At 32.1% G+C, this 72,089-nt stretch overlaps 5 protein-coding genes, 1 long non-coding RNA gene and 1 pseudogene across 11 annotated transcripts; 3 read left to right on the top strand and 4 right to left on the bottom strand.

Moving 5' to 3' along the window:
- The first annotated feature begins 11,922 nt into the window (after window positions 1-11,922).
- LOC115717008 (vacuolar protein sorting-associated protein 25) lies at window positions 11,923-16,363 on the top strand. Of its 5 annotated transcripts, none has more exons than XM_030645933.2 (7): window positions 11,923-12,188; window positions 12,903-13,015; window positions 14,136-14,275; window positions 14,988-15,041; window positions 15,204-15,292; window positions 15,375-15,450; window positions 16,057-16,363. In XM_030645933.2, the coding sequence occupies exons 2-7, from the start codon at window positions 12,957-12,959 to the stop codon at window positions 16,176-16,178; spliced, it is 540 nt and encodes a 179-aa protein (XP_030501793.2). In that variant the 5' UTR covers window positions 11,923-12,188; window positions 12,903-12,956; the 3' UTR covers window positions 16,179-16,363. The 5 variants fall into 5 exon arrangements, with proteins under 5 accessions (XP_030501793.2, XP_030501794.2, XP_030501795.2 ...); XM_030645934.2 differs by having other exon boundaries at window positions 11,951-12,188; window positions 12,909-13,015; XM_030645935.2 differs by having other exon boundaries at window positions 11,957-12,188; window positions 12,957-13,015.
- Window positions 16,364-28,005: 11,642 nt separating this feature from the next.
- LOC115717039 (uncharacterized) lies at window positions 28,006-28,867 on the bottom strand. The gene is made up of 2 exons (XM_030645980.2): window positions 28,621-28,867; window positions 28,006-28,475 (listed from the first exon to the last, which is right to left on the bottom strand). The coding sequence occupies exons 1-2, from the start codon at window positions 28,709-28,711 to the stop codon at window positions 28,231-28,233; spliced, it is 336 nt and encodes a 111-aa protein (XP_030501840.2). The 5' UTR covers window positions 28,712-28,867; the 3' UTR covers window positions 28,006-28,230.
- Window positions 28,868-28,911: 44 nt separating this feature from the next.
- LOC115717037 (alcohol acyl transferase 1 allele RGa) lies at window positions 28,912-35,167 on the top strand. Of its 2 annotated transcripts, none has more exons than XM_030645978.2 (3): window positions 28,912-29,234; window positions 29,433-29,918; window positions 34,129-35,167. In XM_030645978.2, the coding sequence occupies exons 1-3, from the start codon at window positions 29,184-29,186 to the stop codon at window positions 35,041-35,043; spliced, it is 1,452 nt and encodes a 483-aa protein (XP_030501838.2). In that variant the 5' UTR covers window positions 28,912-29,183; the 3' UTR covers window positions 35,044-35,167. The 2 variants fall into 2 exon arrangements, with proteins under 2 accessions (XP_030501838.2, XP_030501837.2); XM_030645977.2 differs by having other exon boundaries at window positions 29,421-29,918.
- A 1,427-nt stretch (window positions 35,168-36,594) lies between these two features.
- Window positions 36,595-44,103, bottom strand: LOC133037948 (uncharacterized). The gene is made up of 2 exons (XR_009687928.1): window positions 43,964-44,103; window positions 36,595-37,378 (listed from the first exon to the last, which is right to left on the bottom strand). It is a non-coding gene; the product is annotated as an uncharacterized LOC133037948 (long non-coding RNA).
- A 1,599-nt stretch (window positions 44,104-45,702) lies between these two features.
- LOC133037947 (uncharacterized) lies at window positions 45,703-46,470 on the bottom strand. The gene is made up of 2 exons (XM_061115764.1): window positions 46,315-46,470; window positions 45,703-46,172 (listed from the first exon to the last, which is right to left on the bottom strand). Exons 1-2 carry the CDS (start codon window positions 46,391-46,393, stop codon window positions 45,928-45,930), a joined length of 324 nt encoding a protein of 107 aa, XP_060971747.1. The 5' UTR covers window positions 46,394-46,470; the 3' UTR covers window positions 45,703-45,927.
- Window positions 46,471-46,827: 357 nt separating this feature from the next.
- LOC133037946 (alcohol acyl transferase 1 allele RGa-like) lies at window positions 46,828-63,033 on the top strand (annotated as a pseudogene).
- A 1,251-nt stretch (window positions 63,034-64,284) lies between these two features.
- On the bottom strand, window positions 64,285-65,133 carry LOC115717038 (uncharacterized). Its single transcript, XM_030645979.2, has 2 exons — window positions 64,896-65,133; window positions 64,285-64,750 (listed from the first exon to the last, which is right to left on the bottom strand). The coding sequence occupies exons 1-2, from the start codon at window positions 64,981-64,983 to the stop codon at window positions 64,506-64,508; spliced, it is 333 nt and encodes a 110-aa protein (XP_030501839.2). The 5' UTR covers window positions 64,984-65,133; the 3' UTR covers window positions 64,285-64,505.
- Between the last annotated feature and the right edge of the window lie 6,956 nt (window positions 65,134-72,089).

The following is a 72,089-nucleotide window of genomic DNA, read 5'->3' as shown; positions in this document are numbered from 1 at the left end:
GGGAGTTTGTTGGGTTTTATGCCCTAAATAAAACTCATTACAATCTGATTAGTTATCAATTTAGAAGTGAAGTATGTTTACATGTATGTTACATGTTTATGGTTTAATACATATACTTGATATATGCACAAAATCAGTTAAATCCAGAACATATAGTTATTCACAATTACAGTATCGTCAATACAGTGGAATGTGATTGTGATTATATGATTCAAAAGATTTGGTCCCTGTTCATCAGTGTTTTGGATTTACACTGATGTGATAATCAGGGATGAAGTATACTTACACTTGGAGTAAGTGTTATGTTCTTTCCAGAACATTGGCAAAGTATACTGGTTTTGAATGCATGGAGTATGCATTGGACTGGACCGATATTGAACTTGGTTAAAGATATTGTAAACTTACCGTTGTATCTTTCCAAGTCAATGTCAGAAGTTGATCTTAGATTAAGAGAATCTAAATCCTGATATGCTTAGGCTCAATCTCAGGAGTGCTACTCTTGTTCTTTGATTTATTAGTTAAAGCCTGCTTTGAGTCAGGATAATACATATATTTTGGGAACATGATAGCATAACTGAATAGGGAGTGCTAAACATAAATATGGAAATCTGTAGCTTCTACTGGTGTATAGAAGTAAAGTGATGATTCCTTTTGAGCTTAGTTAAATAGAAGTAAATGGATGAGCTCTTGTTTCAGTGACTATATATTAGATCACTAAAACATCATTTACAGGTAACTAAGTGTTCAAATGGGCAAAATACATTGAGGGGTGTAAACGGTAAATTGGTCCCGTCTCGATGTAAATCATCTATATAGAGGATCTCTAAATCACATTAAGATTATAACAATGGTTAAATGAGATAGCATATTGATATCGTGAAACATATGATATGCTCTATATAAGTCTAAGAGTGCAATTCCAAGTTCTAAGAGTGGATTCAACGAGGAATTAATAAGTTAGGGATTTACTTGGTAAATCGGTTCAACTTATTGGAAGCTCAGAATATAGATCCATGGTCCTCATTCTAGTTGAGACTATACTGTTTGTAGGACTCTATAATTGATTTATCAATTATAATTCTAAAAGTTAGACTATGTCTAATTTGTGAATTCTCACAGTTTAGGGATGAAATTGTAAATAAGAGGGTTTCTAGGTTTAATTATTAATTATGAGACTTTGCATGTCTGAATTAATAATTAATGGCAATATTATTTAATAATCTATTTTAGTTATTAAATAATTGGTTTTGGCATTCAAATGATTAGAATTGGAAAAATGGCATTTTTGGTGAAATAGAAATAAAATTGAGGAAACTGCAAAATCAATGTGAGGCCCATTCACACCATGGCCGGCCACATCATTGCTTTTTCCCAATTATTATTTTTCAATTTAATTTGTCATTTAATTGCTAATCAAAGCCTAGCCTAAATAGGAAAGTGGTGAATCACACTAAATAAGGCAGTTATTCAATTACACAGTAAAAGAGGAAACTGTTTATTTGGAAAGTTGTGGTCTTCCCTTTTCCTATTTATAGCAGCCCCTCTCCTCTCTTTGTATGCATGAGTTTGCTTGAGAAAACTTTGCTCTGCAAAGTGTGTCACACGAAATCAAGAGAGAAAAACAAGAGAGAGATTTCGAAATCCCTAGTGAGAGAGAAGTGCCCACTCACATCATTCAGTATCTCATCATAGTTTGGAAGACTGTGAAGGATCACATCCAACTGAAGAACTTTCGGGCTCAGATCTTGATTATACTCGCTACGTACAGGAATCAAGGGTTAGAGATCTGAGTGGAAGGAGACATTAATTCCGCTGCAATCACTGTAAGTTATTCTTAACTTTTATGTGTTTAGTTCATCGTTTTAGAAGTTCAATATTAGGTTGTTAAATCAACATACTTGCAAATAGATCTAAGATCCTGGATAAATATAATTCCAACAGCATCGGAAGGGACCGATATTGAACTTTGACTTAGATTTATTAAACTTACCGTAATATCTATTCAAGTCAATATCGCCTAGTTGATCCTAGATCAAATGATCTTAATCCTAATATGATTAGGCTCAATCTCGAGAGGCTATTCGTGTTCTTTGATTTGTTATTTAAGCCTACTTTTAGGTCAGGGTGATACGTACATTTTGGGAACACTCAGAAAGGTAAATTGAGTGGGAGCACTATCATAAACATGGAATCTATAGCTTCTATCTGGCGAATAGTAAGCAAAGGATGATCTCCTTCGAGCTTGACCAAACGAACATAAATGGTGAATACTCATTTCACATAAGCTGAAATATCATTTATACGGGGTCAAGTGTTTTAAGGAATAAATACATTGTAGGGTGTAACAGTAATTTAATCCCTTTACAGTGTAGATCATTCATATATAGGATCATTGATCAAATTAGGATTATAACAATGGATAACTAATGATGTGTCTATATGGTGGAACATATAGAGCATTCTATATACTGAGAGTGCAATTCTAAGTTCTATGCGTGGATTCAACGAAGAATTAATAAGTTAGTGAATTTTAGTGCTAAATTCTTGATCTACTTATTGGAAGCTGGGTTATATAGACCCATGGTCCCCGCACTAGTTGAGATAATATTGCTTGTAAGACTCATATAATTGGTTTTGATTAATCAATTATAATTCTCAATTTAGACTATGTCTATTTGTGAATTTTTCACTAAGTAAGGGCGAAATTGTAAAGAAAGAGTTTTAGGGGCATATTTGTTAATTATGATACTTTGTATGGTTCAATTAATAAATATGATAAATGACAATATTATTTAATAATTATTTATAGTTATTAAATAGTTAGAATTGGCATTTAAATGGTCGAATTAAAAAATTGGCGTTTTTGAGAAAATCAGATGCAGAAAAGATAAAACTGCAAAATTGCAAAAAGTGAGGCCCAAATCCACTATGTAGGGCCGGCCACTTTTGTAGGGTTTTTTCCTCTGATATTTTCATTATTTTAATGCCAAATAATTCAAACCTAACCCTAGTGGAATGCTATAAATAGATAGTGAAGGCTTCAGGAAAATTACACTTAAATTTTCTATTTTTCCTTCAAAGAAAAACCTGAGCCTTCTCTCTCCCTATCTTTGGTCGAACCCACTCTCTCTCTCTTCCTCTTGAATTTTGAAATTCTTAGTGTATGAGTAGTGCCCACACACAGCAAGTGATACCTCAATCATAGTGAGGAAGATCGTGAAGAAAGACTTTCAACAAGAAGGAGTTTCAGCATCAAAGATTCAGAGAAAGAGATCCAGGTTCAGATATTGATAATGCTCTGCTACAGAAAGGAATCAAGGGCTAGATATCTTAACGGAAGGAGTCATTATATTCCGCTGCACCCAATGTAAGGTTTGCTAAACTTTATATGTGTTTATTTTATCGTTTTAGAAAGTTCATATTTAGGGTGTTAATCAACATACTTTTGAGTAGATCTAAGATCCTGGTAAAATAATTTCTAATGGAGGAACGTTCATTAGCAATTTCGATCTCCATTGTGGGTTTTACACCGCGTTTGTTTTAGTGAGTAATCCTCCCTAATGGTGGAACGTTCATTAGCAATTTTGCACCGTTTAACCTCGCATGATAAGTAGTTTGTAAGTGTTTTGTATGGTATGGATCACCCTAATGGTGGCGACCATACTTGACTTGCAAATTATGAAACAATGGTGGAAGCTCATAAGATAGAATTGCCTTGACTCTCGCCTAAACGGGACAACGCTGAATTCCAATCTTAATCGAATAAAAGGTTGCTAGAATCGTTATCATTTTAGATGAGCTGACAACTCTATTCAATGAATGGTAGTTTTGACTCTCGCCTAAACGGGACACTGTATCAGTTTGTTGAAAAACCTTGGAAATTATTTAGGATTGTAAGTTTTAGTATTTTCACTTGTCATTCCTACTTGCTATATGTTTATAATTTCTGAATTATGTATGAATTTATATTGAACCATGTTATTTTCTGTTATTAAGTTGTAGTTTAATTTCGAATCTTCATTGTTGGTCTAACTTGGCTTGTTTATCTAATGAGATAAATCCCTAGTGGATTTTCACCATTAGACATACATAATAGTGTTTGATCTCGAAAGATAAATATTGTATATGCGACATCTAACTGTTTATCAATTGATGACACCTTAGACTAGTATTTTTACGATATGAAACAAGAAGATTATATAAATAAGATTACTTTGACTTTCGCTAATCGAAGCATCGTTGGATTTTTATTTTAAACGAAATTATCCTAATTCCTCTTAGCTTATTCATTTCGAATTAGCTCAATAACATATCATTGGATGAATGGTCTATAAATCATTTCATGTCATTCTATATTTTCTCTTAAGAAATTAAATGACGCATATGATTATAATCCCGAAATTCTATTCCCAATTGATATAAATCCTCAATCTTAGAAATCTCCTACTTGTATGGGCAAATCTGACTTAGAGTTTGTATTAGTAGTGGTGGTCCAAGATAGAATTACTCATTATATTTGGTATAAATTTAAGTCTTTGACTTTAATTTTAGATTCCAAATAGAAATTTTCTTATATTTCTAATTCCAGAATACAATACAGTTACACTTTCTCAAGTGTTTAATATCCATCTTCTATTGATGGATTAAAACTGTATGGAATATGAGTTAGGTATTCTGTGACCAGGATCCACTTGCAGTATTATAAGAACTCTTTGATGTAACTAAACCTAAGTCATCAAAAGACACTACCACATTTTTTTTTAATCTATGGCATTTGTATCTTGTTCATAGTGGATTTGACAAGATCAATCTCTGCAAAGAGTTAATATGCCTATATCCACTGAAAGTAGTTCATCTCATTCGCAGATGGATGTACATTCAGGGGTGGATATGAGTTTTTCGTTGTATTCTTCAAACGATAACTCTAAATTATACCTTTTAGCAAGAAATTTGAAATGTTTGAAAAATTTCATTAATTTCTAGCAATGGTTAAAACCATTAAGGTAAGTGGTTAAAGATCTTGCGAACTGATAGGGGTGGAGAAATAGTTAGTAGATATGCAGTTCAAAGATCATTAAATTGATTTTTGAATTATATCCAAACTTACCTCCCCAGAAATTTCGAGTTGCATGTTGATGATTAGTTACTAGTCGTTGCCTAATTCCTTCTATGGTAATACAATTTCAGAATGATGTAATGGTTGTATACTTAATGTAAATCATTACTAGATTCATGGATGACCTAATCAAAATCTTAAGAAAAGCTAGAACCGTTAACCATGGTTTGTTAGCTATTCTAAGTGATTAGGGGTGGACCATCCCATAGTCAATAGATAAGAAAGTATTTGTTCAAACAAATACTAATTTTCTAAGAAAATGACTAAGTCTGAAAACAAGTAGCAAATAAAGGAGATATTTTTCTTGATTCCAAAAGTGTTCTATCATCTATAACATATGATAATCCCACTGCCTCTGTTGTCTTGTCACAACCAAAGAGATCAATACCATTTAGTTTTCTTTGACATAATTCAAGGTACCTTGTCGTAGTGGAAGAGTTTCTAGGAACTCACCTTCTCATGACTTGGGAGACACTAGTGATTAAAATCCATTGTGAGTTTAAACAAGTAATGGATTGTCAAGATAAGAAACTAAGAAGAAAGCCAATAGAACTATGGTTTAATCCATTCACACGGAATAACCTAAAGTTTTCTATTACAAGGACATAAAAGGAAATTTTCGTTTATAAGTCCATTCAATGGACTTAACAAAACTTCCTGTTCCTAGTATTATAGGTTTAAGTTTATCTAAACCTCTGGCTCGTGGTATACCTGGTAATTACTTACTCTAATGCAAGCAACTTACTTTAGTAGGATGCTGAAGCATTTTTCTTTCTACATGGCAATCTATAGAAGCTTCACAACTTGTTAGGCATAGATTTTATTTATCTAAGGAAAAGTCTCAACTATTCCAGAAAAGATAAAGCCATGAAAGAATTTCTTAAATCAACAGTGAGAGGTCTTAGATATGCTTTTGTATGCCTTAGACCAGACACCTGCTGTTGAGTGGGAGTAATGAGTAGGTATCAGATTAATCCAGGACAAGAAAATTGGAAGACAATCAAGTAAATCTTAAGATAAAGAAGAGGAACTATATGTTAGTCTTTAAGGGTGTGTTTAAAACTCTTAGACTACACCACATCAGATTTCGAAATTTGCCTTTGTGCTAGTAAATCTTTCTGATAAGATGGTGGTTACTCTGGGGGTGGAATAGTGATTTTGGAGAAGTGTAAAAACCTATCTGAAGTCTCTAGGTCTACCAAAAAGGGTCTGAATGTTAAAGCTGCAGGAAAGGTACTTATTCAGTCTAAGGAAAGTTCTATACATCTTTGGCACCATTCCAAATTGCCTTAAACTACTAGTGTTAATTTTCTGATTAACCAAAAGTAGTTGCCAAAGATATAGAATCCAGTATCCCAAGAGAGTAGACATATAGAGAGGAATTTCACATTATCAATGATTTTGTGATTAAAGGAAGAGTAATAGTGGAGAAAAGGTTGTGGTTAATTCAACCTTTTAGATCCTATTACGAGGAGTTTACTACTACTACACTTGATTTGTATATCGAGGTGTTGAGATTATTTGAAACACACTTTTTGTTTTATATTAGTGCAAGTGGGAGTTTGTTGGGTTTTATGCCTTAAATAAAACTCATTTCAATATAAACAGATTTACTTATTAATATAGATCAGAAATAACATTTAATGTTGCATGGTTCACATGATTTATTTCATGATTATATGTACATAATGTATAAATTCATCTTAAACCCTTTTCACATACTTGATCCTGTTTATTGTGCCGTCAACACATTGGAAAGTAAACATGACTATGTGAATAAAGTTTCCTAGATTTATCAGACATAGGATTTTACTGATATGATAATCTACAACAGAGTTTACTTGCATTTGGAGAAGTGCTATGTTCTTTCCAGAGCATTGGTTAAAGTAAAGCTCAGGTTGGATGCATGGAGTATGCATCGGAAGGGACCGATATTGAACTTTGACTTAGATTTATTAAACTTACCGTAATATCTATTCAAGTCAATATCGCCTAGTTGATCCTAGATCAAATGATCTTAATCCTGATATGATTAGGCTCAATCTCGAGAGGCTATTCGTGTTCTTTGATTTGTTAGTTAAGCCTACTTTTAGGTCAGGGTGATACGTACATTTTGGGAACACGGTAGTGCAATTGAGTGGGAGCGCTATCATAAACATGGAATCTATAGCTTCTATCTGGCGAATAGTAAGCAAAGGATGATCTCCTTCGAGCTTGACCAAACGAACATAAATGGTGGAGTACTCATTTCACATAAGCTGAAATATCATTTTTACGGGGTCAAGTGTTTTAAGGAATAAATACATTGTAGGGTGTAACGGTAATTTAATCCCTTTACAGTGTAGATCATTCATATAGAGGATCATTGATCAAATTAGGATTATAACAATGGATAACTAATGATGTGTCTATATGGTGGAACAAATAGAGCATTCTATATACTGAGAGTGCAATTCTAAGTTCTATGCGTGGATTCAACGAAGAATTAATAAGTTAGTGAATTTTAGTGCTAAATTCTTGATCTACTTATTGGAAGCTCGGTTATATAGACCCATGGTCCCCGCACTAGTTGAGATAATATTGCTTGTAAGACTCATATAATTGGTTTTGATTAATCAATTATAATTCTCAATTTAGACTATGTCTATTAGTGAATTTTTCACTAAGTAAGGGCGAAATTATAAAGAAAGAGTTTTAGGGGCATATTTGTTAATTATGATACTTTGTATGGTTCAATTAATAAATATGATAAATGACAATATTATTTAATAATTATTTATAGTTATTAAATAGTTAGAATTGGCATTTAAATGGTCGAATTAAAAAATTGGCGTTTTGAGAAAATCAGATGCAGAAAAGATAAAATTGCAAAATTGCAAAAAGTGAGGCCCAAATCCACTATGTAGGGCCGGCCACTTTTGTAGGGTTTTTCCCTCTGATATTTTCATTATTTTAATGCCAAATAATTCAAACCTAACCCTAGTGGAATGCTATAAATAGATAGTGAAGGCTTCAGGAAAATTACACTAAATTTTCTGACACTTCTGATTTAGAAAAACCTGAGCCTTCTCTCTCCCTATCTGGCCGACCACTCCCTCTCTCTTTCTTCCCTCTTGAATTTTGAAATTCTTAGTGTAAGAGTAGTGCCCACACACAGCAAGTGATACCTCAACCATAGTGAGGAAGATCGTGAAGAAAGACTTTCAGCAAGAAGGAGTTTCAGCATCAAAGATTCAGAGAAAGAGATCCAGGTTCAGATATTGATAATGCTCTGCTACAGAAAGGAATCAAGGGCTAGATATCTGAACGGAAGGAGTCATTATATTCCGCTGCACCCAATGTAAGGTTTCCTAAACTTTATATGTGTTTATTTCATCGTTTTAGAAAGTTCATATTTAGGGTGTTAATCAACATACTTGTGAGTAGATCTAAGATCCTGGTAAAATAATTTCCAACAATTTCAGGTAAGTGAAATGAATGTTCAACCATTTATCTCTGTTTGGCCAAGCTCGAAGGAAATCATCTTTTACTTTCTATTCGCCAGATAGAAGCTATAGATTCCATATTTATGTTTAGCGCTCCCACTCAATTGCACTACCGTGTTCCCAAAATGTACGTATCACCCTGACCCAAAAGTAGGCTTAAAAGAACACGGATAACACTCTTGAGATTGAACCTAACCATATCAGGATTAAGATCATTTGATCTAGGATCAACTAGGTGATATTAAATTGAATAGATATTACGATAAGTTTAATAAATCTATATCAAAGTTCAATATCGGTCCCTTCCGATGCATACTCCATGCATCCAACCCAAGCATTACTTTGACCTATGCTCTGGAAAGAACATAGAAATTATGCAAGATGCAAGTAAAGTATGTTGTAGATTGTCATATCAGTAAAACCCAGTGGTCTGATAAATCTAGGAATCTTTATTCGCATAATCTTGATTACTTTCCACTGTGTTGACAACACAGTAAACAAGGACATAAATGTGAAAAGGGTTTTGATGAATTTATAAATCAAATAGACAAGTAATTGACAATGTGAACCAAAAAATACACAAATGAATGAAAATACTTCTGTTTCTTTATTGATATTGAACAATACAGATTACATTGAATTGGAGTTTTATTTAGGGCATAAAACCCAACACTAGTGATATTGACTTGGAAAGATACAACGGTAAGTATTATAATATCTAAACTAAGATCAATATCGGTCCAGTCCAATGTATACTCCATACATTCGAAACTAGTATACTTTGCCAATGTTCTGGAAAGAACATAACACTTATGCAAAGTGTAAGTATACTTCATCGATGATTATCACATCAGTGTAAATCCAAAGCACTGATGAAACTGGGACTTAGTCTTTCGAATGATATAATCACAATCACATTCCACTGTGTTGACATCACTGTAATTGTGAATGACCATATGTTCTGGACTTAACAGATTTTGTACATATATTAAACCATAAACATGAAAACTACATGTTAACATAAATCACTTCTAATCTATTATTGATAACAAATAAGATTAGATTGTAATGGGTTTTATTTAGGGCATAAAATCCCAACAACATGAACATCAGGATTTGCTGTCTGTGGGTCTTGAGAGAGACCTGAAGATGCAGATGGTGCTGACTGAGATTCTTTTCGTGTTAATCATGGCATTGGATCAAACACGATATCCACTTGCTCTCAATAAAAGCACCAAACTATTGACCTCAAAAAGTGGTCAACTGACAGTGGAGTCGTATGAATTTGATGTTTGCTAAGTGTTACAATATTAGAATGAGGAAGTAAAGAAGACAAAGAATTTTTATAGAGGTTCGACTCCCTTAGATAGCGGGTAATGACCTACTCCTCTTTTAGTTGTATTGATACTGAGGGACAGTACTATTCAAATCACTATAGGTGGGATCTAATATAGCTCCCTTAAGGATACAAAGTAGAAATCAAGGTTGGTAAATCTCAAGTGTTAAGAATGCTTGTATGGGCGTGAGAGAGAGAGAGAGAGAGAGAGAGAGAGAGAGAGAGAGAGAGAGAGAGAGAGAGAGAGAGAGAGAGAGAGAGAGAGAGAGAGAGAGAGAGAGAGAGAGAGAGAGAGAGAGAGAGAGTTATTAGACTTAGAGACTTAGGCTTAGAGCTTTATCACTTGGAGGCTAAAATGAGGCTTAGGTTTTTTAGGTTAGAGTTAAGGCCTTTATATAGGAAATCCTAAACCCTAATTTACAACCGAAACCCTTACATATTTGTATATTAAATAAGTTAATTACAAAACACCAAAATGCCCTCAAATATAGATATTTTCTAACTGTTTGATTGGGCTATTAGGGCCCAATTCCCAGTCCACGGGTAGAATTGTACAGAAAATCCTACCCGGCCTTACCCTGGCTAGCCAGACACCTGCTGGAAGCACGCTGACCGACCATGTGCTGACCAGGGGTGGTTGAGAAACTTTTATGAGGAAGTTGGTCTGTCACATGATGTCAGTTTGAGTGACGAGATCCTTGTTGGATGAGGAACTAATTGGTCTTCTTGTTGGTGAATTGTACTGCCACGTGGAGCTGATTTTGTCCATGTAAGCAAGGCCATGTGAGGCGGGCAAAAATCGGGATAACATAAGTGTATAAAATTGAAAATATATGATATTTATGGCGAAAAATTCCCAAAAAATAAAAATAAATAAAGAATCGTAAAATTTAAAAAAAAAAGAAAAGAGATTTTATAAAAATGTAAAAAATATTATTTAACCGTACAAATGTTAAAATATTATCAAAAATAGTATTTAGTGTAAATTTTTCTTAAATTAATATACCCAACCTGAAAATAGCATGAATAAATTTAGGGCGCGTTTGGTAACATTTTTGTTTTTTTTTTAATTTTTAATTACAAAAATAAAATAAAATTTATGTTTGAAAATTTTGTTTTTAAAAAATATAAATGTGTTCTATAACCACTTATGTTTTTTAATTTTAAAAGCAGAAAATAAAAGTGTGTTATATAACTTTTATTTTTATTTTTTGATTTTATTTAAGTGATGTCTAGGTTCTGGTATGGGGTGGAGGTCATGGTCCGTGTTCAGGTTTGGGTCCCAAGGTCCAGGTTGGGGTCGAAGTCCAAAATATTTATTAAGAAAGAAAAATTGTTTAAAAAAATTTTGAAAGTGATTTTTTTCCACTCAATTAAAAACTTGAAAAATGAAAACAGTTTCATAAAACATGTTTTTAGAAAATAATTTTACTTTTCTAATTAAAAACATAAAAAATTAATTAGAAAAATATTTCCAAATGCACCTATAAAAATGTTTTATTTTGATTAAAATTAAGTTTAGCAAGTTTTATTTTGTTTAGGTGGCGTTTGGTAACATTTTTTTAATCAGTTTTCTGTTTTTAAAATTAAAAAAGTGAAAATATTTTTCAAAAACATGTTCTACAAAACTGTTTTCACTTTTTAATTTTTAATTGAGAATCAAAATTTAAAAACAAAAAAAAAATTATTTTCAATATCTTTTTAAACAGTTTTTTTTTCTTAATCAATGTTTTGGACACCGATTAGACCCGGACACAATCCTCTCACGACCTTGGCGCTGAACCCAGTCTCTGACCCGAAGCCGAATTCAATCTTGGACTTAGACCCGACTTAAATAAAATAAAAAAAATAAAAATAAAAATGAGCTTTAGAGAACATATTTTTACTTTACAGAATGTATTTTGATTTTCAAAAACAAAATTTTTAGATTTTGTGATTAAAGTAAGATTTTTTTTTATTATTATTATTATTTTTTTTTTTGAGGTAAGTTAAAGTAAGATTTAACTTCACAAAAATCTGATGGATAATTTTCCGTTGAGAAGACAAATGAAATGACCCCAAAGAAAAAGAAAGTAAATTTAGATAGAGAAGCAAGATTGGACGGACATCGTTGATTTCTCGGCATCGACGGTGATGTACTTTCTCTCTTTGATTTGAAGTATAGTCGTCGATCCTCCCTCCGTTCCCTTCATTCTATACCCTATCACCGCCCAAACAACCCAGCTCCCTGAAATCCGTAACGGCAACTACGGTACTCTCTCACTCCAGATGACTCCATTGCAAAACTCAAAATCCTTCCAACTTGTTTTATTTTTCAATGGTTGATCTTTGATCGCTTCATAACACGGTTTCACTTCGCACCAAATTCTCTGTAATTTTTTTTTTCTTTTTTCAATGTCAGAATGATTAGATTACAAGAGAATAGACTAAACCCCCAATGGTTTTCTGCTTCTTGGCTCCTGAGTTTTTGCTCTTTGTGCTTTTGTATTGATCCTAGCTTCATGTGCCAATTTAATTATCTAGGTTGAGGGATTGAAATGTTACTAATGACGTTTTCTTTGCTAGTGCACTTAACTTTGTATATGGTATTTAAGAGGCTGATGCTTGGTTTCATATTTGAAATCAAACTTATAATCAATCACGTACAAAAATCCTTGATTGATCATTGTTTTAAAAAATGAAATTAATATCTAATTTTTATGTTTTCTTTTTGGTGTATATTCAAATCCCTTCTTATTAGCTACCCATCGGCCACCTTTCCAGTTTCTTTTCCTTTCATTTTGTCTTTTCTCATAGTAGCAATTCTAATTCTTCTTAATAAAATGTTTTGGATTCTTAGATATAAGAACTCATTTGTTATTTGATATGGGTTACTGCTGATGATTTGAGGTTTAACCAAGATGAAATTTTTTGCCTTATTGTTTCTTGTATGAATTTTTATTAATCATTCCCCATATTATATTAGTTTCAGTTAGAGGGAAATGCAGTGATTGGTTTCTTTATTCTGTGGATTTGAAAGATGCAGAAATTGGGCGACTTTAAGCTACCTCACTTCTTCAATTACCCACCTTACTTCACGTAATCTTCTTTTCTCTTTCTTAATTTTACTGGTTCTTAAGCATAAGTTGTGGTCTTATTTTGCTCCCGATATATACATACGCATATGATACACAGACATGTTTAAAATTATTCTCTCATCAATAGTCTTAACTCTTATCCACAAATAAGAAAAGGGGAAAGCAATATGCATAATCATCAACAAGACAACTTGTAATAAGGAGGGTCAATATAATCTTGAATCTTGTGATCATTTTTATAATTTAGTTTCTCGTGCCTCTAAGCAGAGGTTCATTCTTTTATCTTGCTCCTAGTACTCTGTTAAATGCACTCTTTCATGTATATACACACACATATATATGTATTTATCGTTAAACGGGAGAAACATTACATGGACTCTGTATGTTTTGATGTTCATTTATATTATATGTATGGTTTACTGTATATATTTGTGTGTATTCATGCTCTTTTGCTGAGTATGCTAATAGAACCTTAAAAGAAAGCATTGTTTGCTGTTTGCCAAATTTAGATAGTTAGAAAGCTATAAGTTGAACTAGCCTAGTTATTGCAATCGAATATCTGCTAGAGTGAATGGTGTTTATTTATTTATTTTATAAAAAGATTCTTTATCTTTTATTCCTTTTTGTCAAAGGGTGATATTTGATCAAAAGACACAAAGTTCATGCGCAGAAAAAATCTATTTGCAGTATTTTTCTTCTTTCTTACACGTAACTTCCTTTTCGTCATGTTTCTTGCAATTATCTGATATGAATTTTCTTGCAATTGGTATGGAAAGTAGCAAATACAGGAAAATAGTATAGTAGATAATATATTGATATAGATGATAAAGAGAACAAGGTTGCTGGGTATTCGAGAGACCCAACACTCTCCCAAGAGCTAATGCTCACTTAACCAAACAATTCTCTCCTCTCCTCTTCCCTTCCCTTCCCTACTCACTCATATATATATAGCACCAATCCCTCCCATTACGGTTACCCAATTACCCTCTTTATTTATCTTAAATCATTGTCATGATCATTAGGCTTCTCACAAAAGTCACGATTTTGTTTGTTTTTTTAGTTTTCCTTCATTTTCTGGTGGCTCGTTTTGTCATATCGATAATTTGTTTTCTTTTCTCCAGTTTGCAGCCAGTAAGGGATATTCGTGAAAAGCAAATACAGCTTTGGAAGGAACTTATTCTAGAGTACTGTAGATTCCAAAAGATATTTGTGGTTGGACTGGAAGAAGATTTTCCTTTATTCTCAAATGCTGTAATTGAAAGTAAGTGATATCTTTTTCTTGGTTGTAAGTGAATCGTTAAATTTCATAATTTAAGAAGCATTGTGATTGGTGTTAGTGTATGGATTTTCCATGTCTAATAATCTGAAAGAGTAACCTTTTTTGAGGGTGGCCTCGTCATTAAGTAGGATTTACATATCTTCTTCTTGTAGCCATTCATCTTTTAATATAAAATCAATTTTTTTGTGTAAAGACTTGGTGTGTTTCTTGATTATCTCTTTAGTTCCTAACCTTAATGATTTTATCTTGCTCCTTTACTAAAGAGTTCATATTTGCTTCTCTCCTTTTCTGTCTTTTTTTTCTTAGTTTTGTGTTTGGAATCTTTGTGGACCTTACTTATAAGTTTTACCGACACTGATTAACAATCTAAATCCCGATAGACTTCTGGTTCTGTTCATCTATGCTATAAGGATCAAATGTGCAGCATAAGCTCTGGAGATAGTTTTGGAATGACAAAAGTGGGGAAAGTTAATGTGATGAACTGCTCTGGGATTAATAGTTTTCACAGGATTTTCCATTTGTTTGAATAGAAAATCAAATCTTTAATCTGGCCACACCTCTACTTTTCTATCTTTTCAACCGATAATGTAAAATTAAAAGAAGGCTTTTTATTTCAATTGAAATGATTATTTTTCTCTGCAATGTGTTTTGACATACTGCCTCCCACCTCTAACATCTGATTTGGATAGTTCAGGATTTCTCAGTCATGAAGCCAGGGAAGCGTTTCTCTCAGCTGTAGTTTCAGAAGGTTCCTTTTTCTTTAAACTTCATCTTATTTCTTATTAGTCTCTCTCTCTCTCTCTATATATATATATATATATATATATATATAGTTATAGATATACATGCTTTATATACATACATACATATAATATATATGAATATTTGGTGCCCTTTTTGCTTTAAACAGGACGTGGAGAATGGTTAGATAAAGGACATAGGAAGTGTCTTATTCTCTGGCATCGAATCCAAGAGTGGGCTGACATTGTTCTTAACTTTGTGAGTAAAAACTTGAGTCTACAATTGAGTGCTGAAATTTGTTACTTATTTTCAAAATAAATTTGCTTGCATATCTGATTAGGTTAAAGATAATGGGCTGGAGGACTCAGTTATGACCATTGAGGAAATACGTTCAGGGATTGAATCCAGAGGAACAGGTACTTAAGTTGTACATTTAATGCCAAGTTAAATTACATCTTTGAATTGACTGAGGGAGCTCCAAATGTATAGATACTATTGCAATTACTGATGATCGTTTGACTTTGAGAACTAATGATCATTAACTTTTGAACCTCTTCGTTTGCTTTATACAAGTGTGAAATAGTCCATTCCCAAACTTCCTAAGTTTATTATTATTCTCCACAAGATGAATTACATATCTTCAATGCAAATGTTTTTCATAATGCTTAATTTTACACTAAATTTAACTTATACACCAATTCACAATCAATTTGTGATTATATAATATGTATGTATAAATTTATACTTATACTGAACTAAAGGTCTCTAGTCCAGAATGAGTCCCCATTCTCTGATAAGATGAGGAAAGACAGACCTTAAAACCCAAGTTGCTTCCCAGAATTTGCTCATTAGTACTAGCTACTTTTTTCCAAACCATTTGATGATGCGTCAACTGTTACACAAACTTATTTTAGTTTTGCAAGCTAAAAGTTTCGTTCAAGTGATACTTTGTATAAGGAGATTATGAAAAGGCAATTTTTTTTCGGGTTTAAGAGCTGAGTCTTGCTATCTTTATTCCTCAGAGCTGCATGGTATTGATCGCACAATTCTGATGCGAGCGTTGAAACTGCTAGAACAGAAAGGAAAGCTCGCCATCTTCAAGGGATCTTCAGCTGATGATGAGGGCGTAAAGTTCTCCTTATAATCATTTCATTGCGGTGACAATTGGGTTTTCTACAATTTCCTTGGTTGCCTGATATCATGATCATTGGAAGAGTGTTTGCTGGCCAAATTTGATTGTTGTTTATGGATGAACTTTGTGTAGACATTCTTTGGTCTGAAATTAAACTTAAACGACTTGGGAAAATAAATAAATTAAACTTGGACAAATTTCTTTCTTCTAGTTTTCTTTTCTGGGTATTGCTAATTTTGTTGTCTTGCTATGTTATGGACTTTGAATTGTTACAATTATAGTTTCACATTGGAATGTGAAGGTAGCTCATATGCCATTGCTAACACAAGCAGGAGATCATGAGTTTAGGTGGAAATATTTACAGAGTGTTCTTGGTTATGCTGTAGGAATGATTATTAGACATTTTATTACAATAAAACATAAATCAAAATATATACAACTCAATTGTAAAAATAATACAAAGACTAAAATAAAAGACTGATTAAATATATATGTTACAATACACATATATTCGTTATATATATTGTATATTTATTCTATATAAAATGTGGCTATATAACCGAATTCTTAGTTTATGAGAAATTATTGGGTTACTTTTTTTCAAAATATTATTAACAATTTATTAAAATTGGAGGTTGGCTTTTGTGATATTATTCCATAATTTTCTATTGTTTCGATTTTTTTTGGCTTTTTTTTTACAGTAAATATTAACCTAAAAAAATTTTAAAATGGTATTTTTAAGGGATATTTAGAAAATGTCGCATGTCAAAATGGTATTTTCAAGGGATATTTAGAAGAGGTCGCATGAACGAAACTCAACGACTGGTGAACAAATTTATGAGCACTTCGGCAAGTTTGGATGATAAATCTATATATATCTATTCTATATAAAGTGTGCCTATATAACCGAATTCTTGGTTTATGAGAAATTCATGGGTGACTTTTTATTTATATTAAAAATAAAATGATTTATTATTAAAAATAAAATAGTTTATGAGAAATTCATGGATGACTTTTTATTTATATTAAAAATAAAATGATTTATTATTAAAAATAAAATAGTTTATGAAAAATTCATGGGTCACTTTTTATTTATATATAATAAATAAATAAAATAAATCTCATTAAATCTAAAAAAAATACGATTGAGTTTTTGCTGTTGTACATCTACGATTTTTCTCTTCTTCTCTTCTAGAATTACCATTTTCCTATAAAAACACTCATTAAAAGACAAAATTATATTTTAGCACATACAGTATAATTAAGAAGTCATAAAATTTATAATTTCGTCTTCTGTTAAATAAAAATAATAGCAACTTAAAGCATTATTATAATTATGCTGCTTTGTACATGTTGCGACAAAAAGGAATGTCAATCTTATTAATTTCTCCATGTTCTAGCTATTAATGCAAACCAAAAAAAGAAAAATATTTACTAAAATCCATTGTAACGTCCTCGCTTCAAGCCTCCATTGGGCCCTTACACCCACGGACTAATGGCTCTTTTACACGAGTACGCCACTCTGGCTGCTTCCTGGATTGATGACTGACCCTACAGACCAACACAAGTGTTTCCAGCGTGCTTTGTCCTCACTCACACGCATCCTGGGAAAACTTTCTAGGAGGTCACCCATCCTTGAAATTGCTCCAGGCCAAGCACGCTTAACTGTGGAGTTCTTTCGTTTCGTAAGGGGAAATACCGGGTAAGCTGTGCAATCCCATACCGCCTGGGGAAGGTCAAGTGGGATGATTCTGAGACTGTGTAGGTATGGGACTATACAGTTGAAGAGAGCTTAAATGGATTGATTGGTACTACCTATGTCAACAAGGTGCATCTTGTTTTTCGGTAGCCCATCTCGAAAGAACTCCACAGTTAAGCGTGCTTGGCCTGGAGCAATTTCAAGGATGGGTGACCTCCTGGGAAGTTTTCCCAGGATGCGTGTGAGTGAGGACAAAGCACGCTGGAAACACTTGTGTTGGTCTGTAGGGTCAGTCATCAATCCAGGAAGCAGCCAGAGTGGCGTACTCGTGTATAAGAGCCATTAGTCCGTGGGTGTAAGGGCCCAATGGAGGCTTGAAGCGGGGACGTTACACCCACCAAAACTTATCATAATTAAACCTGAGGCATTAGATGCCAAAAAAAAAAAATCAGAGAGTACATTACAGCACTGTTTTTTATCGCGTGCTCATAAATTAGAAGCACAATTAAATATATTAGCGAAATAGTGACTAACATCCAAATTTCAGAGTTGATGAAAAATCTGCAACTGAATGAAGTAAAGACTACTACAATATTTACTTTATAAAACTTTTGTTTTAATATCTTACTATTATTAACACCATTTGATTTGGATGTAAAAAAAATATTTTTAGATTGAGGCGGCAATAAAAATAACTGATATTGTCCAGAGTTTTTATTACATGTCATGTGACGCATGTCATAAAAAAATAGATTTATACAATCGCAATGAAAAAATTATATGTGACAAGCCATCATGCAGCTAGGAAGGATTTCCTACACCACGGTATATTACAAAAAACATATGATGTTATTGAAATTAAGTTAAAATAATAATAATAAAAAAAGATACTAACAATCTTATTATGCATTTTACAGTGCTATAGCATATGTTGAACTTGATGACAATACAAAGAGCCTATCTGCTGTCATGTTCGCAGATATTGTGGAAAAAATATTTTCGTGTACTGCTGCCCAACTAATGAAATATACTGCAAAGGTGTAATTTTAAAAAAATAAAATAGCTTTACATGCCTTTCATAAGTTGATTTTTTTAATTAAATAAGCTATGCACACCATGTCTAATCATTTTAAATAAAAATACATCACGGTTTGCAGGAACACCGCCGCTTTGTCGACACTACCATATTTAATTTATCAATGAAAAAATGGACAATCCAGATATATGCGGACCCGGCTAGAATGAAAAGTGCAAAATACAAAAATTACACTATTGTCTCTATCGAAGCAAATGAAGATTGAAATCCACCAATGACTATCATTAGTTTTCTTATCTACAATTTTTAGACAAATGCTATCTTCAATTATCAATAATTTAGAGATTGATTTTTAATTTTCTTTTTATCTTACACCCATTTAAGTAATGTTTCTTTAAGTATTAGAACATCAATTTTTAATTTATTTTTGGATTAACTTAAGAACATATTTAAATCATCAAGCTTTCTTAAACATTAATATATTGCATTTGGTATTCATTTTTAATTGACAACATTATAAACTATAATATTTAGATACACATAATAATAATCTCACCTAATAACTAATAATATTTTTTCTTTAATTTTTAATTGTATCACTTTCAACTAATATAGAAAAAAACTAGCAAAAAATTTAGTATACGTGCCTTGCGCGTAGCTTTTTGCTAGTATATATAAAAATATTTATATATTTACATAATGAAAATCATTGATTAAGTTATTATCGTTTGCGAACAAATTTATAGACAGGTTTCAATAATAAATCTTTATATACATATATATAGTTATACAAAAAAAAAAAAAAATAGGTAATTTTAATTTTATATAATGACTAAAGGCGACAACATATATAACTGTCAAAGGAAGTGATTGGTTGGTTAATAAAAAAATTCATTTGATTGTAAGTTGTTAATACGAAAACTATAAGCCTATATAGATTCATTGAGGTTAATATATTTTTTTGTGCTGCTATTTTTTATTTATTGCATACTAATATGTCACTTCGGGAAAATACAAAGTGATGTCTGGTAAATCCATAATTTACCAATTAATAGTGATTTGAAAATTAGTAAAGATATAATCTATATATATACATGGACATCAAAGCTCGGGTCTCCTCATCTTCTTCCAATGCTTCGATTCGAAAGAATCTAGTCTTGTTGGGTAGAAAAATAGTATTCATTCTTATTTGGCATTAGTTTGCCAAAATTCTTAATCAGTTATCAAGTTTTTGATAGTCATTTTCATAATTTTTGTACTGAATGAGATATTAATGGTTTTTATTTTCTTTAATTAACATTTGTGATATGAAAATAAAAAGCAAGTTTATCTTTGCAGTAAGTTTTGAGTGTTGCTTAATGACTTTGTAGAATAAATTTTTCTTTTTTCTTGTAATACTTTTCATTGATAGATCTGAATCAAATTAATATTAAAATTATATGTTTTCTTAAAAATATTATAATTGCTAAACGTCACAATTATTATAATTGTTTTGTTTCAATAAAATTTTGATAAATACCTTTCACATTCCACAATGATTATTGAAGAGAACACTCAAGTTAAAAAAATAAATCACTATTATGAATAAACACAACTTTACTTAAAAACAATTGACAATATTTTCCTTTCAAAGATTTTCTTTATATTTTCATTTAAAATTTTGTGTTAAATAATTTTTTTTAATTCTTACAATGTTGATTTAATTAAATTATATGATGAAATAATTTAATAAATTACCTAAATAAATTTGATACATACAATACGTGTATATGCAACATAATTTTTAGTTTATGAAAAATTATTGGGTAACTTTTTTTAACACTTTTAAAATATTTCAAATCAAATCTTTCTATTCTCACGAAAACGATTCAGTTTGTTAATAGCTTTTAAGTAATAATTTATTTATTTTTTTTATAAATCTCATTTGAAAGACTAAATAATCAGTTTAACGATTGAAGCCAATAAAATAAAATTAAATATATAATTAATATTAAATAGTTTACTATTTGTAAGCTAATATATAATATAAATAATAATAAATATATATTAACCCCTTTTTTGAACCATCAAATATCATTGATTGTCGAATGCACCAAGTCTCTCTCTCTCTCTCTCTCTTTGAAAACCCATCCCCGTAAGCCATCCTCGCCACCTTCGTTCTGTACAATAATGACGAGAAATCAAAACCCCGTAGCCATTGATGGCCCCTCAGTCTCCAAGTATAACTTGCCATTTGGGTTGCCGGAGTAATTTGGCCATATGAATGAGTCGATTGAAGATGGAAGATCTGCGATAGGTAGTAGAGTCGATTTGGGCATTTGGAAGCTTTGTAAAAAATTTCCACGTACAATCTCTTCTCCATATATGATTGAGAAGTATGATAAGTGAGAAATTTTCGTTGATGTTTTTTAATCGAATTGGGTTTTTCTTTGCTCATTATTTATATGACTATATTCAATACCCCTAATGCATCACTAATTTTCAAGAACAAAATGTTACTCAATTCATTAGATTTGAAGTTTGCACTGCTCACTTTGAAGTTTTATGTATATTCACTCATTGGAAAACAGGTACTGTACTTAGGGTTTTAAGTTTTTAATCTGCTAATGAGATTGGAAAACAGGAAACTCTTCTTTTTGTTTGGATAGAAATAATTGATGCAGCAGTCATTGATACCTTGTTTTGTTTTGACATATAGGACCAAGACTAGAAATCCACATCATCACTCTTCCTTTGTCTCTTATTATGTCTCCTTATTAGTATTACTTTTATGAGATTTTTGTGACCAAACTTCTATTCTGTTCAATCAATTTTTGTCTTTTCAATAGAAACCCTCAAGTATCAAAAGAATACTATATTATTAGTCAAACTCATACGGTTGGTTATTAGCACTGTTAATCTGCATATTCCCAGTTGTTTAATTTTCCTTTAAAACAAAAGTAATTAACTCCTTATTATTGGTTTCATTAATAATTATACAAGTCATTAACTTTTCACACTATAAAAATAAAGCACACACATCATCAAGTTTCTACTTCCCCTATTTCTCTACCACATCCTTGTTTTAAAATAGTGGCTTTTCGTTTAACAAACTCAATTTTTTATAAGATTTAAGTTTTGAAATGATTAAATAAGTCTAGGCCAAATTTTAGATTACTCCAACATGTTTTTCACTTATCTATAGTTCTATCAAGAGCAAAAACAACATTTATTGTTAGAGTCTTGATTTGACCAGTCACTACTGCAGATAAGAACTCCACAAAGAATACAGTGTACACTAATATATTGCATCCGGTATTTACTTTTAATTGTCAAAAATTAGAAATTATAGTATTTAGATACACATAATAATAATTTCACATAATAGCTATTTATATTTATTCTTTAATTTTTAATTGTATCACTTTTAAATAACGTAGAAAAAACCTAGCATAAAATTTAGTATACGTGCCTCGCACGTAATTTTTTGCTAGTATATATATATACATATAAATGGAGGCTATTATAGTAGGAATTGGGTATTTTACCTATCAATAGGGATAATAATTTATAGCCCTTGATTTAATCTAATGGCTTAAATTAACTCTTGAAAACTACACCATAATTAATATATATTTTTTTATTTATAATTAATATTGAATATTATTAATTGTAGGTTCAAGTAACAAAATTCAAATCTAATTTTTTTTTATCTTTTATTTTATTTTTATTTAAAATTTACATAAAAAAAATATTTTAATTAAATTTATTTTTAAAACAATAATTATACTTATAAAAAAATTATAACATATTCAACTTATAATAATTTTATAATAATCACTCTTAAAATAATTAAAATGTCATGAGTTCAATACTTTAGAAGTAATATTCTCTTTTCTTTACTTATATTTAATTTAAGATTTTCATTAATTTAATAATTTTAAAATTCTATCATACTATATTAATTAATTTTATTTTTCAAGATACATAAACTTAAATAAAAGCAATATTAAGTACTATTTAGAAAAAATATATATATATATATATATACTAGGTGATTGTTACGTGCCAAGCCACGTAGTGTTAGTTTTATTTAATATTTTAGTTTTTTATTTGAATTAATAATTAAAATAATATAATTATTTGAACGATTTGTTTTATAAAAATAAAATATGTGTCAGTATATTTAGTAAGTAAAATATAGTTGTGTTATAATAATGTATGTTATTAATAGTAAAATGTACATTAATCTTCTAATTGAAAAAAGTTCTATTATCTCATTTCATATCTAATAATAGCTACACAACTATATATTTATAGACTTTCACATTCTTTGCAAATTACTAATAAGCACCAATAATATTTTCATATTCTAATATTTTTTAACCTTCTCCTCTTAGTGGTAAAATTAAAAATAAAACTAAAAATAAGCACAAACATATAAGGTAAATACTAATTACAACCCATTTTATCTTTTTTTTTTATTATTTTTTTAAGCTCAAGCCCAAAAATCTCTAAGCCAACACAATCAATCTTCTTTTATATTATCTTTTCTAAATATTAATAAAAAAATTATTAATATTCTCCCAAGATAGGTTTGTTAGAGAGATATGTGGCTAAGATGATTTTTTTAATTTAAAAAGAGATTATTAATATTTAAAAGATTGTTTATTTAAAAGATTGTTTAATTTTTTGGGTTTAATTATTGGGTTTATTTTTTAACGGGAGATCAAACCTAATTGTTAAATTTAACAGAATATTCTTTTATTTTTAAGTATATTCTGTTAAACCAAGAATGTTAAACCAAGAAATGCCGTTAGATAGGCACTTTTAATATATAAAGATATATAGTTGAAAAAAGTAAATGCATATTACATTAAAAAACACATGTATATATTTATTCTATACACAATAATATATAAAGCAATAAAATTCAAAATATACAACATGAGTTCAATCCTTGTAACCTTCATTCAATGATTTTATATCACTTAATTTTTTTTCTATTTTATTTTATTTCATTTTTTTGAAGAGTTTTATCTCCACTTTATCATTCTTAATAGGATTGTTCATCCAATCCATTTCGCACTAAGTACAAATTTCATATTTTTGAATTCAATGTATAAGAAATATTATTGATGTCTTATCACACGTCTTATTTTATTGTATACAACAATTTCAATTTTTTTTTAAAAAAAATCTATAAGAATTGTCTCATAATAACAAGTTTAATTTTTTTTTTTGAATAAAAATAATAACAAGTTTAATTAATATGCGTCTAAAGTTAAATAGATAGATATATATATATACACATATATAATACACCGTTTTCAGTTGTATAATTCAATTTTAAATAAGAATTGAATTATAAAATAAATATCTTAAATATTATTTTAAATTTTAATCGACCAATTAAATTTAAATTTGAGAAAGTATATGATAAAAGATAAATTATTATTCCCCAAATTTTAGAATGAATAATTAAAATATTAGCCAAATGATCTTTTTATTTATAAAAGATAATAAAAAGATCCCAAAGCTCAAATTTATCATAAAAAGTGATTAATTTCTGAATCGATACAAAATGGTACTAGATTCCAAATGAGCTCATCAAAATTATTCTTGAAATATTAAAGAGGTCACTCACTTCACAAAATTTCAAAAAGGTCATTAACCTCATAAAAATCTCAAAATAGTAATATTACCTCAAAAATTCAAAAATACACTAAAATTCAAAGTCATAACAAATTAAATGACATTCCAAAAAGAGGGGTCATCCACCTCACAATAAAAAAAAAAAACTGGAACTACTTTTGACGTGATTCCTATAAAATGATACGTAGACAACTTAGTTGCTAAGACTAAGTGCAGTCGCCGATGCCGTAAAATGGTATAAAATACAAATCTCAAAATTCCATAAAATGTCATCTACCTAGGAATTTTTCTAAATTTTCAAATAGCAAAGAATATCTGAAAGTGGTCATCTACCGAAATTCTTATATTCAAATTCAAAAATACCACATTATGAACTACAAGTGGCTTGATCCTTCATAAAGAAGGTATGTAGGCAGCTCGGTTAATTAAATAACTGAGTTCAGCCACAATTCCAAATTCATTTAAAATTTTCCCCAAATTATTTTAATTATTTTATATCATCGTAATTGGAATCAAAGGGTATTTCTTTTAAATAAAAGGATTGTTATTATAAGAGATTATTTTTATAATCTTAGATGAGTCGAACTTAAATTAATAAACTCTTATGCTATAAATTTAACATATATAGGTGATTGTTTGCATTTATTTAACAAGTGGCTTGATCCTTCATAAAGAAGGTATGTAGGCAGCTCGGTTAATTAAATAATTGAGTTCAGCCACAATTCCAAATTCATTTAAAATTTTCCCCAAATTATTTTAATTATTTTATATCATCGTAATTGGAATCAAAGGGTATTTCTTTTAAATAAAAGGATTGTTATTATAAGAGATTATTTTTATAATCTTAGATGAGTCGAACTTAAATTAATAAACTCTTATGCTATAAATTTAACATATATAGGTGATTGTTTGCATTTATTTTCAATATTTTAAAATGTAAATTTTTTACTTAACAAGGACTATAATTGAATGTTCCCCAAAAATTTAAAGCTATTAATAACAACAAAACACAATCTAAAATAATATAAAACAATCACAACAATATTTAGCAATACAAAAATTTACCACCCATCCGACCGCAGTATATTTCCAGAACATATTTCACTACGGATGAATATGTAAGATATTCAAACTCATTTAACATGCATATTATTCCATCTATCTGACCGCAGTACAATATATCGCAGAACCTACTTCACTTCGAATAAATATTTAAGATATTCAAACTCTACTGAGCATTCATGATTAATTAATAATAAAAGTTAATAAATGTATACCTCGAGTTAGCTAGAAACCGATCAACACCAAGTACGTTGAATCCTTACAAATTGACAATCACAACCTACAATATAAAAAAATACTACAAAATTAAAAAATTCTTTATTTAACTACTTATTAGTTATATAATTAATGAGTAACTAGTTACTAACTAGTAATAAAAGTTAATTTATTACTAACTAGTTACTAATGAATAACTAGTTAGTAATAAAAATACATCAATAGAAATAAAAATTAGTAACTTGTTAAGTAGTTGTAACTAACTATTTACTAGCTACTAAAAAATAAAAACACATGAATAAAATTGAAAATATATATATATATATATAAAAAGAAAACGATAAAAATAGTATTAATTTCTAAACTAATTTTTTAGAAATTAATTTTTACAATTTTTGTTTTAATACTCATATATGTCATTCTCATTCACAATATATAGCAAAACTATTTGTTTAAAATATTCAATATATGCATATACAATACATTAAAAAAAATATAAAATATATAATTATAATATTTGTATGTATACATATACAATACAATATATTTACATACATATATACAATTACAAAATATGTATACATACAATACACATTCAATAAAATATAAAATACATATATATATATATATATACTATTAATGTTTAGATTTTTACCTTATTACCGAAACCCGGCCACCAATACCGACCAAAATTCGGCCACCATGCACTACCACAAGAACACAATCTTAGTAAAATGGAAAAACCCTAAAAAAAATTACAAAATAAAAAATAAAGCAATTTACATTAATAAAATTATTAGAGATTAGATTTATACCTTAATGGACGTTAAGATTCAACGATTTCTCCACCAAAAGCGGCGGCCGGAGCTACACCCGCCACAATCACCACCTCTAAGCTCAGTTTACCCTAAAAGACCAAATAAAAGACGATCAAACTCTAGGGATATGTTTTTGGGTATGAAAAATGCAAGATTTAAAAAAAAAATGTGAAAAATAGATGAAATGAAGAAATAGGGGAAAAAGGGGTGGTTGGGTGAGCGTTTCGTGGGTTTGAGAGGAAGAAGGATTGCTAGTTATTTTAGGGTTTGAGGAAGACGATAGCAGAGAGGGTTATATAAAGACATATGGCGTCGGTTATTATAAAATAACCGACGTCATATGTGTTTTTTCATTAAAATTAAAAAATCACCTTTGTAATAACCAACTCCATAAGATTTTTTCATTAAAAATAAAAAAATTATCACCTACGGAGTCAGCTATTACAAAATAACCGACTTCGTAGGTGTTTTTATTAAAATTTTATTAATTTATTGAAAAAAGCCGCCTCTTAAGGCTTGTTTTGAAGTAGTGATTGATGGTCATTTAATATTTTATTGAAAATATACAATGATGATTATTTTTTATTATTTAAATAATGGTAATATGGTAAATAAAAAAGGTAAAATTTTATTTGGCAACAAAAGAGTTGAACATATTGTTGCATCAGCAAAAAACATGCTTAATCAGTATAAATGTGCTCAAGGAAGAAAGGGTCTTTCTTTGTCTCATTTGAATGAAGGGGGGGCGACATTATGAGCATTAGACTGCACCTATGTTACATAAGATCAAAGTTAATGTTAATGGGGCTTTGTTTGATCAAGAGGGTTGGTTTGGTGCAGGTTGTGTAGCTCGGGATCATCATGGTAATATGTTAGAAGCTTTCACTAAGGGGAAGATTGGCCGTGTCCAACCTGAAGTTGCTAAAATAATAGGCATCAAAGAAGCTTTAAGTTGGATTGCATATCACCTGTGGGACCACGTTACACCTTCAGAGTAGTATTTTTTCTGATGCGCTAAACTATAGCAATACACCACTTTTTTACTTTTTTAGTACTCTATTGAACATACCCTTAGCATTTTTTTTTATATTATTTATTATGTTAAAATGTGTGATATGTGATATACTAATAAATTACACAAATAATAATTGCTTGGCACCTTAAGTGCACTTAGTATTTTTCTTAGTCTGCAGTAGATTATTTAATAATATTAACAAATAAATAACAGCTAATACGGTGGTGTAGCACTATAAGTACATGCATACAATGACCAATCTAAATGCTAGTACTTTGGCTATTTCAAGTGCCAAGAATGGTACATAATAATTGTCGTGTGTGTTCTTATCCGTAATCCATCTCAGCGGCCGAAGAGCATTAGGATATAAATAGAGTGAATGTTTTATTAACCATTACAAATACGACAAACGCATACCATATTTGTTTTACAATAAAAAACAGGAAGCAGCAGCTAAGAACATGAATGCATTCATGACTACTTAAGCCTTATGCTTCTTATACATTTATTTATATGATTGAAGGGTTTGCATTATTCAATATAAAAAGAACCAACGATGATGTTATGTTATATATGTTGTAGATTTAGCAGCACAGGCCCTTGCAAATAGGAATTAGCCAACCTAATTTCCATGTACAAAGACATCCCTTCTCACACGTGACCCCAGGCTTTAGGCATAATCCACAGAACTGAACTCCCAATTCGTTATCTTCCATTATTATTTTCGAGAGAGGATATGGGTATGCCATCATGTCCAATGTCTTAGCTTTATCCACACCATGATTAATGTCATTCCCACCATCAGATCTTAGTTCCACCTTCTCGCTTTCTGTAGTACTCATGCAATAAATAATTAATGTAAATTACAAATCTTGTAAAAAGTTTATATTTGCATATATGTAATAATATTAAAATTCATGTGATGAGACCTTATTGATTAATATAAAAGTATGGAAATTATAGAGAAAACTTGCCTGCTGCAGCAGATATTGGACTAAAAGCGGTGGCTACAAGAAAAATTATTGCCGCAACGATGAGCACAAAACTGTAAATCTTTCTCTCCATATTTTATATATGTATGTAATATTATTTATACTTATTACTGACCTTGAGGTCATGCCTTTTTATAGAGCCAATTCAACTGTTTTTGATTTCATATATCAACTTATTTGGTTTTTCAATCGCCTCAAGTACGACAAATAAGACAGATGATGAAAAGAAATATAAGGCATGCACGCACGCCAATAATGTGATATATATGTTTCGAACATTTCGTGGCTATAATAAAAATAAATAAATATATAAAAGTATGACCATATCTAACTAGTTTAACTTTTTCTCACAATATTATAATAAATGAGTTTGTTGATGTGATCAGATAAATTAGTGTCGAGTCATAAATTGCAACAACTGTTGTGGGAATACAAAGGATTATATAGCTTTAGCACTTTGGTTTTCCAATTTTTCCCACGGGTATTGTTTAGGTTCACTACCAGGATTTGTTTAGTTCCCACGAATATACCAATCTAAGCATTAAATGTCAGTATTGCTATTCAGCACCAGGACTAGTGCCCAACACCTTTTATCGGTAGTGTCTTACGATTTGTTAGTGTTATTTTTTTTCAAAAAAAAATTTAAGTTACATGAGATAAAAAGTGCTAGACACCCATAATATCTTTTATAAATTTACTGTTTTATAAATACAAGCCAGTAGTACTAAACAAAAAGTCTCTCACCACACTTCAGCTAAAATATTTCTAATTAAAAATTGTAGGTTTATTTTCAGATTAAGAGTACGTCAATGGAATCAGCAGGGTTGTTTCAAGTGAATCGGTTAGAGCCAGAGTTGGTCAGACCAGCAGAAGCAACACCTCGTGAGGTAAAAGAATTATCAGATATTGATGACCAAGAAGGCTTAAGGTTCATTGCTCCTGTAATATTCTTTTACAAGAACAAGAATAAGCCTTCTTCATCAAATTCAATCATGGAAGAACATGATCATGATGATCCTGTGAAGCTTATCAAAGAAGCTGTTGGTAGAACATTGGTGTATTACTATCCCTTAGCTGGTAGGCTTAAGGAAGGTCTCAACAGGAAGCTTATGGTAGACTGCAATGGCCAAGGGGTATCCTTTGTGGAAGCTACTGCAGATGTTGACTTTGACCAGCTTGCCAATGTCATTCAACCCTCATCCCCCTTCTTACATCACTTTCTTTTTAATCTTCCTCCACAATCTCACAATATACTTGATTCTCCTTTGATATTTATTCAGGTACGTACTTTGTGTGTGTTTTTTTAGTTTCTTAATAATAATAATAATCTATATATCTATCTAAAGAAAAAGTATTTGACGGTGATATATCAGTCTAAAATTACTTTATTAACCTCTATGTAATCTCTCCTTAATTCTCTCATATATTATTTTTTTATTTGATTTAAAATTTAATATATATTTTTTATTTCGTTTAAATTTCTTTGTATCTAATTTTTTTATTTTTTTTTTCTTAAGTAAATAAACAAAGATTACACCCGTGTATGATTTCTTTCTCTAACTTGGATTGTTTCTTTATAATAAACAAATATCACAACCATATATATATGGAACACTTCTTAATGGGTATTACTCATGAATGGTTACTAAACAAAATTAACTATAAATATTAATTTTAAAAATATTAAACCATCGAATTTAGATCTAATAACGAATAATGAAATCACAAATTTAAATTTCTATGCTTAATTTAACTACTTAATTAAAAAAAAAATGTATAAAAAAATATCTCTTTTTACACTATATCAAAAATATGTTCATACTATACAAAAATATTTAACTCAAACTCAATTTTTTCTTTTCTTATTTTTCTTGCTGAAAAACTTTTTTTTTTAATTTTTTTTTTATACCGATGGAACAATCTCAGCCCATATGATATAAAAATGAGAGATTTTTTTAATTAGATCGAAAAATTAAACATAAAAACTCAAAATTTTCTAATTTTACCCATTTATGGGTAATACCCATTAAAAGTGCACATATATATATGTTACATATCCTATATATATAACATACATTAATATGTATATACACAATATATATTATAAACACATAATATATATCATATATGAACGTATATAGAAATTACTATTTTTACATATTTATTCTCGCAAATATATATATATGTAAATATATCTTATGCTCATCATATAATATACATATAACTCACATATATCACATGTTATATGATATATATCTCTCACATATATACACATAAATATATTATAATCTCAATTATAATATGATATATCACTATATATAATAATATAATATACACACATATCATATATATTATCATGTAAAAGTATTATATCAAAATATCATATGTGATCATATGAATATAATATATTATTATCAACTAAATAGTATATCACAAAATAAATATCCACAATGCTTACCCATGGATGGATAATTTTCTTTGATTGTATGACCTTCATGGCAAGTCTTTTAGAAATTAAGAAGAATATGCCATCGAAATGAATTTTAGATTGTTGGAAAAGTTCTCATTACAAGAGAGAATATGAGGATTACAATCAAAATACTCTAAATACAAATAAAAGTATTTCATCAAGATTACAAGAAAGCTAGAGAACAAGAAGAATAACACACAAAAAACTTGACCAAGGGCTCAAGGACCTTTGTCCTAAAAGTCATTTCCTCCCTCATATGTACACTTAGGGAAACTCTAGAAATGCTTTTAAGGACTTATCAACCCTCATATGCTCAGCCTAGTGTCTAAGGATGAGCATATCCTCACAAGGTTCTAACTACAACAAATAATTTCAACTAATTCTCTTACAAGTGAACAATATGACCTCTATTTATAGAGTTTTTCACTCTATGAACAAGTTTGACCACCATAAAGCCCTTGGATGTTACCCACTCATAAACTAGGTATTTATGATATTAATTGGGTAATTTTGAGGAGTTTTGGACTGTTAGAAAGACTCACAAACGTTTGTACTTGTATGCTGAAAAAACAGTAACTAGTTACTAGTTACCAATTTTTCAGCTTTGACCAATTCTTCTCCAAAGTGTTCCAAATCACTTCCCATTGATTTTGAACCATTTATACACCTTATAAATGAATAAATCAAGTGTCCAACAGTTATATTTTCAATAGTTATCATTCATTTACATTCATAAACAATTAGATTTAACAAAAGAGGTAAGAGTTACATATTCAAGTGATTATCAATTTAAAGGATTTGCAACTCCTATTTTGTGATCATTCTACACACATTTTGTAACTCCACAATATGTATGTTACGATTTAACAAAATTAATATTTTGTCACACTTAATTATTTAATCTAAATATTATATTATAAAAAATAATATAACATTTTTTGCAGCATATAAAATATAAGATTACCTTTAATTTTTTATTTTATAAATATTTTAATATTATACGGAATTCTTTTGTTTATTTAAATTTATTTATTGCATTTCAATTATTTTTATGTATATACTTTATTGAATTCTTAAAATTTTGCTATTTACTATGGTGCCGTTTGGTAACACTTTTGTTTTTTTAATTTTTAATCACAAAATGAAAGTAAAATTTTTATTTTTAAAAAAATTATTTTTGAAAAACAAAAATGCGTTCTATAACAACTTTTTTTTTTTTTCAATTTTAAAAACTGGAAAACAAAAGTGTGTTCTGTAAAGTTCATTTTTCTTTATTTGTTGATTTTATTTAAGTCGGGTCTAGGTTCGGGGTCGGATTCGGGTTCAAGTCAAAAGCCGGGTTTAGCGCCAAGGCCGTAGGGAAGGGATTTGAGTTCGGGTCTGGTCGTAATCTAAAAGATTGATTAAGAAAAAAAAACTGTTTAAAAAAATATTGAAAGTTATTTTTTTTGTTTTTAAAATTTTAATTTCTAATTATAAAATTGAAAAGTAAAAACAGTTTTATAGAACATGTTTTTGAAAAATATTTTCACTTTTCTACTTTTAAAAACAAAAAACTGATTAAAAAAGTGTTACCAAACGACACCTATACAAATAAATATTATTTTTAATTAAAATTTCAGTCGGAATCAATACGTTTAACTGTATTTATATTATTTTATTTTAGATATTCACTTTGTAAAAGATAGACCTAATCCCATTAAATCATGCGTATCATCAAATAATACAAAAAAATTGACTTTTAAGTTTGGAGAAAAAATTATAGTGAAAATTGAAAAATATGATGACAACATTATAACTAAAAAATTATAGTTAAAATTTTTAATCGCAATAAAAATAATAGTCACTAAAAGTCTCTTTTAGTCAAAAATCTATTTGACTAATAATTATTAAAATGTCAAAACAATTAGTCATAACTAATTTTTAATTACAACTTATTTTTTTTAATAACAACTTTTATTATCAGTAATATTTTATTTAGTAAACTTTTGTTGTCACTAATTAATGTTTTTTTAGCCATAATTTATTTATTTTTAGTGATAATTTTTATTATTACTATAATAATTGTTTAGTCCCAAATTATTTTTATTGAACTAAAAGTTTTTTTTTTAGTGAAACATTGGTTACCCGAACGGATCCTGTCCCCCTCTTAATTTTGAAAGTTTGTGTACTGTAAAGCACTACAACCTCTATATAATTATAGGGACACGATTTTGTCCCGTGATGTATTTTCACAGAATGTATTCCGTGGTACATTAGATGGGTCTCTGGGTACATTAGATGGGTCTCAGCGTACGTTACCATTTTTTAACCCTAATTACCTCTAGATCAATCTCAGCCCTCAGATCAAATAACTCCCCCATCTAACGGCTGTCGTACATCACGGAATACATTCCGCGAAAGTACATCATGGGACAAAATCGTGTCCCTATAATTATATTATATGCGATATATAATATCATATATAATACTACTAATACTAAGTATAGTTTTAAAAATTATAATAAAATAATAATATTATAACCGTACATAAATTAACTATACTTATTTATATTATAGATAGTTCTACATGCATTGCTAATGTGTGAAAAGATTATAGAATATACAAGAGGAATGTGCTACTTCTCCCATTGACAATTAATTTTGAGATGAACTCATTCACATTTTTCTAAATTCTAACAATTTATATTAATAATTATTTAATTTTTTTTTGTTTTGAATTTGTTAGTCAAATTAAAAAATTGAAGAATAGTGTAATTTTTTGTTCCCCTCTCCTTTAAGTTGCTTATTGTCATATTCTTTTCTTCTTCGTGTTTATGCTTTTTCTTTAAAATATATATTAAAATGGATAAAAAATAAAAGTATACATTTTTTCAACAAAAAAATGTATATATTATTGGATTGTTTATCAGTCCCCATATTAGGAATTTTACTAACATATTGTTCAAATAGAGAACAAGAGTATGTAGGGATAAAAAAAAAGTTAATTTTATGTTTTGAAGTGTACGACTCTTTCTCAGGTCACTCGTTTGAATTGTAGTGGATTCTTGTTCCCACTAAGCTTTAACCACACAATGTGCGACGGATTTGGATTGGCCCAGTTTTTGAAGACAATGGCAGAAATGATAGGTGGTGCACATGTTCCATCTATCCAACCTGTTTGGCAACGAGAGATATTTAATGCTCGAAACCCACCAAGAATAACTTGTTCACATCTTGAATTCGAAGATGTACCACTTGTGTCTCCTATTTCCGAATGCTCAAACATGTTGCTGGACCCAAACAACCACATTCAACGACCATTCTTTTTCAGTCTATATAAAATAAGCTCCCTTCGAAAACAACTTCCACCACACCTAGCAAAAACTTGTTCACGATTTGATTTACTCGCTGCATGTCTCTGGAAATGTCGTACAATCGCTCTTAATCTAAACAAAAATGAAGTTGTTCGCTTTTCCTGCTTAACAAGTATACGTACAAAGAAAGAGGAGATGGAGAAATTAGGTTTGCCATTGGGATACTACGGCAACGCTTTTGCATACCCAGCAGTAATGTCGAAAGCCGAAGTTTTGTGCAAAAGCTCTTTGGGTGACGTTGTGGAGTTGATCAAGAAAGCGAAAGAGCAAGTGAATGTTGAGTACATGAAATCGGTTGCAGATCTTATGGTGATTAGAGGCCGACCGAGGTTTAGTGAACTTGGAAACTTCATTGTTTCTGACAATACTCGTCTTGGGTTCGATCAGATAGATTTTGGTTGGGGTTTGCCGAGATTCGCTGGAGCAGCCACCTGCTTTTCTATGATTATTAGTTGTCTTGTGTCGCTCGAGCAGGAAGGAGAGAAAGGGATTTCGGTGGCAATAGCCTTCCCTACCGAGTTGGCTGCGCAAACATTTCAACGAGAAATTGATCGTTTCAAGATTACATCCTCTCTTTAATTTATAATTTTCTGTTTGGTATGTCTTGTGTTTTAAAAGCAAAACAAAATATATAATGTGATCTCCTACAAGCACATATGTATTATGTTGCATTTATATTATGTATAAGTGATTAATATTGTGATATTTTCAGTACATATACACACAGGGCCGACCCTGAAAATATATGGGCCCAATACGAAGGCCCTCAAAAATTTATAAAAAGAAATTGAAAAGAAGAGTGTTATGGAATTTGAACCCATGACCTTGGACATTATGCCATCCACCTCAACCAACTAAGCTATAAATATTTGTTGCTTATAATACACTTAAATTTTACTTAAATAAAAGCCTAATAATTTTTTTATTTTTTTATATTGGGCCACCGGAAAGTGTGGACCCTAGGCACGGGCCTAGCCCGCCTATACCTAGGACCGGCCCTGTATACACAGATTAATTGTAACTTTAATTTTTTAAGTGTCCGTGTAAATTGTATTTATAGAGAACCTTACACAAATTTTCAAAAAATTCTTATAATTTAAGTTATTAAAATTATTATTCAAACAACTAGAGGCGTATATAACTAAATATTGAGATTTTAGACAAGTAAAACATGCAGCAACATGTTTAAATAGTAATTTCGACATATGAAATTTTATGAAAATTTATGGAAGATCTCTTATAACTTTAATATATGAAGATATTAAAAGTACTAAAAGAGTGTAACTGAAAATAATTACTACCCAACTGTTTAGTGAATCTTTTAGAAATTAAATATTTTGAGAGAGGAAAGGAAACAACAAGTAATAAGTAATAAATCCAGCAAATTTTTATTTGGTTCAGGCATTATGATCCTTAATTAGTCGAAGAGTCTATATTATTAGCCTCTTTAGACGGATAGTGTAAGATTACGAAGTATTACAAAGTTATATATTATAGTAAATTTGGTACAACATTTAGAATGTCCCAAATTGGACACACTTTTTAAAATACCTTTAGAGTAGTATTTTTTTTTTCTAATGCTTTAAAATATAACAATATACTATTTTTTTAGCACTCCATTGAAGATGCTATTAGTAATTTTTTATATTATTTATTATATTAAAATGTGTGATATGTGATATTAATAAATTACAGAAATAATAATTGCTTGGCACCTTAAGTGCACTTAGTATTTCTCTTAATCTATAGTAGATTATTTAATAATATTAACAAATAAATAACAGCTAACACGGTGGTGTAGAACTATAAGGTGGCGTTTGGTTGGAGGTAATGAAATGAAATAGAATGGAAAGGAAACAATTTTTATTCCATTCCTTTGTTTGGTTGCATTTTAAAGTATTGGAATAGCATTCAAATGGAATGCTCTTTCCACCATTTTGGTGGAATGACTATTCCATTTTAAAAAGAAAGGAATGACCATTCCAATGTAACAAGAAAAAAAATTTAATGATTTTTTTATCAATTTTTTTTATGCATTTTAAATTTTATTCCATTCCATTCCTATTTCTGTAACACCCCGATTTCCCGAGATGTCACATAGGATAGTCCGTATAAAACAATTTAATAAGATAAAGACAATCAAATACTTCTTTATTGAAAAATATCCAAGCATGAGATCTCATTGTTTAAAACAAAATACTTTTAGTACTGTAAACTTAAATAAGAACTAGTTAAGTCAAAATAATAGTTCCAAAATGTTTAGCAGTTAAAAACATTAAAAGCAAAATACTGTGCCAGCCCCCTAACATGCGGTCCACGCCTCGAGCTCTTCAATCTCACTGCTTGGCCTTACCCTTACCTGCACACAGAGTACCCGTGAGCTAACGCCCAGTAAGAAGAGCTATGTAGGACATAACCCTCCTAACTAGTTACTTGACATAAATTACTCTTTAATATTAATCAACAGTAATTCACATTCCATAAATATATCCACAACGCATGTTGTTCTCACATGCACCAATCATGTCTCATATCGCACATTATACTCACATACGATAATCAACTATACACTCATGTTGATCAGACATGAGGTGAACTGCCCTGCCTTGTGTTATTCTCACACTTGGCATCCAACAGGGTAATTAATTACCATAAGTTGTACTCACCCATGATAATGTTATAACCTGCAAGTGTTATGCTCACACAAGCAGCAAGACCCTAATATTATTCTCATGCTAATGATGCTCACAAAATATAAGGAAATCACAACACTATCAAATTAAATAACAACCAACCCAAGTTGTATGCATAACATACACCCTGTGTACAGATGTCCACTCTTCTTACCTCAGTTGCTAAGACCACACTTGCTACCTCGAGCACCTCAACGAATTTCCTTGTTGAGAACAAGATCCTCAGAAACGGTCAGAACGCGGTCGCCGACGTTCTCGTCGGTTTCGTCGCCGGTAAAGTGTAACTTTGTCTCTGATTGCTCTTGAAGCGTCCTTTCGATTGGGGAAGCTCTCCACAATGCTCAGGACCTCAAAACGATCAAGAAAAGTGGTCCGAGAAGGCAGAACGGGGTTGTCTTCTTCGTTGGCGGTGTACCGTCTTTAATGGAGTCCAAAATTTTGGATTTTCGTTTTGGACGTTAAAGCTTCGTTTTCTTACGTCAAAAATAATCCTTAGGGTCCCATGCACTCAAATATAACCTCCCTTGACCCAAGAACAAGCTTAAACACGTTCGAATTCGAGTCCGTAACTAAGCCGCACCTTTGAAGCTTCAAAAATGGCGAATCTTAAAACGACGACTTCCGCCCCTTATACCACGTTAAAAAGCTTCCTTAGGTCGTATATAAGTGATCCCAAACCCCCACGTTCACCCAGGTTTCACTCCGCTTGAAGAAACGAAAATTTTCGGTATCGTATACGCCGTATACGTGCTCTCTCTCTCGTTGGTTCTCTGTTTTGGGTGAACGAAAATAGAGTTTAAAACCTAATTTCTATCGTGTTTAAACCCAAGCAAAATATTGCATTGACCCGAAGTGGAGCAATTCCCATTCCACCAAAATAGGCGTTCGGTTCGTGTGTTCCGTTCGTGCGTAAGTAACTTCGTATAACAGTTTATAATAACAATAATAATAATAATAATAATAATAATAATAATAATAATAATATGTTAATAATGTTAATAATAATAATAATAATAATAATAATATACCCATATAACAATATCTAGACATATATATCTATTAGGCATTATGCACATGCCAATAAAATCAAATATTATATCATCATAAAAATAATCCCATACATATTTAAATCCATAAATATGTAAAATAAAATAAATAAAAAAAATTACTCTCAGCTAAATAAAATTACAAAAATATCCTTTCGGAGTTAGCGGATATTACAATTATCCCCCTCTAAAAGAAAATTTCGTCCCGAAATTTTACTCAAATAATTCTGGATATTGTTCTCGCATATCAGACTCTAGCTCCCAAGTAGCTTCCTCAACCACGCTGTTTCTCCATAGGACTTTCACCAAGGTAATTGTCTTATTTCTCAAAATCCTATCCTTTTGATCAAGAATCTTTACCGGACGTTCATTGTAGGACAAATCTTCCCCGCAAACCCAGTGTTTTATAGCTCAAAACATGCGATGGGTCTGACACATATTTCCGGAGTTGAGATACATGAAATACATTGTGCACCCCAGATAATGATGGCGGTAAAGCTATTCTATAAGCTACACTGCCTACTCTGTCCAATATCTGAAATGGACCAACATATCTGGGACTTAGTTTCCCTTTCTTGCCAAATCTCTTCACTAAGAGTCCTTTTCGTGGTGTCACTCGAAGAAACACATGGTCACCCACTTCGAACTCAATGTCCCTCCGCTTCAGGTCTGCGTAAGATTTCTGTCTGCTCTGAGCTGTGATCATTCTAGCCCTGATCTTCTGAATAGCTTCGTTGGTGTGCTGAACTGCATCTGGCCCTAGGAGTTTGTTCTCTCCCAACTCATCCCAATGCAGTGGAGACCTGCATTTTCTTCCATACAACATCTCATAGGGTGCTACCCCGATAGTAGACTGATAGCTGTTGTTGTAAGAAAATTCAATCAAAGGCAGGTATTTGCTCCATGATCCTTGGAAATCTATCACACATGCCCTCAACATATCTTCCAAGATCTGATTTGTTCTCTCAGTCTGACCATCTGTCTCTGGATGATATGCAGTGCTGAACTTTAATCGAGTTCCCATTGCTCTCTGTAAGCTTTCCCAAAAAGACGAAGTGAACCGAGCATCTCGATCACAAACAATAGAATACGGTGCCCCATGTAATCTCACAATCTCATTCACATAAAGTTCAGCAAAATGGTCCATGGAGTAAGTCATGCGTACTGGTAGAAAATGGGCAGATTTTGTATACCTATCGACGACTACCCAAATGGCGTCATGTTGCTTTGTAGTCTTAGGAAATCCAGTCACAAAATCCATGGAAATCTCTTCCCACTTCCATTCAGGGAGCTTCAGTGGTTGTAACAATCCCGCTGGTCTTTGATGCTCTGCTTTAACTTGTTGACATGTTAAGCATTTGACCACAAATTCAACTACATCCTTTTTCATACCAGGCCACCAATACAATGCTTTTAGGTCATGGTACATTTTAGTGGTCCCGGGATGAACTGAATAAGGTGTAGTATGAGCTTCTATCAATATCCCCTTCTTGAGCTCATCATTATCGGGCACATAAATTCGTCCCTTGAACCGAATTAATCCCGTGTCTGATATTTCATAATCTTTGGCGTTACTATTCAAAATTTCTTGCTTTAGTTCACTGAGCTTTTGATCTGTCGTCTGCCCCTCCTTAATTCTTTCTAACAAAGTGGATTGAAGTGTGACCTTTGCAAGTTTCCCTGTAATAAACTCTATACCAGCTCGTTCCATGTCTTCCACTAATTCCCTTGATACTCCTTGTAAAGTGGAAACTAGTCCGGGACCTCTACGGCTAAGTGCATCCGCTACCACATTGGCTTTACCGGGATGGTACATTATCTCGCAGTCGTAGTCTTTGACTAGCTCCAACCATCTCCTCTGCCTCATGTTTAACTCCCTCTGGGTGAAAAAGTACTTTAAACTCTTATGATCGGTGTAGATTTCACATTTCACTCCATAGAGATAATGACGCCAAATTTTTAGTGCAAAAACCACTGCGCTAACTCTAGGTCATGTGTCGGGTATCTCGTTCGTATTCTTTTAATTGCCTTGAAGCGTAAGCAATTACCTTCCCTTCTTGCATTAGAACACAACCCAACCCTTGTTTAGATGCGTCACAATATACCGCAAATTGTCCCTCTTCTGTTGGTAAACTGAGGATTGGTGCTGAAATAAGTCTATTCTTCAACTCTTGGAAGCTTTGCTCACACTTGTCTGACCAGGATAATTTTAGATTCTTCCTAGTTAATTCTGTTAAGGGTGTGGCTATCTTTGAGAACCCCTCAACAAACCTTCTATAATAGCCTGCTAAACCCAAAAAGCTTCGAACCTCTGAGGCGGTCTTTGGTCTAGGCCATTCTTTCACTGCAGCAACCTTAGCAGGATCTACTTTTATTCCCCCGTTAGTGACAATGTGGCCCAAAAATGCAACCTCGGACAACCAGAACTCACATTTTTTGTACTTGGCATACAATTGATGTTCTCTCAGTCGTTGTAAGGTCAAGCGTAAGTGCTCCTCATGTTCCTCCTCTGTCTTAGAATAAATCAGTATATCATCTATGAATACAATGACAAACTGATCCAGATATTCCTTGAAGACTCGATTCATGAGGTCCATAAAAGTTGCTGGGGCATTTGTAAGTCCAAATGACATCACCATGAACTCGTAATGCCCGTATCTCGTTCTGAAGGCTGTCTTCGGTATGTCTTCATTTTTGATTCTTAGCTGATGGTATCCTGAACGAAGATCAATCTTAGAAAATACCTTTTTCCCTTGAAGCTGGTCGAACAAGTCGTCAATCCTCGGTAATGGGTACCGATTCTTTATAGTCACCTTGTTCAGTTCTCGGTAATCTATGCACATTCTCATAGTACCGTCTTTCTTTTTAACAAATAGAACTGGTGCGCCCCACGGAGAGTAGCTAGGTCTGATAAACCCTAACTTAAGCAATTCTTCCAACTGTATTTTGAGTTCTTTCAATTCCGATGGTGCCATCCTATATGGTGCGCGGGAACCGGTGCCGTTCCGGGCACTAATTCTATCACAAATTCGATTTCTCTGTGTGGTGGTAACCCGGGTAACTCCTCTGGAAATACATCAAGAAACTCAGCAACCACCCGTGTTTCCTCCGGCTTTCTTTCAATTTTCTTGGTGTCATCAACCACATAAACTAGATACCCTAAGCACCCACGCTGCAATAGTTGCCCAGCCTTCATTGCCGAAATAATAGGAGTGCGGGGTTTCTTTCCTACCCCCCTGAACTCGAAAGTCTCTCCATCTTCTGGTGTGAAAACAACTTTCTTTTGCTTGCAGTCAATTGATGCTCCATATTTGGTAAGAAAATCCATGCCCAAGATTACATCAAAATCAAATAAATCTAATACAATCAGGTCTACAAATAATTCTCTACCATCTATCCTGACAGGTACACCCCTAAGCCAACTTCTAGAGATTACAACCTCCCCAGATGGTAACATGGTCCCAAACCCCACAGTAAATAATTCACTCGGTGCATTTATATGATTTACAATTGTGCTAGCAATAAAGGAATGAGTTGCACCAGAATCAAATAAAACTTTACAAGTGGTGTTGGCCATAGGAATCTGACCTGATACAACCGAAGGACTGGCCTCAGCTTCTGCTTGAGTGATGGAAAAAACTCTAGCTGGAACATACTTGTCATCTTTCTTCGGTTCGCTCGTTCCCGTCCGTCCCCACAGTGGGCAATTGCGTTTGATGTGTCCTTCTTTTCCACATTTGTAGCATGCTTTTGCGCGACACTCGCCGAGATGACGTTTGGTACATTTAGGGCATTCTGGAATGTTTCGCCCACTGCTGCCATTAAATCGTTGGTCGCTATCACTTTTGTACCTCTTGTCTTGACTTGGCTGCCCGGACTGGTCCTGTCCCCATTTCTTGTGGTCATTAGAATTGGCTCCACCTTTCTTAGATTCTCTCCTGGCAGCATTTTCCTTCCAAATTTTGTTTTCACTCCGCTCAGCCGTAAGAGCCATTTCGACAACTTGAGCATAGCTGAATTGACCCCTTGACACAATTTCCACATCTCGAGCAACCATTGGTTTCAGGCCTTCCACAAATCGATGTGCTCGCACTCTATCAGTAGGCACCAGATCTGGAGCAAATTTCGCCAATCTATCAAATTTTTGTGCATACTCAGTCACAGTAAGACTCCCTTAGACTAACCCAGTAAATTCATCGACCTTTGTGCTAGAACTGCTGAGTTATAATACTTCTCATTAAAGACCCTTTTGAAATCATCCCAGTTCATGGTATCTACATTCTTTGTTTGTTCCACCACCTCCCACCAGATACGAGCATCTTTCCTCAGCATGTAAGATGCACACTTCACTCGGTCATTCCCATCCACCCTTAGCATCTGCAAAATGCTTTCTATGCGACTCATCCACTCCTCAGCCACTACCGGGTCTATGCCTCCCTCAAACTCAGGTGGGTGTTGTTTCCGAAATCTCTCTGCTAACAACTCATGTCTAGCCTCTGTAGCAGGATATACCACTGCAGCTGGTGGGTCTCTATTTTCTGCATCTTGCCTTATTTGGACTGGCGGCTCCGGTTGACGTCTCAGCTGACGAAGTTCTTCATCCTGCCTATGAATGATTCCTTCCAGTGCGGCAATGCGCTCTTCCCATCCCTGTGGTGCTTGAGGTGGTTCATTGATCCCTCTATCATCTCGGCCTTGGCCTTGGCCTCGACCTCGACCTCGACCTCGACCCACTCTAACTGACCTTCTAGGAGGCATTTCTAAACTCCTGAACCACACAAACCAATACACATCAAGATCATTTTGATCATCAATTTTACATGAAAATAATGTTACCCTCTCGCATGCAGAAATTTAAGGCAACTTAATTATAAGTAATAACCACTTACGATGCATGTGAGTCGAGCTCGTCTCATGGCGGTGAACTTTACATGTTAGGGCTAACCACATTCTTTAGGACCGTATTGCTCTGATACCATATTGTAACACCCTGATTTCCCGAGATGTCACATAGGATAGTCCGTATAAAACAATTTAATAAGATAAAGGCAATCAAATACTTCTTTATTGAAAAATATCCAAGCATGAGATCTCATTGTTTAAAACAAAATACTTTTAGTACTGTAAACTTAAATAAGAACTAGTTAAGTCAAAATAATAGTTCCAAAATGTTTAGCAGTTAAAAACATTAAAAGCAAAATACTGTGCCAGCCCCCTAACATGCGGTCCACGCCTCGAGCTCTTCAATCTCACTGCTTGGCCTTACCCTTACCTGCACACAGATTACCCGTAAGCTAACGCCCAGTAAGAAGAGCTATGTAGGACATAACCCTCCTAACTAGTTACTTGACATAAATTACTCTTTAATATTAATCAACAGTAATTCACATTCCATAAATATATCCACAACGCATGTTGTTCTCACATGCACCAATCATGTCTCATATCGCACATTATACTCACATACGATAATCAACTATACACTCATGTTGATCAGACATGAGGTGAACTGCCCTGCCTTGTGTTATTCTCACACTTGGCATCCAACAGGGTAATTAATTACCATAAGTTGTACTCACCCATGATAATGTTATAACCTGCAAGTGTTATGCTCACACAAGCAGCAAGACCCTAATATTATTCTCATGCTAATGATGCTCACAAAATATAAGGAAATCACAACACTATCAAATTAAATAACAACCAACCCAAGTTGTATGCATAACATACACCCTGTGTACAGATGTCTACTCTTCTTACCTCAGTTGCTAAGACCACACTTGCTACCTCGAGCACCTCAACGAATTTCCTTGTTGAGAACAAGATCCTCAGAAACGGTCAGAACGCGGTCGCCGGCGTTCTCGTCGGTTTCGTCACCGGTAAAGTGTAACTTTGTCTCTGATTGCTCTTGAAGCGTCCTTTCGATTGGGGAAGCTCTCCACAATGCTCAGGACCTCAAAACGATCAAGAAAAGTGGTCCGAGAAGGCAGAACGGGGTTGTCTTCTTCGTTGGCGGTGTACCGTCTTTAATGGAGTCCAAAATTTTGGATTTTCGTTTTGGACGTTAAAGCTTCGTTTTCTTACGTCAAAAATAATCCTTAGGGTCCCATGCACTCAAATATAACCTCCCTTGACCCAAGAACAAGCTTAAACACGTTCGAATTCGAGTCCGTAACTAAGCCGCACCTTTGAAGCTTCAAAAATGGCGAATCTTAAAACGACGACTTCCGCCCCTTATACCACGTTAAAAAGCTTCCTTAGGTCGTATATAAGTGATCCCAAACCCCCACGTTCACCCAGGTTTCACTCCGCTTGAAGAAACGAAAATTTTCGGTATCGTATACGCCGTATACGTGTTCTCTCTCTCTCGTTGGTTCTCTGTTTTGGGTGAACGAAAATAGAGTTTAAAACCTAATTTCTATCGTGTTTAAACCCAAGCAAAATATCGCATTGAACCGAAGTGGAGCGATTCCCATTCCACCAAAATAGGCGTTCGGTTCGTGTGTTCCGTTCGTGCGTAAGTAACTTCGTATAACAGTTTATAATAACAATAATAATAATAATAATAATAATAATAATAATAATAATAATAATAATAATAATAATAATAATACGTATAATAATAATAATAATAATAATAATAATAATAATAATAATAATAATAATATGTTAATAATGTTAATAATAATAATAATAATAATAATAATAATAATAATATACCCATATAAAATATCCAGACATATATATCTATTAGGCATTATGCACATGCCAATAAAATCAAATATTATATCATCACAAAAATAATCCCATACATATTTAAATCCATAAATATGTAAAATAAAATAAATAAATAAAAAAATTACTCTCAGCTAAATAAAATTACAAAAATACCCTTTCGGAGTTAGCGGATATTACAATTTCTATTCCCATTCCCATTCCCATTCCTATATTTTTATTCCTCCCAAATTGGACACACTTTTTAAAATACTTTTAGAGTAGTATGTTTTTTTTAATGCTTTAAAATATAACAATATACTATTTTTTTTAGCACTCTATTGAAGATGCTATTAATAATTTTTTATATTATTTATTATGTTAAAATGTGAAACATGTGATATTAATAAATTACACAAATTGCTTGGCACCTTAAGTGCACTTAGTATTTCTCTTAATCTATAGTGGATGATTTTTTTTTTTTTGATTTAAGCGTTTATATATTACATCAGCATAACCTGTGACTCGAACCCAGGACCTCCAATACACACGCACCCCTTATGGCCACTTGAGGCTACCTCAAGTGGATGATTTAATAATATCAACAAATAAATAACAGCTAATACGGTGGTGTAGAATTATAAGTGCATGCATACAATGACCAATTAATCTAAATGCTAGTACTTTACACCGAGATTGGCTATTTCAAGTGCCAAGAATGGCACATAATCGTCGTGTGTGTTCTTATCCGTAATCCATCTCAGCTGTCAAAGAGCATTAGGATATAATTAAATAGAGTGAATGTTTTATTAACCATTACAAATACGACAAACGCATACCATATTTGTTTTACAATTAATAAAAAACAAGAAGCAGCAGCTAAGAACATGCATGCATTCATGACTACTTAAGCCTTATGCTTCTTATACATTTATTTATATGATTGAAGGGTTTGCATTATTCAATATAAAAAGAACCAACGATGATGTTATGTTATATATGTTGTAGATTTAGCAGCACAGGCCCTTGCAAATAGGAATTAGCCAACCTAATTTCCATGTACAAAGACATCCCTTCTCACACGTGACCCCAGGCTTTAGGCATAATCCACAGAACTGAACTCCCAATTCGTTATCTTCCATTATTATTTTCGAGAGAGGGTATGGGTATGCCATCATGTCCAATATCTTAGCTTTATCCACACCATGATTAATGTCATTCCCACCATCAGATCTTAGTTCCACCTTCTCACTTTCTGTACTCATGCAATAAATAATTAATGTAAATTATAAATCTTGTAAAAAGTTATAATTTGCATATATGTAATAATATTTACATTCATATGATGAGGCCTTATTGATAAATATAAAAGTACAGAAATTATAGAGAAAGCTTGCCTGCAGCAGATGGACTGAAAGAGGTGGCTACAAGAAAAATTATTGCAGCAACGATAAAACTGTAAATCTTTCTCTCCATATTTTATATATGTATGTAATATTATTTATACTTATTACTGACCTTGAGGTCATGCCTTTTTATAGAGCCAATTCAACTGTTTTGGATTTCATATATCAACTTATTTGGTTTTTTCAATCGCCTCAAGTACGACAAATAAGACAGATGATGAAAAGAAATATTATAAGGCATGCACGCACGCCAATAATCTGATATATATGTTTCGAACATTTGGTAGATATGATAAAAATAAATAAATATATAAAAGTATATGACCATATCTAACTAGTTTAACTTTTTCTCACAATATAATAAAGAGCATTGCTATTAGGAGATAGTGGTGCCTAGCACTTTCTCGACATGTTGCATTGCGATTGGCTAGCGATACTTCCTAAAAGCTATTATATTAAATTATATGGGACCCGATACTTAATTAGACCAATAGCGATATTAACACATAGGAAGGTACTAGGCACCACTAGTGCCCTTTAACATTTCTCTATAATTAATGAGTTTGTTGATGTGATCACTTCAGATAAATTAGTGTCGAGTCATAAATTGCAACAACTGTTGTGGGAATACAAAGGATTATAGCATTAGCACTTTGGTTTTTCAATTTTTCCCACGTGTATTGTTTAGGTTCACTACCAGGATTTGTTTTGTTCCCACGAATATACCTATCTAAGCATTAAATGTCAGTATTGCTATTCAGACTAGTGCCCAACAATCGGTAGTTTCTTATTATTTGTTAGTGTTATTTTTAGAATTTTTTTTTTTAAATTACATGAGGCCCGATAATAACATGAAACTGTGAAAATTGCTAGACACCAATAATAACTTTTATAAATTTACTGTTTTATAAATACAAGCCAGTAGTACTAAACACAAAATCTCTCACCACACTTCACCTTAAATTCTAATTAAAGATTATAGGTTTATTTTCAGATTAAGAATACGTCAATGGAATCAGCAAGGTTGTTTCAAGTGAATCGGTTAGAGCCAGAGTTGGTCAGACCAGCAGAAGCAACACCTCGTGAGGTAAAAGAATTATCAGATATTGATGACCAAGAAGGCTTAAGGTTCATTGCTCCTGTAATATTCTTTTACAAGAACAAGAATAAGCCTTCTTCATCAAATTCAATCATGGAAGAACATGATCATGATGATCCTGTGAAGCTTATCAAAGAAGCTGTTGGTAGAACATTGGTGTATTACTATCCCTTAGCTGGTAGGCTTAAGGAAGGTCTCAACAGGAAGCTTATGGTAGACTGCAATGGCCAAGGGGTATCCTTTGTGGAAGCTACTGCAGATGTTGACTTTGACCAGCTTGCCAATGTGATTCAACCCTCATCCCCCTTCTTACATCAGTTTCTTTTTAATCTTCCTCCACAATCTCACAATATACTTGATTCTCCTTTGATATTTATTCAGGTACGTACTTTGTGTGTGTTTTTTTAGTTTCTTAATAATAATAATAATCTATATATCTATCTAAAGAAAAAGTATTATGTATCAGTCTAAAATTACTTTATTAATCTCTATCTAATCTCTTCTTAATTTTCTCATATATTATTTTTTTTATTTGATTTAAAATTTCATATATATTTTTTATTTAGTTTAAATTTCTTTGTATCTAATTTTTTTTATTTTTTTTTTCTTAAGTAAATAAACAAAGATTACACCCGTGTATGGTTTCTTTCTCTAACTTGGATTGTTTCTTTATAATAAACAAATATCACAACCATATATATGGAACACTAGCTTCTTAATGGATATTACTCATGAATGGTTATTAAACAAAATTAACTATAACTATTAATTTTAAAAATATTAAACCATCGAATTTCGATCTAATAACGAATAATGAAATCACAAATTTGAATTTCTATGCTTAATTTAACTACTTAATTAAAAAAAAATGTATCAAAAAATATCTCTTTTTTACACTATATCAAAAATATGTTCATACTATACAAAAATATTTAACTCAAACTCAATTTTTTCTTTTCTTATTTTTCTTGCTAAAAAACTTTTTTTTAATTTTTTTTTTTTATACCGATGGAACAATCTTAGCCCATATGATATAAAAATGAGAGATTTTTTTAATTAGATCGAAAAATTAAGCATACAAACTCAAAATTTTCTAATTTTACCCATTCATGGGTAATACCCATTAAGAGTGCACATATATATATGTTACATATCCTATATGTTAGACTATATATATAGTCTATGTAATATAGCATATACAAATGATATGAAATGCGGAAAATAAACTGTAATCATATCAATAATATATGCAATGAAAGGATCAATATACCTCCAGCCATTGATCTTTGAGCTTCAATCCCTGCGATAGCTTCGGTATTGGAGTTCGGGCTTCCTCGCTCTCTCAACTCTCTTTAGATGGAATTTGCTGAATGAATTCAGAATGAGTGAGGAGCTCGGGGACCGAGACCCTATATTTATAGGTGAGATACTCCATCAGTATCTGCGCCACATTAATTGTCAGAATATTTTGACAATTAATTCAGGAAATCAAATCAGGTAATGAATATAGAAATCTGACCATATATAGAATATTACATAATTGATTTTGTCCAGATTCAATGAATATAAAATATTCATTTATCAGAAAATCAATTATTTATTTATTTCCTTAAATAGAAAATCATTTCCTTAATTAGAAAATAACTTCCATATATAAAATATTCTAATATTCTCCCACTTGGTCAGCATTTAAACTAAAATATTCAAACCCAACGTTCCTCATTATATAATAAACATACGAATCATAGCGACATGTCTTCATTATGAATCGAGTATTATCTTCCATGTATTACAATATATTTATTATATAACAATGTACTTTATGTGGCAATGTACTTAAGTGAATAAACCCTAAACCTTATGTTTATTCAGGTCCTCTGAAATTTTTCTCAAATATAAAATTAAGATGCGCATAAATATGAGAAAAATCAAAATAAGAGTTTCATTAATAATAACTTTATTTGTACAAATTACATAAGGGAACCAAGTCCCATGTTCTCTACATGATCCTTGAATTTATGAGGTGGCAATCATCAATTCAGTGCTAATGTGTTGAATGACCACTTTATTTTCCTTAACACGTTCTCTAATAGCTAAGTACTTAATGTCGATGTGCTTGCTTCGACTTCCACTTTTGTTGTTCTTAGCCATGAAAACAGCAGCTGAATTGTCACATAACATCTTTAGCGGCCTTGCAATGGAATCAACCACTCTAAGGCCTGAAATGAAACTCTTTAGCCATACACCATGTGATGTAGCCTCAAAACAAGAAACGAACTCAGCCTCCATAGTAGAAGTAGCAGTCAAAGTTTGTTTGTTACTCCTCCAGGACACAGCTCCACCAGCAAACATAAACACGTAACCAGATGTAGATTTACGTGAATCAGTACAACCAGCGAAATCTGAGTCTGAGTAGCCAACTACTTCTAGATTGTCAGTTCGTTTGAACATCAGTTTGTAATCCTTAGTACCCTGAAGATACCTCATAACTTTCTTTGCAGCTTTCCAGTGGTCTATCCCCGGGTTACTCTGAAATCTTCCTAACATTCCGACAGAATAAGCAATGTCGGGTCTTGTGCACACCTGAGCATACATTAGGCTTCCGACAGCAGAAGCATAAGGAATGTTCTTCATTTGTTCTCTTTCAAAATCATTCTTTGGGCACTGGCTCAAATTTAATTTATCACCCTTCACAATTGGAGCAACGCTCGGTGAACAATCTTTCATATGAAATCTTTCTAAAACTCTGTTGATGTAGGCTTCTTGAGATAAACCTAAGATACCTCGGTATCTATCTCTATGAATCTTAATGCCTATGACATAGGATGCTTCACCCATGTCTTTCATCTCAAAGTTCTTTGAAAGAAATTGTTTCACTTCACGTAGCAACCCTTTATCATTGGATGCAAGAAGAATATCGTCCACATATAAAACAAGAAAAAAAAATTTTACTCCCACTTTCCTTCAGGTATATGCATTGATCCATGACATTCTCTTCAAATCCAAAGGAAGAGATGACATCATGAAATTTTAAATACCATTGGCGGGATGCTTGTTTTAATCCATAGATGGACTTCTTGAGCTTGCATACCAAATCCTGACCTTCACTAGAGGAGAATCCTTCTGGTTGTTTCATGTATACCTCTTCCTCTAGATCACCATTCAGAAAAGCAGTTTTTACATCCATCTGCTCCAGCTCTAAATCAAAATGAGCAACTAATGCCAAGATGACTCTGAGGGAATCTTTCTTTGATAGAGGAGAAAAAGTCTCCGTATAGTCAATTCCTTCCTCTTGAGTAGGCATGGCAAATCGAAGCTTTTTCGCGGATCGGGTCGGGGCCCCGACCCGACGGGGCAGTCCCGCCCCGACACAATCGGGTCTCTAATCGGGTCTTTGCCCCGCCCCGCCCCGCCCCGGTTAAATTTTTTCGGGTCGGGGCTGACCCGATTCGATAATTTTTTTTAAAAAAAAAAAAAAAAAAAACCAAATTTTGATTTCACGTCTGATCCAGTGTGACGGATCTTCTGCCACGTGGTGAATGGACACGTCATCGGTGTAGGACCCGATTTGGGAGAATCTCTAACAAAAATTAACTGTTTCTCCGGTTTACTTTACTTCCACACTAAATCATTATTAATACTTTTTTTTTTTTGAATAATACTTTAGTTAATTAATTACACATAAATAAAACTGATTGAGAACTCTTATTTAAATCCTGACCGTCCATGAATTATTTCTTGAGATAAAATATTTTTCCTTGTTCTTTGAATTATACTATAAGATTAGAAATAATTTTAGGGGAGCAACGATACCTTTATTTCCATGTCTTCCAGCTACTTTATCACCCACTTTGATTTCACGACAAATATGAGAATTGTAAAAGTGTTTTTTAAAAAAAAATTATATTAATAAATTATGGGTGTAAAAGGATAGGGTGTTCTACAATACACCCCATTAAAATAGGTGTACTGATGCAACTCCTAACTGATTCGGTATCTATAAGAATTTTTTAGTCTAATTTTTTTTTATAGTTGTGTACGTTATAGTTATTTAAGGCATCCTGTAAAATTTTGAGATTTTCGGAATAATTTACAATATAAAAAATAAAGGTTTAAACCGTCTATTTCACATGCGTATGAAATAAAAAAGTCACGAGTGCAATAGACTCTTTGAACACTGTTTTTCGACGTGTTAAATTTTTTTGAATTTCTTAAAATTTTTTTACACCCATCTTGAAAATTATCTCATTGAAATGAGTAGAAAAGAGGAGTTTAGTGGGTATATCAGCAAGGTTCATCTTCGAAGGAACATGGTTGAGTTTGATGATGCCATTGGTTAGTTTCTCTCGAACAATGTGGCCGTTAATTTTCACATGTTTTGTGTGCTCGTGAAACACTGGATTCTCGGATATATGTATGAATGCATTGTTGTCACAAAAGAGGAGAGCAGGGAGAGATATATCCACATGAAAGTCTTTTAAGAGAGATATGATCCATTGAAGCCCACAGGTGACATTGGCCATAGTTCTATACTCTGTTTCAGTAGAGGGTCGGGATATGCTTTGTTGTTTTTTTGATTTCCATGAGATGAGGGAATCTCCCAAGAAAACACTGTAGCTAGATATGGATCTCCTGGTGTCAAGACAAGCACCCCAGTCAGCAATCGCAAAAGCTTTGAGGGTGAGTTTTAATGGTGTTGAACCATGAAAGAAGAGGCCTTGACTAGGAGAATATAAATTTTTTATTAAAAAAACTCCTAATGTTTTTTTTTTTTAATGGAAAAAAAAAAAAAAACTCCTAATGTTAAATTTGATAAATTTTAAAATAATTATAAAATATAATTAAATACTTTAATTGATTCAATAAAACTTCTTATAAAATTTTAGGAAAATATTTTTCTCTTAACTTATAAAGTCACTTATAAAATAAAATTTGAAGAAGTAAATTTGCAAAAAAAAAAAAAAAAAAAAAAAAATCGGGTCAAACCCGACCCAGTTGGGTCGGGTCGGGTCAGACCCAATTAAATTTTCAAGGTAATCGGGGCGGGGCGGGGCGGGGCAATAGCTTGTCGGGGCGGGGCGGGTCAGAAGCGGGGCGGGGCAGACCCGCCCCATTTGCCATTCCTACTCTTGAGTGAATCCTTTAGCAACAAGTCTCGCTTTGTACCTCTCAGTGTTGCCTAATGAGTCTTTCTTAGTTTTATAGACCCATTTACAGCCAATGGCTCTCGCCCCATTAGGCAACTTTACAAGTTCCCAGACTCTGTTGCACCTCATAGAATTCATTTCATCATCCATAGCATTGTACCACAATTTTGATTCTCTACTGTTCATAGCTTGTAAAAACGTTTCTGGATCATTTCCAATTCCAATATCAGATTCTAATAAATACACAACATAGTCTTTGTAAATCTTTGGTTTGATAGGTCTAGTAGATCTTCTTAAGACTTCACCAACAGGCTCTTGGGGAGCAGCAGCTGGTTCAGCAGGTTTAGCAGGTTGTTCAACAGTTGCAGGCAACTCTTGAACATTTTGATCTACTGGATTATCATTACCAACTTGTGGATCTTCAGTGATTGGTAATGGTTGTTCAACATTCGTTTGAACTACAGGAGTGTTAACCATTATCAATCTTGCTTTTGAAGTGGAAGGTTCTGAAGGATCTTTCTCAGGACCTAAGTCCTTTGATTGATCACTCCCACTGATCAAGGCATTCTCAAGAAATTTTGCATTCCTTGATTCCACAATTCTTGTGCTATGAGATGGACAATAAAACTTGTAACCTTTAGACTTTTCAGCGTACCCTATAAAGAATCCGCTTATGGTCCTTGGGTCCACTTTCTTCTCTTGTGGATTATATATTCGACTTCGTATGGACATCCCCAAATGCGTACATGATTCAAACTTGGTTTCCAACCTTTCCATAATTCAAAAGGAGTTTTTGAGACTGCCTATGTTGGAACTCGGTTTAATATGTACACGGATGTCTTTAATGCTTTAGTCCACAAGGATTTAGGAAGGTTAGAGTTGCTACTAAGCATACTCCGCACCATGTCCATTAATGTTCGGTTTCTTCTTTCTGCAACACCATTTTGCTCGGGTGTACCGGGCAAGGTGTAATGGGCAACAATCCCATTTTCTTCAAGAAACTTCGCAAATGCACTAGGTGCTTGTCCATCTTCTGTGTATCTACCATAATACTCACCTCCTCTATCTGATCTCACTATCTTAATTTGCTTGTTGCATTGTTTCTCTACTTCAGCTTTAAATATCTTAAAGACATCTAATGCTTCACTTTTATTATGAAGTAAGTAGATATACATGTAGCGTGAGTAATCATCTATGAATGAGATGAAGTATTTCTGACCATGTAACTCCATATCTGGACTACATATATCAGTATGTATGATTTCTAATATTTCAGAACTCCTATGGACACTAGTTTTGACAGACTTGGAGGTTTGCTTTCCCTTAATGCAATCCACACAAGTATCAAAGTCAGTAAAATCTAAGGTATTGAGTACCCCATCTTTTACCAACCTTTTAATTCTATCAATGGAGATATGTCCCAATCTCCGGTGCCACAATGTACAGGAATCCTCTTTCATAACACATCTTTTAGTGCCAGCGCGAACATGCATAACATTATTAGTGGTATTATTTTGTAAATTAAGGCAGTAAAGACCATCAGACAAAATACCATTTCCAACACATTCAGATTTATAATATAAATTAAAATATTTGTCTGAAAATGTGAAGGAAAAACCAAAGGGTATAAGTCTTGAAACTGAAATCAAGTTTCTAGAGAAACTTGGTACATAAAAGGTCTTTTCTAACTTTAAAATAAAACCATTACTTAAAACTAAATTGCATGTTCCAATAGCTTCCACATGTGAGCCCATCTTGTTTCCAGATAAGATGCTTTGCTCACTTGCCACTGGCTTCCTTAGATTTTGAATATCCTGCAAGGAATTTGTTATGTGAATTGTTGAACCGGAATCAATCCACCATGTGTTAAGATTAACATTAGCCATATTAGATTCATAACATACTAAGGAAATTGGATTACCTTTGTCATCCATCCATTTCTTGAACTGGCTGCACTCCTTTTTCGCATGTCCCTTTTGTTTACAAAAGAAACATTTGATGAAATCTTTCTTTATGGCAGCCTTGGGAGCCACGGGCTTTTTCCCTTTGTTCTTCTTGAATGGCTTGCGTTTCTTAGGTTGAGTGGTCAGGTGAACACTTTCTCCTTGCTCTTGTAGGAGCCTGGCTTCCTCTTGAACACACATGGTCATCAATTCATTGATAGTCCATTTTTCTTTATGTGTGTTGTAGGAAATTTTGAAAGGCCCATACTGTGGAGGAAGATTGTGAAGGATGTAATGAACCAGGAAGGTATCAGGAATGATAACGTCGAGTTTCTTCAAATGAGCAGTGATGTCCCTCATTTTAGAAATATGTTCTCGAACTCCTTTAACACCGGTGAGTTTTGTGGACGAGAACTCTTGGATGAGGTTGATGAACAAAGATTTATCTGAAGTGTCAAACTGCTCATCCATAACTTTGATAAAGTCTTTCACCTTCTCAGGTGGCTCCACCGATCCACGCATTCCCATAGGAATTCTGGACATAATGAACATGATGCAAAGACGATTAGATTGCTCCCACTTTTCACGTAGTGCAATCTCAGCAACAGTGCTAGTATCAGTGATAGCAGCTGGTTCATCTTTCCTTATTGCATAATCCATGTCAGTGCAAGCTAGGTGGAGAAGAACTCATTCCTTCCAGATTTTGAAGTTGTCACTCCTAAGCTCAGGGATTTCACTAGTGATTTCAGCATATTTAGAGGTGGATGAAATAGCTGCAAGAATAGGATTACAAAAAATTTAGATGTTAAAAGAATTGAGGCTTTAATGAATTCATGTTTTACCAATGTAGAAACATGATCAAGATGAAAATTTTATTAAATCTAAAATTGCCTGTGGGCTAAATTTTAAATCTAATAAAATTATATGAACTTTATGATAGATTTAATGAAATATTTAATTTAGATTAATGGAGGAATGAAATCTATCTTTAAATAAAATTTGTGATAACACTATTAAATCAAATCCTCATAACTCCCTGTGGGGTAAATTAAGAGAATTTAACTTAATATATTATCCTAATTAATTATAAAAAATAATAAAATTCCTGTGGGGTAAAATTATTATATCCAAATAATTAATTACAAGTTTTGTCCATTAAGGTGAATTTTAATTAATATATAATTTTATATAATTAAAGATGCTGTGGCTACTCCCTAATTATAAAAAATTATATTTTCACTTTAGACATTAGGTATTGGGCTCTACCTAAAAGTAATTTCGTTATTAACATAATAGACAATCACTGAGATTAGTGCTCCTAGTGTGGTCGTCCGAAGATCATTAAAAACCGTTCTAGATATGAGCATTTGTCCCAGGTTCATGTTTTCTTATGTCAAACCACAAAACTACTTACGTTTTATTCATATTTTATTCATTTTATTAAGTTTTATGAATATTTTATGAATAATTTTATGAAGTTTTATGAAACTTAATTGCTAAATAAAATATTCAACCTATCTTAATGTTTGAATATTTCTAAATATATCTAGCACTATAAAAGGAATTTATGAATAGCATTTAAATCATACATATCTAAATTAATTGCATTAAACATAAATTTATCAAATAATTACAAAATAATACAATTAATGTATGATAATTAATTAAATGCAAATTCCTTAATATGAAATTCATGGCAGATTTTTCAAAATTAATTTAGACAATAAATTGCAGAAATTTGGTAATATATAATTAAATACACAAATTAGCACAATTTTTACATGCCTAAATAAATCATGTAATAAATTACCAAATTAAACAAATTTCCATTTTCAATTTATACTATATATATGTATTAAACAAAAAAAGAAAATTAACTAAATGCAATTTATTGACTAAATTAACACACAAAATAGGAAAATAATTAATATTCCAAATAAATAAAAAATTTATCAAAAATTCGGAATTTTTTCCTTTTTTTTTTTTTTTGAAAAAACCATACTGCCAAACGACATGTCGTTTTTTGCAAAGCTTAAAACGACACGTCGTTTTTTATATAGTGAAAGGCTGATCTCAAAAATGAAAAACGACATGTCGTTTTCCATGGGGGAAAAAACGACATGTCGTTTAATAAAACGACAGCACACAATTCTAACAAAACGACGCGTCGTTTTTCAGAAAGGAAAAACGACATGTCGTTTTATCAAACGACAGCAGCCCAGAAACACAAAAAACGACATGTCGTTTGTGGAAAACGACACGTCGTTTTGGTCGTCTTCTTCAGCCAAACCGGGTCAATTTTACCCGTTTTTCTGCACGCGGGTCCGTCGAACCCGACCCAAACCCGATCAGAAATTGCGTTTCCGACGACCAAATTGCGTGTTTTCAAATCTAAAATGTTCTAAATCAAATAATAAAGAGATCCACATAGATTTTATGCACGAAAACACGAAAAAATGTATACTTTAATATCACGAAATTAATCGGGTCCGAAAAAGTTTTAACTGAAAATGTTTTCCATCTTTAAGTTTTTCAATGGATTTTCAATGCTTAGATCGATCTATAATACTATACGAATATAGTAATGTATATAGAATTCGAAATAAACACCGAAAAATAAAAATGAAAAACGGAAAAAATAAACTTTAACCGATAACTTTATGTTATATATATATTTATATGCATGTATATATCACATAATGAAAATGAATATTATGAATGTATTATGCGATAAAGCATATATATAATATACAATATATATATAAACATATATACACGTGAAAATGAAAAAATATATATATACAGTATATAAATGTATATAATATATATATATAAAATTAAAGAGATATATATGTATATACGTATGAAAAATATATATATATATACTTAGAATTATATGAATATGAGTATATATATATACACCACGAAATGAACCAAACAAATATATATATATATATATGAATAGTGTATATAAGTGTATATATATATATATATGAAACTCAACCAAAATCAAGGCAGAGATAAATCCGCACTGATACCAACTGTTAGACTATATATATAGTGTATGTAATATAGCATATACAAATGATATGAAATGCGGAAAATAAACTGTAATCATATCAATAATATATGCAATGAAAGGATCAAAATACCTCTAGCCATTGATCTTTGAGCTTCAATCCCTGCGATAGCTTCGGTATTGGAGTTCGGGCTTCCTCGCTCTCTCAACTCTCTTTAGATGGAATTTGCTAAATGAATTCAGAATGAGTGAGGAGCTCGGGGACCGAGACCCTATATTTATAGGTGAGATACTCCATCAGTATCTGCGCCACATTAATTGTCAGAATATTTTGACAATTAATTCAAGAAATCAAATTAGGTAATGAATATAGAAATCTGACCATATATAGAATATTACATAATTGATTTTGTCCAGATTCAATGAATATAAAATATTCATTTATCAGAAAATCAATTATTTATTTATTTCCTTAAATAGAAAATCATTTCCTTAATTAGAAAATAACTTCCATATATAAAATATTCTAATACTATATATATAACATACGAATACATTAATATGTATATACACAATATATATTATAAACACATAATATATATCATATATGTACGTATATAGAAATTACTATTTTTACATATTTATTCTCGCAAATATATATATGTAAATATATCTTATGCTCATCATATAATATACATATAACTCACATATATCACATGTTATATGATATATATCTCTCACATATATACACATAATAATATATTATAATCTCAATTATAATATGATACATCACTATATATAATAATATAATATACACACATATCATATATATTATCATGTAAAAATATTATATCAAAATATCATATGTGATCATATGAATATAATATATTATTATCAACTAAATAGTATATCACAAAATAAATATCCACAATGCTTACCCATGGATGGATAATTTTCTTTGATTGTATGACCTTCATGGCAAGTCTTTTAGAAATTAAGAAGAATACGCCATCGAAATGACTTTTAGATTGTTGGAAAAGTTCTCATTACAAGAGAGAATATGAGGATTACAATCAAAATACTCTAAATACAAATAAAAGTATTTCATCAAGATTACAAGAAAGTTAGAGAACAAGAAGAATAACACACGAAAAACTTGACCAAGGGCTCAAGGACCTTTGTCCTAAAAGTCATTTCCTCCTTCATATGTACACTTAGAGAAACTCTAGAAATGCTCTTAAGGATTTATCAACCCTCATATGCTCAGCCTAGTGTCTAAGGATGAGCATATCCTCACAAGGTTCTAACTACAACAAATAATTTCAACTAATTCTCTTACAAGTGAACAATATGACCTCTATTTATAGAGTTTTTCACTCTCATATGAACAAGTTTGACCACCATAAAGCCCTTGGATGTTACCCACTCATAAATTAGGTATTTATGATATTAATTGGGTAATTTTGAGGAGTTTTGGACTGTTAGAAAGACTCACAAACGTTTGTACTCGTATGCTGAAAAAACAGTAACTAGTTACTAGTTACCAATTTTTCAGCTTTGACCAATTCTTCTCCAAAGTGTTCCAAATCACTTCCACTTGATTTTGAACCATTTATACACCTTATAAATGAATAAATCAAGTGTCCAACAGTTATATTTTCAATAGTTATCATTCATTTACATTCATAAACAATTAGATTTAACAAAAGAGGTAAGAGTTACATATTCAAGTGATCATCAATTTAAAGGATTTGCAACTCCTATTTTGTGATCATCCTACACACATTTTGTAACTCCACAATATGTATGTTACGATTTAACAAAATTAATATTTTGTCACACTTAATTATTTAATCTAAATATTATATTATAAAAAATAATATAACATTTTTTGCAGCATATAAAATATAAAATTACCTTTAATTTTTTATTTTATAAATATTTTAATAATATACTGAATTCTTTTGCTTATTTAAATTTATTTATTGCATTTCAATTTTTTTTTATGTATATACTTTATTGAATTCTTAAAATTTTGCTATTTACTATACAAATAAATATTATTTTTAATTAAAATTTCAGTCGGAATCAATACGTTTAACTGTATTTATTTTATTTTATTTTAGATATTCACTTTGTAAAAGATAGACCTAATCCCATTAAATCATGCGTATCATCAAATAATACAAAAAAATTGACTTTTAAGTTTGGAGAAAAAATTATAGTGAAAATTGAAAAATATGGTGACAACATTATAACTAAAAAAATTATAGTTAAAATTTTTAATTGCAATAAAAATAATATTGTCACTAAAAGTCTCTTTTAGTCAAAAATCTATTTGACTAATAATTATTAAAATGTCAAAACAATTAGTCATAACTAATTTTAATTATAACTTATTTTTTTTAATAACAACTTTTATTGTCAGTAATATTTTATTTAGTAAATTTTTGTTGTCACTAATTAATGTTTTTTTAGCCATAACTTATTTATTTTTAGTGATAATTTTTATTATTACTATATAATTGTTTAGTCCCAAATTATTTTTATTGAACTAAAAGTTTTTTTTTTAGTGAAACATTGGTTGTACCCGAACGGATCCTGTCCCCCTCTTAATTTTGAAAGTTTGTGTACTGTAAAGCACTACAATCTCTATATAATTATAGGGACACGATTTTGTCCCGTGATGTATTTTCACAGAATGTATTCTGTGGTACATTAGATGGGTCTCTGGGTACATTAGATGGGTCTCAGGGTACGTTACCATTTTTTAACCCTAATTACCTCTAGATCAATCTCAGCCCTCAGATCAAATAACTCCCCCATCTAACGGTTGTCGTACATCACGGAATACATTCCGTGAAAGTATATCACAGGACAAAATCGTGTCCCTGTAATTATATTATATGCCATATATAATATCATGGAAGATGTTTCAATGGTTACATTTTTATTGTAACCATCATGGTTACATTTTTTTAAGCCATTGGATTACTATTAAATGGTTGTGATTAATTTGGAAATTTAATAAAAATAAATAATAAATAGCTTGTAACCTGAAAATGACCTAATCATTTATTTCCTTATAAAACTTTAATTAAGATTAATTATATTTTAAAATTAAATTAATTATAATTATTAATTAATTTTTTGCAATTTATTACTATATAAGGATCTTTTAGCAATTTATTTTTTTATACTTAAATTATTTAAAATTTTATAGCAAAACTTTTTATAATTTAAAATTATACACGTATAATTTCATAATTTAATTTTTATTATACTTGTAATCTTAATTTTAAATTATTACACTTAATTATTTAATTTTTTTTATTTAAATATTTAAAAAATAAAAAATGAAATAAGTTGAAGGATTTTTTAGAAAAAAAAAATGGCTGCACTTGTTATCGATTGATTAGCTTGAGGCCTCATACTAAGTTCATATAATTGTAACAAAATAATTAAATATCATTTAAAAATAATTAATTATTTGAAAATTTATTATAAGAAGAGAATTTTAATTTGTGTCAAAAGAAGTTTAATTTTTGTAAAAAAAAATAAATTTTATTGTAAATATTATAATTAAATGGCTTAATTATTAAAATAATTTAAGTAAGGATTTAAATATAAATATTAATTGCTAAAAGAGGTCTTGTTAAATATTTAATTAATTATTTTAAGAATATAGTTAATTATAATTAAATAATTCTAAAAAAGGAATGCCTACTATTTAATTAATTATTTTAAGAAAATAGTTAATTATAATTAATTAATAAATTTAAAAAAGGAAAGTCTACCTATTAATAACCTGCTATTACAGGTTAAAGAAAAATGTAATCATATGGTTACAATAAAAATGTAACCATTGAATAGTCACCCATAATATCATATATAATACTACTAATACTAAGTATAGTTTTAATAATTATAATAAAATAATAATATTATAACCGTATATAAATTAACTATACTTATTTATATTATAGATAGTTCTACATGCATTGCTAATGTGTGAAAAGATTATAGAATATATAAGAGGAATGTGCTACTTCTCCCATTGACAATTGATTTTGAGATGAACCCATTCACCTTTTTCTAAATTCTAACAATTTATATTAATAATTATTTAATTTTTTTTTGTTTTGAATTTATTAGTCAAATTAAAAAATTGAAGAATAGTGTAATTTTTTGTTCCCCTCTCCTTTAAGTTGCTTATTGTCATATTCTTTTCTTCTTCGTGTTTATGCTTTTTCTTTAAAATATATATTAAAATGGATAAAAAATAAAAGTATACAATTTTTCAACAAAAAAATGTATATATTATTGGATTGTTTATCAGTCCCCATATTAGGGATTTTACTAACATATTGTTCAAATAGAAAAACAAGAGTATGTAGGGATAAATAAAAAGTTAATTTTATGTTTTGAAGTGTACGACTGTTTCTCAGGTCACTCGTTTAAATTGTAGTGGATTCTTGTTCGCACTAAGCTTTAACCACACAATGTGCGACGGATTTGGATTGGCCCAGTTCTTGAAGACAATGGCAGAAATGATAGGTGGTGCACATGTTCCATCTATCCAACCTGTTTGGCAACGAGAGATATTTAACGCTCGAAACCCACCAAGAATAACTTGTTCACATCTTGAATTTGAAGACGTACCACTTGTGTCTCCTATTTCCGAATGCTCAAACATGTTGCTGGACCCAAACAACCACATTCAATGACCATTCTTTTTCAGTCTATATAAACTAAACTCCCTTCGAAAACAACTTCCACCGCACCTAGCAAAAACTTGTTCACGATTTGATTTACTCGCTGCATGTCTCTGGAAATGTCGTACAATCGCTCTTAATCTAAACAAAAATGAAGTTGTTCGCTTTTCCTGCTTAACAAGTATACGTACAAAGAAAGAGGAGATGGAGAAATTAGGTTTGCCATTGGGATACTACGGCAACGCTTTTGCATACCCAGCAGTAATGTCGAAAGCCGAAGTTTTGTGCAAAAGCTCTTTGGGTGACGTTGTGGAGTTGATCAAGAAAGCGAAAGAGCAAGTGAATGTTGAGTACATGAAATCGGTTGCAGATCTTATGGTGATTAGAGGCCGACCGAGGTTTAGTGAACTTGGAAACTTCATTGTTTCTGACAATACTCGTCTTGGGTTCGATCAGATAGATTTTGGTTGGGGTTTGCCGAGATTCACTGGAGCAGCCACCTGCTTTTCTATGATTATTAGCTGTCTTGTGTCGCTCGAGAAGGAAGGAGAGAAAGGGATTTCGGTGGCAATAGCCTTCCCTACCGAGTTGGCTGTGCAAACATTTCAACGAGAAATTGATCGTTTCAAGATTACATCCTCTCTTTAATTTATAATTTTTTGTTTGGTATGTCTTGTATGTTTTAAAAGAAAAACAAAATATATAATGTAATCTCCTACAAGCACATATGTATTATGTTGCATTTATATTATGTATAAGTGATTAATATTGTGATATTTTCAGTACATATACACAGAGGGCCGACCCTGAAAATATATGGGCCCAATACGAATTAAATTTTGGGGCCCTCAAAAATTTATAATAAGAAATTTAAAAGAAGAGTGTTATGGAATTTGAACCCATGACCTTGGACATTATGCCATCCACCTCAACCAACTAAGCTATAAATATTTGTTGCTTATAATACACTTAAATTTTACTTAAATAAAAGCGTAATAATTTTTTTTATTTTTTTATATTGGACCACCGGAAAGTGTGGGCCCTAGGCATGGGCCTAGCCCGTCTATACCTAGAGTCGGCCCTGTATACACAGATTAATTTTAACTTTAATTTTTTAAGTGTCCGTGTAAATTGTATTTATAGAGAACCTTACACAAATTTTCAAAAAATTCTTATAATTTAAGTTATTAAAATTATTATTCAAACAACTAGAGGCGTATATAACTAATTATTGAGATTTTAGACAAGTAAAACGTGCAGCAACATGTTTAAATAGTAATTTCGACATATGAAATTTTATGAAAATTTGTGGAAGATCTCTTATAACTTTAATATATGAAGATATTAAAAGTACTAAAAGAGTGTAACTGAAAATAATTACTACCCAACTGTTAAGTGAATCTTTTAGAAATCAAATATTTTGAGAGAGTAAAGGAAACAACAAGTAATAAGTAATAAATTGAGTAAATTTTTATTTGGTTCCGTCATTAATGATCCTTAATTAGTCCAAGAGTCAATATTATTAGCCTCTTTAGACGGATAGTGTAAGATTACGAAGTATTACAAAGTTATATATTATAGTAAATTTAGTACAACATTTAGAATGTCCCAAATTGGACATACTTTTTAAAATACCTTTAGAGTAGTATTTTTTCTTTTTTTCTAATGCTTTAAAATATAACAATATACTATTTTTTTAGCACTCCATTGAAGATGCTATTAGTAATTTTTTATATTATTTATTATGTTAAAATGTGTGATATGTGATATTAATAAATTACAGAAATAATAATTGCTTGGCACCTTAAGTGCACTTAGTATTTCTCTTAATCTATAGTAGATTATTTAATAATATTAACAAATAAATAACAGCTAACACGGTGGTGTAGAACTATAAGTGCATGCATACAATGACCAATTAATCTAAATGCTAGTACTTTACACCGAGATTGGCTATTTCAAGTGCCAAGAATGGCACATAATGGTCGTGTGTGTTCTTATCCGTAATCCATCTCAGCGGTCAAAGAGCATTAGGATATAATTAAATAGAGTGAATGTTTTATTAACCATTACAAATACGACAAACGCATACCATATTTGTTTTACAATTAATAAAAAACAAGAAGCAGCAGCTAAGAACATGCATGCATTCATGACTACTTAAGCCTTATGCTTCTTATACATTTATTTATATGAAGGGTTTGCATTATTCAATATAAAAAGAACCAACGATGATGCTATGTTATATATGTTGTAGATTTAGCAGCACAGACCCTTGCAAATAGGAATAAGCCAACCTAATTTCCATGTACAAAGACATCCCTTCTCACACGTGACCCCAGGCTTTAGGCATAATCCACAGAACTGAACTCCCAATTCGTTATCTTCCATTATTATTTTGGAGAGAGGGTATGGGTATGCCATCATGTCCAATATCTTAGCTTTATCCACACCATGATTAATGTCATTCCCACCATCAGATCTTAGTTCCACCTTCTCACTTTCTGTAGTACTCATGCAATAAATAATTAATGTAAATTACAAATCTTGTAAAAAGTTTATATTTGCATATATGTAATAATATTTAAATTCATGTGATGAGGCCTTATTGATTAATATAAAAGTATGGAAATTATAGAGAAAACTTGCCTGCTGCAGCAGATGGACTAAAAGAGGTGGCTACAAGAAAAATTATTGCAGCAACGATGAGCACAAAACTGTAAATCTTTCTCTCCATATTTTATATGTAATATTATTTATACTTATTACTGACCTTGAGGTCATGCCTTTTTATAGAGCCAATTCAACTGTTTTGGATTTCATATATCAACTTATTTGGTTTTTCAATCGCCTCAAGTACGACAAATAAGACAGATGATGAAAAGAAATATAAGGCATGCACGCACGCCAATAATGTGATATATATGTTTCGAACATTTGGTAGATATAATAAAAATAAATAAATATATAAAAGTATGACCATATCTAACTTGTTTAACTTTTTCTCAATATAATAAACGAGTTTGTCGATGAGAGAAAAATTAGTCTCGAGTCATAAATTTTAATAGGGCTGTTCATCCGATCCAATCCGCACTTTTTTAGTCAAACAACATCCAATCCGCACTAAGTACGGATTTCATTTTTCGGATCCAATCCAATCCGCACAATAGCTCAAATCCAATCCAATCCAATATGTAAAAGTGCAGATTGGATCAGTTACTTTGGATTGGTTACTTTTTAATATTAAATTATTTAATATTTATGAAAAAATATTTTTTTTTTCACATAACTAGCAACAAAATAAAACAAACTATAGTTATTTTATGTCTCCAACAACACATTAAATAAATAAAATAACAAATAACAAATTCAAAGGAAGAAAAAAAATTGTATATATAAAGAAAAATATTTAATTTTATTTTAAATTGTATGTTGAAAAAAAATATATAAGAATAGAATATACATTTTATCTATTAAGTTTTGCAATATAATTGTATTATATGTATTAGACTTTTAAATTACTATTTTCTTTACATTAAAATGTTATTTGTATATATAATTTTTTAATTTTGTTATAAATATGTGTAGATTGGATTGGATCGGTTACTTTTACATGTCAATCAACATCCAATCTGCACAAGTGCGGATTTTGAATTTTCCAATCCAATCCAATCCGCACAAGTGCGGATATCCGCACTTTGCGGATTGGATCGTGCGGATTAGATTGGATCGGCTATTTTATGAACACCCCTAAATTTTAACAACTGTTGTGGGGATAGAAAGGATTATAGTAAGGGTGTTCATCCGATCCAATCTGCACTTTTTTGGCCAAACAACATCCAATCCGCACTAAGTGCGGATTTTATATTTTGGATCCAATCCGATCCGCATAAGAGTTTAAATCCAATCCAATCCAATCCGCAATAGTGCGGATTGGATCGGTTATTTTGGATCGGCTATTTTTTTAATAATAAATTATTTAATATTTCATAGAAAAAAAATTTTAATATTGTTTCTTAATCTCCAATAATAATCTATTTTCATCTCTATTTATATACAAATTAAACCAATATACATATATATATTAATATATGTATACTTATCTTTAGATATTTACACTAAAATATATATGTATCTATTACTAAAATAAATAAGTTAGTATACATATATTTAAACTTTATGTGTATGTGTCTATGTGAATAAGAATTATTTTTCTTGTGTTTTTTATTACAAAATAAATAAAATGCACCAACTCAATATATTACTAAAACAATTAAGAAATTAGAAGTTTATATCTTTTTTTAATTAATATATATTATAATTTGTTAAAAATATATATAATTAAGTGCGGATTGGATTGGATCGGTTACTTTTTGAGGTCAAACAACATCCAATCCGCACAAGTGCGGATTTTAGATTTTTCAATCCAATCCAATCCGCACAAGTGCGGATATCCACATTTTGCGGATTGGATTGGATTGGATCGTGCAGATTGGATTGGATCAGATACTTTGTGAACACCCCTAGATTATAGCATTAGCACTTTGGTTTTCCAATTTTTCCCACGTGTATTGTTTAGGTTCACTACAAGGATTTGTTTAGTTCCCACGAATAAACCTATCTAAGCATTAAACATGAGCATTATTATTTTTTATTGGTAGTGTCTTACGATTTGTTATTGTTATTCCCTAAAAATTATTTTTTTAAGTTATATGAGAATCGATACTTAATTACACTTGTCCATTACTTTTTATTGGTAGTGTCTTACGATTTCACTACAACAAATTTTGGTATTACTGGCGGAGCCACCCGGCGGTAATAATAGAGGAGACCGCCGGCATTAATTAATACTGGCAGATTCCGCCAGTAATTATCCGCCGGTATTAATTGGTCGCTATAAGTTACTATTAGTGTAAAGCCCGCTTAGTTTAATTTGAAAATTAGCGGTTAATTATGATTAATTATGAAAATTATTTATAGCTATTTAAATAATTTATTATACTGTTATTTATTGAATTCAGAGATGCATTTTTATGTCATGTAGTAGTTTGCATAATTTTGCATTCCGGTGCCCGGTATTTTGGAACTCGGTGTTTGGCTCAGTAGAAATCACAACAATGTTAGTAGTTGGGACGGTTTATTAGACATTGGGAATGTCGGGAATGGCCGAGAATTTAGAATTTCCCAAAAATACCCCTTTAGTGTTAATTATGTGGTTTAGGTGTGGAGGGGCAAAATAGTCTTTTTGCCCCAATGATATTTTGTCTTTAGTAATTTTATTAATTGAAAATAAATGTTATTTTATTTGTTTATTTGGCTGAAATGAGTGTTAGATGCTATGTGGCTTTTATTTCTTTTTCAAAAATCAACACTTAGAAAAATTAAAGAAAAATTTCAAAACAAAACTCTCTCAAGCTCTCTCTCTCTTTTCGGCCAAGGCTTGGAATTCTAGGGCTGGATTCTGACTTTGATTTTCAAGATAGCTTCATCCTAAATTGTGATCTCTTGTTGTGGTATGTGATTTCTAGTTTTTTTCTCCTTTGTTTCTTGGAAAAAAATGATGAAAATAATATGAGTTATGCATGATGTTGCTGTTGTAATTGTTGTTGTTGTTTCCTTGATTAAAATGTTGAGTTAAGTAGGTTTAATTAGATTGAATTGCATGCTTGAATTCCTTGTTCTAGTTGGATAGATTTTTATGTAAAAAGCTTGGGTTTTCAAAGAAAAATGGAGGTTTTGGTGGCTGTTGTGTTTGCATGAGTTAGATTCTAGTTTCTGAAGTTGTTATTAGCTTGATTATGAGTTTGAAGCGTAGATTGAATGCATGTTAGGTGATTTTACTCAAGTTTGAGTTTAGAACTCAAAGCTTGAGCTTTAATGGTGATTTTCGCTAGTGTGCTTTCTGGGTGGTTTTGAAGCTTTAGAAATGTTCTAGGGGATATATAGAATAGGTCTGGAAGGTTTCATTTGATTTGGAGTCGATTTGTGCAAGATATGAGTTTTTGATGTTGCTGCCTGCGAGGAACCGGAATTCCGGTTGTGCATCCGGAATTCCGGATGGGGTTCTGAATTTTCCCAGAACCGGAATTCCGGTTGGGCAACCGGTCTGCCGGTTGGGGAAAATTCTGAAACCCTAGATTTCCTCGATTTTATGTTTTAGGGGGTATTGCTATGCTTTTTATCGATAGGGAAACTTTTAGTTCCTAGTTTAAGTCCCCGGGAAGTGATTTAGCGTGTCACTTATAGTGTTGTGATTTTTATGGTTTAGGAGCCTGTAATCCGCCGCGCAGTTAAAGTTCCAGTCAGGTTGACCGGCACACCTGAATTCGGAATCCAGGTAAGATTAGTATAACAGTATGCATATGTAGATTACATGTTTAGCGTGCATGTAGGAAGCCTGTTAGATTACATTAGTTATGTATGTTGGCTTCGAACCATCCAACCCTGTCACGTCGGTACAGGCTGGAGTATGACCAGCAGCCGGAGTATGACCGGTTCGACCGATCAGGCTGACACTTGGTTGGTGGTTCCGTACTATTGACGTATCCCGTCGGTACAGGCTGGAGTATGACCGGTTCGACCGATCAGGCTGTTACGTGTCAATAGTACCGTCCCTATGAACGTTCAGAACTCAGTACCGTGTTGGACACGACAGTAGTGACTCAGTACCGTGTTGGACACGGCAGTAGTGGGACTCAGTATCGTGTTGGACACGGCAGTTAGGGTTATGATCAGGGGTATGGGCGTCTGATCATGACCGAGTTTTATGTATGAATATTATTATGCTTTTCTTACTGAGTCTGTCGACTCACAGTTCTACGTTTATGTGTAGGTAAAGGCAAGGCTAAAGCTGATGGACCGTGAGCGAGCTTATGAAGGTTGTACATGTCGGGGCGGTTAGGCCTGGAGAGTACGATCCTCGGGACAGCAAGGCTGATTTTGTAACTAGTCGCTAGGCGACAATTATTTTGTATAAACAGTTAACTCTTTTTGTAAATGATTTTGTAATCGGGATCCCGAGTCTTTTTGTAATTATATTTTACAAGTTTAATTAAAAAGCAAAAATTTTAATTAATCACGTTTTCCATAAACCTCGTTGATTAGCAACGAGCTGCACAACATGTTTAAAAATCACGTAATATGCCTATGTTACTTAGGGTGTTACAATTTGGTATCAGAGCCGCCAGGTTGTCTTCCGAAGATCGTCACGACATGTACAATCACCATCAACAGTTAGCTCGTTTCACGGTTCAGTAAGCCTTTATTGCTTTAGTAGTTTATTTATTTATTTATGAAAAAAGAAAAGCTTGTTAGGAAGCATGTTAGTAGCCTGATAGTAGAATAGGCGCATGTTTCGTTTTTAATTTCCAAATTAAGCGGCATTAGTAAGCTCTCCTTGAGTACGACCTGATATGCCAACTCTTGGTTTCGCAGGCGGTTCTAATCAGATGGACGCCAGGCGGACTACCAGGAGTCAGGGCAACTCAGTGGGGTCGAATCAAGGTCAGGGAGCTCAGTTTCCCCCACCTGTTAGGGGCCGAGGTAGAGGTCCCCGAGGCAGGGCTCGTGGTCGGGGTGATGAGAACCCTAAGGCAGTCGCCTGTGCTCCCTGCCCGATCAGGGAGCCCAGAATTGGGAGGTTCGGTTTGCTGAGATGAAAGCCCGGATAGAAGAACAAGACCTCGAGATTCAGAGGTTGAGACAGCAAGGTGCTCCTGCAGTTCCAGTACCCGTAGTTCCAGTGGCACCTGCCCCTGCTGCCCAGGCCGAGATAGTGGTGGCGGCCAATAGATTGGAACCTCTGTATGAACGATTCCGGAAGCAAGCACCTCCGGTTTTCTTGGGAGGTCCAGACGTGATGAAGGTCGAACAGTGGCTGACGGTGATCACTAAGATCTTGAACTTCATGGGTGTCACCGGTAATGATAGAGTGGTGTGTGCCACTTTCCGGGCCTGTGAGGACGCTCTGGTCTGGTGGGACATGGTGTCTCAGATTCACGACGTCACCACCATGACCTGGGAAAGGTTTCAGGAACTCTTCAACGCCAAGTACTATAATGAGGCGGTCAGAAGCGCCAAGAGGAAAGAGTTCGCTCACCTGACCCAGCGTGAGAATATGAGCGTAACCGAGTATACTACTCAGTTTGACCGGTTGGCGAGGTTAGCCTCTGGAATTGTGCCGACCGACTTCAGCAAGAAAGAGAAGTATCTTGATGGTTTAAATGCGAAGATCAAACACGATTTGATGATCACCACGGACGACAACACCACCTATGCTCAGATGGTGGAGAAGGCACTGCGAGCTGAGGGCGCAGTTGGGTGTATGTCGGAGTCAGCTAGCACTCCGGCGAGTGGCGGGGCTCCTACCCCTCCTGCATCAGGCTTTAGCAGGGGGAGTAGTGGTTCAACCATTGATCAGAGGAAGAGAGCACCCACTGCTTCCGGTGGCTCGAGTCAGAACAAGAGGTTCCGGGGGAACCAGAACAGAGGGAGTCGTCCTGGTGGTACTGAGACCCGATTCTCCTATCCCGAGTGCCCTAGCTGCAAAAGGCACCATCGGGGTGAGTGCAAAGGTCAGGGCTGCTTTCACTGTGGCATGCCCGGACACTTCAAGAGGGACTGTCCCCAGCTCCGATCAAAGGCACCGAGAGCTCCCGCGATACCCACTCCAGCCAGGGTGTTCGTCATCACTCAGGCTGATGCAGATGCCAGCCCATCAGTTGTCACAGGTCAGCTTTCTGTTAATAACTCGCTTTACTCAGTGCTGTTTGATTCTGGGGCTACACATTCTTATGTGGCGGCCAGAGTCTTTAGTAAATTGGATAGACCGTACGATAGATATGAATCAGGGTTTGGAACCCTATTACCTGGCGGAGAGTTGGTTATCTCCAACAGATGGATTAGGTCTATGCCGATCAGGATAGATGGTAGGGAGTTAAGTGCTGATCTGATAGAGATGAATTTAGTAGAGTTCGATATTATTTTAGGAATGGATTTGTTGGAATTTATTTTACCAGGATCTTAGATCTACTCACAAGTATGTTGTTTAAACATCCTAAATATGAACTTTCTAAAACGATAAATTAAACACATATAAAGTTAAGAAAACCTTACATTGATGCAGCGGAATTAATGTCTCCTTCCCCTCAGATCTCTAACCCTTGTATCCTTTCTCTAGCAGAGTATAATCAAGATCTGAGCCCGAATGTCCTTCTTCTTCAAGTTTGATCCTTCACAGTCTTCCAATCTATGATTGAGTTACTGCTTGCTGTGTGTGGGCACTTACTCTTTCACTAGGGTCGAAATAGATGAAGGAGAAAAGAGAGAGAGGGTTTCGGCCAAGGTATAGAAAGTGGGGAAGGCTCAGTTTTTCTGAAGAGAGAAATTTCTGTCAGAAAAGCTTATTGAAAACTTGTCTTTTGACTGAGCCATCACTTTCTATTTATAGGTAACTACTAGGTTTAGGTTAGGAATTATTTGGCATTAAAATAATGAAAATATTAATTTGAAAAACTCCATCTAGTGGCCGGCCATGGTGTTGTATTGGGCCTCACTTGATTTTGCAGTTTTATCAAATTTTATCTCTATTTTCTCAAAAACGCCAATTTTCCAATTCTAACCTTTTAAATGCCAAAACTAATTATTTAATAACTAAAATAGATTATTAAATAATATTGTCATTTAATTTAATTATTAATTAGACATATAAAGTCCATTAATAAATAAATAAACCTAGAATCTCTTTTCTTTACAATTTCACCCCTGCTTAGTGAAAATTCATAAAATTAGACATAGTCTAACTTTAGAATTATAATTGATCAATCACGAATCAATTAATGAGTC

This window comes from Cannabis sativa, chromosome 5 (assembly GCF_029168945.1).
Source record: "Cannabis sativa cultivar Pink pepper isolate KNU-18-1 chromosome 5, ASM2916894v1, whole genome shotgun sequence".
NCBI classification, from domain to species: Eukaryota; Viridiplantae; Streptophyta; class Magnoliopsida; order Rosales; family Cannabaceae; genus Cannabis; species Cannabis sativa.
The sequence above is the reverse complement of the archived record's forward strand: the minus strand, read 5'-3'. Positions and strand labels throughout refer to the sequence as shown.

What these genes read in the sequence shown, in the direction of transcription:
- LOC115717008 (XM_030645933.2), top strand. Translation starts at nt 12,957, where the DNA reads ATGCAGAAATTGGGCGACTTTAAGCTACCTCACTTCTTCAATTACCCA. An exon ending in CTCAAATGCTGTAATTGAAA is followed by an intron (nt 14,276 to 14,987) that starts GTAAGTGATATC and finishes TGGATAGTTCAG; the next exon opens with GATTTCTCAGTCATGAAGCC. An exon ending in CTGACATTGTTCTTAACTTT is followed by an intron (nt 15,293 to 15,374) that starts GTGAGTAAAAAC and finishes ATATCTGATTAG; the next exon opens with GTTAAAGATAATGGGCTGGA.
- LOC115717039 (XM_030645980.2), bottom strand. Translation starts at nt 28,711, where the DNA reads ATGGAGAGAAAGATTTACAGTTTTGTGCTCATCGTTGCGGCAATAATT. An exon ending in TCCAATATCTGCTGCAGCAG is followed by an intron (nt 28,476 to 28,620) that starts GCAAGTTTTCTC and finishes TGAGTACTACAG; the next exon opens with AAAGCGAGAAGGTGGAACTA.
- LOC133037947 (XM_061115764.1), bottom strand. Translation starts at nt 46,393, where the DNA reads ATGGAGAGAAAGATTTACAGTTTTATCGTTGCTGCAATAATTTTTCTT. An exon ending in TTTCAGTCCATCTGCTGCAG is followed by an intron (nt 46,173 to 46,314) that starts GCAAGCTTTCTC and finishes GCATGAGTACAG; the next exon opens with AAAGTGAGAAGGTGGAACTA.
- LOC115717037 (XM_030645977.2), top strand. Translation starts at nt 29,184, where the DNA reads ATGTCAGTATTGCTATTCAGCACCAGGACTAGTGCCCAACACCTTTTA. An exon ending in GTGCCCAACACCTTTTATCG is followed by an intron (nt 29,235 to 29,420) that starts GTAGTGTCTTAC and finishes TAAAAATTGTAG; the next exon opens with GTTTATTTTCAGATTAAGAG. An exon ending in CTCCTTTGATATTTATTCAG is followed by an intron (nt 29,919 to 34,128) that starts GTACGTACTTTG and finishes ACTCTTTCTCAG; the next exon opens with GTCACTCGTTTGAATTGTAG.
- LOC115717038 (XM_030645979.2), bottom strand. Translation starts at nt 64,983, where the DNA reads ATGGAGAGAAAGATTTACAGTTTTGTGCTCATCGTTGCTGCAATAATT. An exon ending in TAGTCCATCTGCTGCAGCAG is followed by an intron (nt 64,751 to 64,895) that starts GCAAGTTTTCTC and finishes TGAGTACTACAG; the next exon opens with AAAGTGAGAAGGTGGAACTA.